Source organism: Topomyia yanbarensis, chromosome 2 (genome assembly GCF_030247195.1).
Source record: "Topomyia yanbarensis strain Yona2022 chromosome 2, ASM3024719v1, whole genome shotgun sequence".
Classification (NCBI taxonomy): domain Eukaryota; kingdom Metazoa; phylum Arthropoda; class Insecta; order Diptera; family Culicidae; genus Topomyia; species Topomyia yanbarensis.
The window spans coordinates 459,911,262-459,976,689 of record NC_080671.1 but is presented as its reverse complement, the minus strand read 5'-3'; the positions used below and the strand labels follow the sequence as shown (position 1 = coordinate 459,976,689).

At 39.5% G+C, this 65,428-nt stretch overlaps 1 protein-coding gene across 8 annotated transcripts; it reads left to right on the top strand.

Annotated features, from left to right (window-relative positions):
- The first annotated feature begins 29,606 nt into the window (after window positions 1–29,606).
- Window positions 29,607–58,184, top strand: LOC131685969 (DNA-binding protein Ewg). 8 transcript variants are annotated; one of them, XR_009304899.1, is made up of 11 exons: window positions 29,608–29,766; window positions 30,909–31,233; window positions 31,384–31,809; window positions 31,866–31,994; window positions 32,138–32,398; window positions 32,669–32,797; window positions 54,422–54,560; window positions 54,624–54,763; window positions 56,486–56,497; window positions 56,603–56,902; window positions 57,253–58,184. XR_009304899.1 is itself a non-coding variant. In XM_058970017.1 (10 exons), exons 2-10 carry the CDS (start codon window positions 30,940–30,942, stop codon window positions 56,792–56,794), a joined length of 1,722 nt encoding a protein of 573 aa, XP_058826000.1. In that variant the 5' UTR covers window positions 29,608–29,766; window positions 30,909–30,939; the 3' UTR covers window positions 56,795–58,184. The 8 variants fall into 8 exon arrangements, 7 of the variants coding, with proteins under 7 accessions (XP_058825998.1, XP_058825994.1, XP_058825999.1 ...); XM_058970017.1 differs by having other exon boundaries at window positions 56,603–58,184; XM_058970018.1 differs by lacking the exon at window positions 56,486–56,497 and having other exon boundaries at window positions 56,603–58,184.
- Window positions 58,185–65,428: the final 7,244 nt, after the last annotated feature.

Genomic DNA, 65,428 nt, shown 5'->3' with positions numbered 1-65,428 from the left:
CCAGTTTGGTTTTCGGAGGGGAAAGGGAACGAATGATTGTCTGGCGCTACTTTCGTCAGAAATCCAACTAGCTTACGCAAAAAAAGAACAAATGGCGTCTGTGTTCTTAGACATAAAAGGAGCATTCGACTCTGTTTCCATTGATGTTCTCTCAGAGAAACTACATCAATGTGGTCTTTCACCAATATTAAATAATTATTTATACAACTTATTGTCAGAAAAGCACATGCATTTTTCATATGGCGATTTGGCAACATTCAGAATAAGTTACATGGGCCTCCCACAAGGTTCTTGTTTAAGCCCCCTTCTCTACAATTTTTACGTGAATGATATTGATAATTGTATTGTCAGCCCATGCACTCTAAGGCAACTTGCAGATGATGGCGTGGTTTCTGTTACAGGACCAAAAGCCTTAAATTTACAACAACCACTGCAAGATAGTTTGGATAATTTATCAAGTTGGGCTTTGAAGTTAGGCATCGATTTCTCTACGGAGAAAACAGAGTTGGTTGTTTTTTCAAGGAAGCGTGATCCAGCTCAGCTTCAGCTTCAGTTGGTTGGTAGAACGATAGCCCAAGTCCTGACTTTTAAATACCTTGGAATTTGGTTCGATTCTAAAGGCACATGGGGAGGCCACATTAGGTATCTAATAACGAAATGCCAACAAAGGATAAATTTTCTGCGAACAATAACTGGATCATGGTGGGGTTCTCATCCAAGTGACATGATAAGATTGTATCAAACAACAATACTTTCAGTAATGGAATATGGGTGCATCTGTTTCCGTTCAGCTGCGAACACTCACATTATTAAACTGGAACGGATACAGTATCGTTGTTTACGAATTGCCTTAGGTTGCATGCAGTCGACCCATACGATGAGTCTTGAAGTACTAGCGGGAGTTCTTCCTTTAAAAGACCGATTCTGGGATCTCTCCTCTCGTTTACTTATTCGATGTGAGGTTATGAACCCACTGGTAATTGAAAATTTTGAAAGACTTGTCGAGCTTCAACCCCAAACCAGATTCATGACAGTGTATTTCAATCACATGTCACAAGAAATAACGCCTGCTAAGTATGTTCCCACATACGTCAATATACTAGATATTCCTGAATCCACTTTATTCTTCGACACGTCCATGCAAGCAGAGATTCGTGGAATTCCGGATCATCTACGCTCGCGGGAGATCCCTAAAATATTCACAAGTAAATATCAACACATAGACTGCCTTAAAATGTTTTACACTGATGGGTCACGAATCAGTGAGGCCACTGGTTTCGGTATTTTCAACAATAATTTTTCAATTTCTCTCAAACTTGCAGAACCCGCCTCTGTTTATATAGCGGAACTAGCAGCAGTTCACTATAGTTTGCAAATAATTAATACTTTACCCCCGAACCATTACTTTATCCTCACTGATAGTCTCAGCACAATTGCAGCTCTACGCTCAAAGAGGATTGATAATCACGATCCATTCTTTTTGGGGAAGATACGAGAATCTCTGAGTAACCTGACAAGAAAATGTTATAAATTTACCCTAGTGTGGCTCCCCGCCCATTGCTCTATTGCGGGCAATGAGAAAGCTGATAATTTAGCCAAGATTGGTGCACTAGATGGTGAAATATATGAAAGACCCATCGCTTACAATGAATTTTATAGCGCTTCTCGACAGAGGACACTTGCTAGTTGGCAAACATCTTGGGACAATGGAGATATGGGACGATGGCTACACTCAATTACCCCTAAAGTATCAACGAAGGCATGGTTCAAAGGATTGAATGTAAGTCGGGACTTCATCCGTGTGATGTCTAGGCTCATGTCCAATCATTATACTTTAGATGCGCATCTCCGTCGTATTGGGCTCGCTGAGGGTAATCATTGTGCTTGTGGAGAAGGTTACCATGACATTGAGCATGTTGTTTGGTCCTGCACTGAATATCGTGAAGCCAGATCACAATTAGTAGATTCTTTACAAGTCCGAGGAAGACCAATCCATGTTCCTGTTAGAGACATCCTGGCGTATCGCGATCTTCTATACATGGAACTTATCTATCATTTTCTAAAAACAGCGTCTGTCAAAATTTAATTAAATTCATCTCCTCATACTCTCATCCAAGGCTAATCATTCACCAATTAAAGTGTCCTAGAATATTTAGTTTTTAAATTTAGACAATAACAGAAAAAAAGTAAATAAATACACCCGAAAATACTAGATCAGTATGAAATACAACAATGTAAGGAAAAAAGCAAACAATAAAGTGATTTCAGTGTTAGTTTTAGACAAAGTACTAGTATAGTTAAAATTAGTCTTAAGGATTTTTGTAACGTGCTATGTAAAAAAAGAAACTGGCGTAAAAAGCTATTGCAAATGCCGTGTCAAATAAACGTATGAAAAAAAAAAAAGTAAAACAAATTAATAGAATTAGAAAATTTTTAATTTTTAATAAGACTTGTTTAAAGTGGTTTTTAAGTAATCTACATTTTTATACTCACGAATAAAGAATCCAATTGTATCCACTCTCAACCCGAATGAAAGGTGAGCAAACACCAATTCATCGTTTTTAAGTTATTTAACGTTTAGCTCAGGTTTCTTCTTTGGCGAAACCATTTTGAGATTTTGAAATTTGTCAAAATGGCGGGTTCTCATGCGTGCGATTTATATAAAAAAATATAATACACGTTCATTCGTTACAATGCTAAACCAAAGTAAGGTAAAATATTGTTGAAATAAAAAAATATTTTTAGTTCAAGAAGAAAGCAATGTTATTACAACAATATTATTTTTTAATTCAACAACAAGTTGTCTATTGAAATCAAATATTTTATTTGAATTCAATAATAGGTGATCGATTGAATTAAAAAATATTTTTATTGGTTTGATCATTCAAAATTTCGCTGCGTGTAGTAATTATTAACAAAAGTAAAATATTGTCACTGCCGAATGTGGCTACGCCTGAGTAGCTGGCTTTGTTTGAGTATACCGGGCAAACTAGTGGATTGCAGGTTTTTTTGCACCCTTCGATAGCGACTATGACTTCCGGTTCGCGTAGGAAACGAGAACACCTCATCTGGCTAAACCGATTTGTACAAACTTGGCTCAAATGGAAGGTACAACGCTCCCGCTATTGATTTTTTTATAGATCGGACTTCCGGTTCCGGAGTTACGGGTTGAAGAGTACTATCCCAGAGCATATCCCCACATAAACGGGTACCACCGTGATGTCAAAATGATGCAATACATATTGAAATGGGTGCAACATTACTTCAATTTGCGTGTTTAGATCATTAATGACTCATCGAAGCCGCCTTGATCACATTGGCCACCTATGACGCTTTTTGATGTCCACAGGGAACTTGCCAAGTCCCGAAGTTAATGACATATGCTCAGCGAATAATTCACCGAACACGGAAACAAACTTGGTCTCAAATGAAAGGTACAGCGTTCCCACTGGCTGCTATTGAATTTCTAATTGATCCAACTTCCGGTTCCGAAATTACAGGGTGATGAGCTCGAACACGCAGCAAACCCCGATTTCAACGTATATGGCGATGAATGTAAAAAGGTGAAACTTTTTCCAAAATATATCCACAACTGCTTGGATTTATAGTTCTAGGTCACTAATAGTGATTCAAACACCTTGGCCACCATCGACGGTTCCGGAAGCCCCGGCGGATCACTCAAATTCAAAATAACAGTTACATCGATTTCTCAATGATGACTGGACCGAATTTAATCTGTAATGAACGGTGTTGCGTCACCAAAAACTGCAATTAAATTTTATTTTGATCCGACCTCCTGTTGCGGAGTTACGGGTTGTGGAGTGTGGTCACAGAGAAAACTCCTATTCAAACCGATACCGCGATAAATGTAAAGAGGTTTTTTTTTGCTAAAATAGAAGGCAAATATCTCGCATTTGCAGTTCTAGGTTACTGATGGCCAATCGAAATCTTGTTGACCAAATTGACCACCATAGACGGTTCTGGAAGTGCTCGGAAAAATCGCCATCTTTCAAAATTAAAAAACTCACATCAGTTTAACATCAGATGGTTGTGCCGATTTTCACAAACTTTGTCTCAAATGAAAGGTATATTATTCTTATGGACTGCTATGAAATTTTATACAGATCGGTTTTAAGTTACGGAAATATAGTATGAATCGTCCGGTCACATAAGAAATTCCCATACAAGCAGGAACTAAAACTTTTGTTTCAAAGGACAAATTTAAAAAATCGAATTCGTATTTCAGATGCCAAATATCCTTCAAATGCATGAAACGACGAGATTTTATGTTAAACTGAAAAGATTATTGACTTTTTGAGACTGCTGATTTCGCACCTTTTTGCATTTCTTTTACAGAGAGGTTATGCAATCCGGCGGAATTTCGTACCTTTAACCGAGGCCCGCAGGGCCGAATCTCTTATACTATTCGATTCAGTTTGTCGAGAACGTCAAATGTCTGTGTGTATATGTGTGTATGCATGTGTGTATGTGTGTGTCAAATAGTGTCACTCAATTTTCTCAGAGATGGCTGAACCGATTTGCACAAACTTAGTTTCAAATGAATGGTATAACTCTCCCATAAGCTGCTGTTGAAGTTTTAGTTTAACCGACTTCCAGTCCCGGAGTTACGGATTGAAGAGTACGGTCACATACGGTCCGAATGATATAATACGTATTCAAATAGGTTCAACATTACTTGGATTTGCGGGTCTAGATCACTAATGACCAACCAAAGTTGCTTGTTCCTAAGCGTATGTAACAACCTTTTTTTTCGGCGAGCTCCTAACCAATTTTTACAAACTTAGTTTCAAATGATGGATATGATACTTTCATTGACTGCTATTGAACTTCATTCAATACTGACTTTTGGTTTCGGAGTTACAGCCTGGTTATTGCGGTCACATAGGAATTTCTCATATAAACTGATACAATCGTAATACCTCGTAGCTTAAACATCTATTGAAATTAACATCAAATTACTTCGATTCGCTGGCCTAGATTAATGATAGTGAATCGAACATTCTTAGATTAAATTGTTCACTATCGATAATTCCGGAAGTTCCGGGTTTCGGACATATTCCAGAACTAAAGCCACTTCGGTGATGATTGAACCAATTTTCTCTAACCTAGTCTCAAATGAGAGGCTGAGAGCAAGAGTGGGTTAAAAATTCACTGCGAGCAAAAGTGGTATACGTTTTATTAAGAGCAAAACCGGTTTAAGTAGCAGTCAGAGCAGAAATGGAATAAAAAAACCTTAGCGCAAAAATGGGTTAAAAAGATATACCACTTTTGCCCTGAGCGGAAAAATATTCCATTTTTATCCTAAGAATGGTTTCAGAAATTATTTATCACAAATCAATGAAACCATCATCAATGTGGAAGTTATTTGAAAGTTGGTGGTCAGTAGGTATCGGAAAATGAGGATTTCCGGCATTTTGAAATCCAAGATGGCGACTTTCGGTTACCACAAAATAGTAAGAACCACCATCAATGTGGATGTCATTTGAAAGGGGGTGGTCAGCAGATACCGAAAATTGACGATTACCGCCATTTTTAAATCCAAGATGGCGGCCTCCGGTTATCGGAAAATAGTGAGAACCATCATCGGTAGGAATGTCATTTGGAAAGGACTGGTTAGTAGACATAGAAATTGATGTTTAGTGCCATTTCAAAATCCAAGATTGCGACTTCCGGTTACCAAAAATAGTGGGTATCATTTGAAAGAGAGTGAACAGTAGGTAACGATTCCTAGTATACAGGATGTTTCATGGCTAGCCTTACAATCTTACTAATACTATGGATCCTTTCTGAATGGGTTTCGGACGTAGGACCAGAGTTCAAAATAATCGAAGCTCTTTTATGAGTACTGAAAATTAACCTGATGTGACTCGCGATGAATAGAAAGAATATTCATTCAAAAATCCATTTTATTCATTTAGTTGAGTATCGTACAATAATATTTTTTTCACTTATTCTCCAAGTAAATGTTTTCAAATATTTCTAAAACATAAAATATTAATTATCATCGCTTATATTGTGCCAACCCACTATGCCTACTTTTATGCGTTTTATTCGTTGTTGCACGTTCGCCTCGTACAATAATCAGAGATGAATGAAATTCTGCATTGAATGAATGACAGTTTGACGTTTTCAGTTTCGCCACTGAATATTGAAAATGAATGCGGCTGAATATGATCAATTTTCATTCAATGAATTTGAAAATTTGTAACTCTGCATAGGAAGACATGATATGATATTAATAGATAACGTTTCGTGTACAAAGTGGGTGTAGGGCCAAGTTCTCATTGGTCGTACCCTGGACTTGGCGATGAGTGCAGGTTCTCTTTTTAACTTGGAGTGTCCGATGCCAGAGCTGCCGAAGATAACAAAATACCAAAAGATCTATGGAGGCCCTTCGCGATAAACCCCGCATATCTACGTCTGCGATCTTCCAAACAGGATTACCCGCCGGTGATAAAGTGAACCGTTCAGCACTTTTTAATTTACAAACAAGGGGTGCCGAATGTGAACATACAGACGCTCGTGTTCGTGTGATCATCCGGAAGTCTCAAATCTCGGCCCAAGCAACATAGGTCAATGCGTTCAGTTGGACTAATAAAAATAACGCTCATAGCCACTAGACAACACGTTCTATGGCGCCACGACCGAAAACTAGTGATACCAGGGAACTCACTCGCTTCTGACATCTGAACCGAATACTGAAAATTAAGTATCATTCACGGTCCACGCGATCATTCAAGAACACAGGCGAAAATGGAAATGGGCTCGCAGTTAAAAAATTGAATTATGCAAGCGAAGTTACACGCTATTTCAGAAACAGAAACAGAAAAATGTCTCGATGATTTAGTGAATGCTATTGCACTTATAATCTGATCAACATGGTCTCAACGAACAAATAAACGCTTATTCCCACGCGATCGTAAAGTCCCTACGCCCGTATATTTGAGCTGTACACTCAATATCACAATCAGAAGCTCGGCCCACTGCAATTGCTCTTTAGCTTCAGTAGGACAATTCTAAAAAAAACAAACCGGTGTCAAAGCAGAACTTATTTTTTCCTACACATACTACCAAGTGTTCTTTTCATATCAGTAGCGTCTGGCTCAAATGACACGTTCCCTTCGTCTTTTCACTGCCTCCTTTGTTACTAAATACATAAAAAACAAAGCAATAAAGTCAAAGCACCATCTTGTCACGTCAAATGTTAAGGCCATTAAAATAAAAAAGCCCCATCTTCTTTCGATTCTACAAAAATAAATTTCAAAAATAGCGACTTTCGTTTTGATATCTAATCCTAATAATCCTAATCTCTTTTTTTATTTGCACTTAGTAACTATCAGTAACACCAGCTCAACCTGCTGCTGGGGAGAATTGGTTCTAGTATTAAAATTATCAGTTTTACATTATACAGGTTGATTAAAGATAAGGTTTTTTAACATGACATTTTCTCCTGATTAACGGGTGCTAATAACAAACTACGATGCTATTGTTGTTGGCTTGTGAGGAATGAGTTTCGTGCTCTCCTATCATACTATGGTCGAAATAATCGGCCAACTGAGTTCACTATTTGTCATACAATCGAAAAGTTAGAGTCGCCGTTCACGTTATTGGATGATACGCGACCAAATCGGCCACATGCAGTACGCAGAGAAGGCATCATGGCGGCAGTTGCCGAGAGTACGCAATGATCGCGAAGAATCGATTTGATCCCTTTCTCAATAGCTTGGCTTGTCTTATGCAACAATATGGCGTATTTTACGGAAGTCTTGGTAAAAAGCATATCAACAGACTGGGTACTGCGCAAACATGAATCCAGTAGTCTTGACAAAATTTGGTTCCAATAAGACCACGTACCACACAAGTAATGAAACATTGAAATAATTGCGGGAGAAACGTTTAATTTCCCATGGACCTGTCAGTTGATCGCCTAGATCGAGCGATATCACATCTATAGACTTTATTCTATGGGGCTATGTGAAGTCAAGGGCCTGTGGATAAGCCTGCAACGATTGAAGCATTGGAAGTCAACATTACTCGAGTAATTAGCCAGATACCAGCTGCTCGAACTCGTATTTAAAAATTGAACCACCTCACACGCTGCTATGGTCAAAATTTATTAGAAATTGTTTACAAACAATAAATGGCAAAGTATGTTATTCCGAGCGATAATATAGATTCCCGATTTAATTAATTTTTTAATGTTTTTTACTAGTTGAACAAAAAAACTTCATATTTATCCCTGCTGAACTTTCAAAATTATGATTCTATAACTGAACCACTACTGAACATGTCCTTAGGTCGTTACATGACCGAAATGTTTTCCCCCGTCGACCGAACCTGAGTGTATGCGCTGAATACCCTTTTTTAAAGCAAAGTTCTAAACGTGTTTCAAATGAGGCAACAAATAGAAAAACATTGTAATGATACTGAAACATTTGTGCTTTGAAATTTCTACATAAAATATTATGCTACTGAGCATGCCCTAAGGAATTTGATAGGTATTAATGCTTCCAAACCTGTTATACAAATTAATGCTATTCAGTTCTTTCTTTCGGTCAGATGGCATTACTTTTTGCTTGACTACCAAGGATCGCTTCGGATTAGCTTCGCAACTTTTTGAACTGCGCAACTGCTCTAACATAACTCAATCTTCTCACCCACCAACATTTCCAACTCACCCCCGCCGTTCAGTAGGCACAAACCCAGTGGAAAATATCCGTTCTTTAGAAATACCTACAGAAGCATGTTGTCAGATGACTTAGTAATAAAAAAACGCATGAGGTACATCCGAAATATGGAACGCGTGTGCCAATAAAACATAAAAAGCGATATAGGCTTATCACATACAAAAATATTTTGACACGAAACGTGGCTGTAACTTCTCTGGATATCTTTAAATCATTTGTTAAAATCTTTGATAAATCAGTATCACAAATCCATTACAATACGTTAACCTAAATGCAATTAAGAGTAGAGAAAAAATTATAATTCTCACGGTATCATATAGTTACTTAAATAACCTAAAGATATAAAACCGCTTTCCAATGACCACCTCTTTTGAATGACATTCACATTGATGACGTCACTCACCATTTTGTGGAAACCGTAAGTCTCCATCTTGGATTTCAAATGACATCCATATTGATAATGACTCACTATTTTGTGGCAACCAGAACGCCACCTTGAATTTTGAAATGGTGGTTAGCATCAATTTTCGGTGTCTACTGACCACCCTATTTCAAATGACATCCATATTGATGATACTCACTATTTTGGGATAACCGGAAGTCGCCATCTTGGATTTCAAATTTGTGCTAATCGCCAATTTTTAGTGTCTGCTGACCACTCTCTTTCAAATGATACCCATATCGATGGTGGTTCTCACTATTTTGTGGTAACCGGAAGTCGCCATCTTGGATTTTAAAATGGAGGTAATTGTTAATTTTCGGTGTCTGCTGACCACCCCATTTTAAATGACACCCATGTTGATGGTGGTTCTCCTTATTTTGTGGTAACCGGAAGTCGCCATCTTGGATTTCAAAATGGCGGTAATCGTCAATTTTTGGTGTCCACTGACCACTCCCTTTCAAATGACACCCATATTGATGGTGGTTCTCCCTATTTTGTGGTAACCGGAAGTCGCCATCTTGGATTACTAAATGGCAGTAATCGTTTTTTGGTGTCCACTCCCTTTCAAATGACACCCATATTGATGGTGGTTCTCCCTATTTTGTGGTAACCGGAAGTCGCCATCTTGGATTTCAAAATGGCGGTAATCGTAAATTTTTGGTGTCCACTGACAACCCCCTTTCAAATGACACCCATCACCATCAATATGGGTGTCTCCCTATTTTGTGGTAACCGGAAGTCGCCATCTTGGATTTCTAAATGGCGGTAATCGTTAATTTTTGGTGTCCACTCCCTTTCAAATGACACCCATATTGATGGTGGTTCTCCTTATTTTGTGGTAACCGGAAGTCGCCATCTTGGATTTCAAAATGGCGGTAATCGTCAATTTTTGGTGTCCACTGACCACTCCCTTTCAAATGACACCCATATTGATGGTGGTTCTCCCTATTTTGTGGTAACCGGAAGTCGCCATCTTGGATTTCTAAATGGCAGTAATCGTTAATTTTTGGTGTCCACTCCCTTTCAAATGACACCCATATTGATGGTGGTTCTCCCTATTTTGTGGTAACCGGAAGTCGCCATCTTGGATTTCAAAATGGCCGATATTGTCCATTTCCGATGTCTGCTAACCTATACGGATACTATACCTCATGATTTCTAAGGCATCGAAACATTAACCAAAATTTCATTATCCACAAGTCCGAATAAGAAATATCTGATTCTTTTCTTAGCGCAAAAGTGGGTTAATATTCTATACCAGTCTTGCCCTGAAAATTTTGTCGAACCACTTTTGCGCGAATTAATATTTGACCCACTTTTGCCTGAGGTTGTGATGAATATACCATTTCTGATTTAACAGAATATTTTAACCCACTTTTGCTCTGAGCAAAATTTTAACCCACTCTTGCTCTCAGCCTCTCAAATGGAAGGTATAATGTGCAGTTGGGTGTTGCACCCCCTATCCACCCTTCCTCTTCGTTCATCCCACACCCCTTCCCAACTCTCTCACCCGCCCCCGGCCATCTCACACCCGCATTTCCTTCACCTACCCGCATACTAAAATATGCTAATTATTATCCCCCTACTCTCCCTCTCCAACATGCATTTCAAAACATGGTAACATGAAAACAATATTAAACTCACGCTGATTAAGCCAATTAAATATTATGTATTAGTTTGTTTCAAGAGTGTCAGCGTCGACATGGTGCTCACCAGGTTCGTGGTAGTCTTGCACTCATATATACTTACCAAGTGTAATAAGAATGTAATAGATATTTCCATAATGTTATGTTGAATGTAACCAGCTATTAAATCATATCTTTGACAAATGAGAAAGGCACAATTGCACCACTAGGTGGATCAAAATAGGTTTTTTTACATATAATGTGTATGCGAAGTTTGAAATAAATCAGTTCAGTAGTTTTTGAATGGCAGTTAACACCGCAAATCGTGTTTTTCCGGAGACGTTCTACAGAAAGCTTTGTCAGATATTTTGGCATATATTCTGGGAATTTATCCAGCAATCTCTGAAGTTCGTGGTAGTCGCTAATGTACATAACTCTCAAACATATCTTAAAATCGTCCGCAAAAAGCACAATACTATAGTATGACAAAAGTTTAGCTGACATTTATGGAAGATGTATAGGTTCTAATAGCTTATGGAAGACATCGATCCTAAGAGGTTCCGGTAGAGTTTTGATGATATTATTTTTGTTCTGCGATTTTCTTTATTTTCATTTTCCGCAAAATGTCTAAAATATTTTCCAGTGCAGGGTAGTAAGAAAAATCAAACATTTGATATATGAAAATCTTGGGAATCACTGATATTCATAAATTTAAGATGTCTGTGTAGCTGAAACATATCAAACGATTTTTTTCTTCCAATTCACATTAAACCGTCCGCCAAACTACACCAAGACTTTGCAAAAAACAAACCCGTCCCACGAAACTGCAAGATGACATTCCCGATAACGGAAATCCAGGAAATGATGAAAGAGTTCGAGTATGACAACTCCAACACGGCTTGCAGGGTGGAATCGAAATTCGAATCATATTCTTCTTAACCGTGATAAGAGAGTGTACAAGTTTCACATTGTTGTTCGTTTCTTTCTCTTTCACATATTCATTTTCAGATAAAAACAAACCAACACCCGACACAGCAGCAACGGCGATGGTTTGCAGTTATCAATGAATGCGAAAGGAGAATTAACTGACCATGATGCACATGTGGTCGGGCGGGCGGGATATTTATCAGACTAGAATTTCCTGTGACAGAGAAGAGCGTTATTTTTTCAGTAAAACATACTGGCGGCTGAGGTTGTGGTCAGTTCGTGATAATTTACATAACTAATCAGTAGTTCGGCAGCTGTGGAGGAGAACGACCGACCGACCGAAAACAATTGTCATTACTATAGCGAGATATAAAAAGATTTGTAACCGTTTGATTCCGGACAGTCTTCTATCGATCTTCATCCCGAGGAAGTGCAGCAAGGATCATCGTTGTGCAGTATGGTGTACGGAAAAAAATCGCACACAAACTACAATTCGGCCATTCATTGGGACATCTAGCTAACATTTGAAACAGCTAGCTGCCTAGTGAAGGGCAATATTGTGGTGGTAATGCACCGGAACGGCAGAAACAAGGATTATCCAAGTGTAGTGTTTTAAGTAGTTAAAGTTAAAAACGTGTTCTGAAGTTGGGATTAGTCTTTTCCTTCAATGGCGATTCCTAGCGTCAGTGTGATAATTTTTGCCTTGAAGAACAGCTCATGAGATAAAGAATGATTTTTTTTTGTTATTTTTCATCAGACGAATCTATTTGCTTCTCCAATGATTTCCTTCAATATTATTCGGTGTAATGTTTATATTCTTGTTGCCAGCAGTTGCCAACTAAGAACTACAGAAACTGATTCAAGGGAGAAATTTGTCCACGTACAGTGTTAATTTGCCGAAACATACAAAATACTGTCTCGAATGTCTACTTTGCCTACCCGAAATGTGCAAGTTCTAGTGTGTTCCAAAAATTAATTTGCGTTAATTATTGAGCATTGGTTATTACTATTTGGTTACAATTATATCGGTAATGCATGTAAAATTGGCTGGAAATGTGATTGAAAACTGCTCAATTAAATGACAAAAACATCCTTTGCAATAGCACAGAAAAATAGAAAAAAAAAACCGTTTTTATATATTCTGACATAAACCATTTTATGTGGTATGATCTTCGCGAATGTTCACTTTTCCGATTTCCTTGATGGATTAAAATTGCTTGTAAAGCTCAGATGGGAATAGAAATTATTCTGAAATGCACCACGTACGGACCTATCGGACTCCTTGGATAAACTCGGTGTCTGTGCGACCTTCGCGAGTGTTCCGGCCTTAGATACGGATCTTATCGGACGAGAATGACTCTTAGGGTTATATCCTCCATAGTAAACAACATATAACGTCCAGATCCGGATCTGGGGTCTTTCGGTCATCGACCCACCAAGTACGCAGCCAGGGCCGGCCCGGATATCAGCCCGTATTGACGAAAGTTCAGGTATGGCGTGTGTAAGTGAAAATGAAAATTCCCTGATAATATCTGGTGGCTATTTAGAAACACTCTTTTTTAACAGGGCTGTTTGTCCGACGGCTCAGCGAAAATGTGTTTGTTGAATACAGATAATACAAATGTTCAACAGCTTAGTACCAACTACCAACTCCAGTCTTTTATATTTCATTTTATTTATTTTCTGTTCCCTAGTATAAAACGTTCTTTCGCGGGTACTGAGGCCCACATGATAGTGTTGAATAATGGAAAGGTATCTCTGACGACCGACATCCTTTCAGACTTAGAGGAGGTCGATTTGAATATTTCTCCGATGGCAAAGATAATGCCGACAAGTCTCATTTTCAATACAAATTATATCTAATACAACCGGCCCCTGGATGGCCTACATCCACACCAAAGACAAGCCATTTAATATCATCGATATAACGCGTGATCTAACTAAACAACACTCGACCATGTACGAAGAAGAATTTTGTCTATGTACCCGCCCGGAAGGTAGAGATTGATGGTGTGGTGTCCGAGAAGGGTCGTAATTGCGAAATAGGGGGTGGCTCCTTCTAGATCCCTGTGCTTCAGTCAGTGAAAATTATGGCATGCAAGCAATGGGGTTCAGCAAAAATCGAGGAGTATGAGAAAACTTATTTTCCATCAGCCTCATTTCGAGCCTTTCGCCGGATTTGTTCCTCTAAAATTTTTTCTTTTGAACGGGGCTCGTCTACTTGTTCGCCTTTTTATGCCGCGGGGCATGAACTGCCGTCGTTGCAAACAATGGGCCCATCGTAGAAACAAGGCATGGTGTAGAAGATGCGGAGAGGATCAAGAAATTTTTTTCATACGTGGGAAGACTCCGAATTAACTGTCGACATATCCCGCATATAAATTATACGGGGAAAAACTGAAGAATTCTTTTGAGAAACGTTGGAAAGAAATAGTAAAGAAAGAACCGGTAACGACGAATTTCTCCGCTACCTTGTTCACTAAAGAGATATATTCAGACAATTTCGAATGAGGAGAATCATTCCCTCCCCCAAGTTTCCTTCCTTACTGGTCTCGGAAAGTCCACATGAGCCATCCACAACTCACAGTGTCTCTATATTTCAGTCCTATTATTTTTCTAGGTTTAAAACAATGCATTACACAATCTGGTTTACAGATCTTCCACAATTTTAACATTTTTTGCCTTGGTCGAGAAATTAATATTGAGGAGCGTTTTGGGGATGAAACCGTGCTATTATTTCAATCAGACTAGCCTTTGCTCGGTACCAGATGTATTGAAGTTGTCGCTTGTTAAATCCGAATCATAGGTAAAGATTTATTGATATTGTTTCCATATACATCGCACCTCAGCTGGTTCTAGAACACTTCAACTCCCACGGTACGCCATGGGGTTGTCTTCGATCTATCTTACTGCATGATATTCCCGACAATTTCATTATGACCATCTTGAATACAGTGGAAATGACACAAATGCCTACCAGCGTGGCCGAGCATGTTAGATTTATTGTTGTACCCTACCACGCTAAAATTAGTGTGGTCATTGATTGAAAGAGCTACGCGTCCACTATATCCGAAACAATCGAATCAAAATAAGGAATTCCTCCGGTGGAAGTGTACAACGTTTGGGCTGGCTTGTTTTTCTACACTGCGATTAAAGGTCAGACAAAACAAATACTTGGTACGAACAACAGTGGACGGTTTCCCACTCCTTTGTGGGCAGAGAGTTCTCAGAATTGTATGCGAAAAGGTCCTATGAGAACTTTTTAAACGTCGGATCGCCCAAATTTTGCCGAATATATGCGACGTTAGAAACGCAAATGAAAACCGTGATGAAAACTGAAAAACGCGGTTATTGGCCCCGGTTCGTCAACGGATTAAAAAGAGAAACAATATTTCATCTGGTAGCTGCACCCTACGTTGTGTACACGATTCAACCTTTGATCGGAATACACGGAACTAAGAATTCTTTATCGGCGACAACAACATTCCACGTAATTTCACATTCAAATGATAGACGTTCCCGGTGAAATTATAATAATTTATATAAAGTAATAATTGTTCTTCAAACACACAAATTTATCTGACAGCAAAGATACTCGCGCTAAGAATTCTCCCCACAAAACGTATGGTTTTCTATCTACCTACGACCATATCCACATCGCTACAGTTTCAACTGGGCGCTTCGACCGATGGAGCACGAAAAGCACCCCTTGTTTTTCCTGGGAAAAATATGGGAGTTCCCAGATTCTTTATGTTAAAATCGTTCCCGATTACCTGATACAAATATTAGTTTGAGTTCTTTCGCATTGCTTTAGTCCAGGTTATGAGAAAAGTGGCACTTAGATTAGAATGGTAATGAGAAGGCGGACACATTAAGATATTGGAAGGCATTAATGAAAAATCACGCAGCTTAAACAAATTTTTCAATATTTATAGTCAGACAACGCTCGAAAATTGGCAAATTGCGGTGACGGCTTTCGCGACATTAAACATGTTGTCCGGTCATGCGCCTAGTATTCTAGCGCCAGATCTCCGTCCCTTCGGCCTGGTTCTAATCAGAGATATGCTGGCTACCCTCCAAATTTATTATATCTTCTCTATTGGATGACTTGCTAACAGCTACCTACAAGTGTGATCCCAACAGTTCCCAGCTGATCCAAGGAGGCCAGTCGGCGATCCGGTTCATGATATCGTGATAATAATTTTCCGTTTGCCACAAAGCTACAAGTTTAATTACTTTTTTCGCTGTCATTTTTGTCCGTCCTCTCCTTACTTTCTCCGATACGGTCTCTGCTACTGATGTTGGAATCAATAATCTTTTGCCTTCCTTATAAAAAGTCTACTAATGTTTTTCCTTGTTTCAATTTTTAATCAAATGATGGTTAATGTTAAAAAATTACAAATTACAAATTATATATCGTAATGAAAAATGATGCGGGGGGCAAATCCGACTTCTAAATAGTGGAGTAAATCCGACCGCTTTTTTTCTAAGAAAATGTTTATTTATAAAATTGAAATATATTTTTATCATTTTTTAGCACAATGGAAATGTGCTTTTATTATTTTTTGCACAATAGTTCATAATTACAAACAAAAGACACAAAAAATGTAATGAATATAGTATTCGTCGAGCAATTGATCCGATGCAAATGAGAATATCTTCACGTGCTACTGCTCGCGATTTTGACATTCCAAGATTGAGATTTAATTTAATTTTCTTCATGTTACAATTCAATAATATAACATTCATTGATTTACCTTTGAAAAACCATAAAATTAGGGTAATATCTGTACAAAATCAATCAAAAACATAGGCGGTCGGGTTTACCCAGGTTACAAAATGATGGCATTGGAATACAAAGTTTTCCCAATTTTCCTCCTTTTTTCGGAAAAAAACAATAAACAAAAGTTGGTTCCATCGACAATCTAGAGACAATATATATCAAACAATGCTATTGTTGACTGGCGACTAGACGAAACAAATATTCTTTGGTATACTTTCCAAAACTAGTGGAAATATCAAAAGGAAATTTGTTCAATAATCTTGACAATATAAGCCAACCAATATAAGCCAAGAAAAAAAACTATGGTAGGAAAAGTTTTGCTCTCGAGACAGGAACCTAGCTGATGGTTATGGTTGATCCGCATAGGAATTACCTATGTCACCAGAGACATCTGTTGGCTTGCACAACTCGATCACTCGAGAAATTGGCGCTGGTCATAATCATGTTTCGCTATATCTCAGTAACCCAGCAGAATTTCAAAATTCTGAAAACGCAACTTTATAGAGATTTTAAATTTTAGTAACATGACATATCTAACTCAGTTCACCTCAAAATGGCGTTTGTCATTAGATAGCACAACAGCGACGAACTGCCAAAGCTGCGTCAAGTACCTCAAAATTAACAGCCAGTACGATCGGTCAGAAAATTCTCACTCGTGAACTGTATCAGGTGTCTACGCGCAATGACCAGTCACTCGTTGTTCGATTTTAGCATGTATTACACTAGTTTACAAGAAAAATGAAGTTTCAAGAAAAAGTATTTTTTAGACTAATTTTGGGTCGCTGAACACGAAAACAATATTTATTTTTTTGTTCAAAGAAGCGATTTTGTGATTTTCTCAAAAAACTCGTTTTTGAGCACTTTTTGTAGTTTTTAGTCAATATTTCGTGTCAAAATCATTCAATTAATTGTTTTAATATGCAGGTTGAAAGGTGCCGAGATGCCCTTTCCAAAAACATATAATATGTGTCGATCATATGTAAATTTTTTAGTGCTGCAAGCGACAAAAGTTTAAAAAAAGTGTATTTTTGACCATTTTAAAAAGTTACTCATTTTTAAATGATTTTTTTACCGAAAAGCAAATTTTTTTTCGAATCTTTTAGAATCTAAGATAACAAATAATGTGATTACGTTAATTTTAAGCCTAATATCACTAACATCGGAGGAAAAATGTTGATGTTATGGCACATTGAGCGAAATAGAAATTTTATGATTTTAGCGGACCTGCCCTGGTGCGGCGGTTTAGAGGGTTTAGCACTGGTCTCATAAGCCAGTTGTCAAATATAATTTTCTGTGAACTGAGAATCTGCTGTGAAGTCTGTTGAAGCAGAAGGCTAAAATTCCTTTAATTCGTAAAATATGTACTCACCACAGACAAAACAAAACTTTTCCAACGATATTTCTACATTTTAAAAAGAGCACTTAGTTGTACAATGAAATATCCAAAACCATTCAATGGCCGCAGGATGGATGGATGCAAGTTCGAGAAGACAGTACCAAACACAAACAATAACTATCAAGTATAAAACATTATTTCAGCTGAAAGTATGATTGTGCGAAAAATAAAAAGTTGCAATTTTCACTCAGTGCTGCATACCTTCATATCTACATTTTTCATCCAACTTTTGTGACCATTGGATTAAAATTTATACAAAAAGATTATTTATCTCATTAGATTCCAAAAGAATTATTTTCTGTCCTTGATTTATTATTAAAAATTTACTAGAAATGTGCATTTTTTTTAAAAAGGTCGAACATTAGACTTTTTTACTTTGGTCGATTGTAATCATAATAAATGTACATTTCTCGACAAACATACGATTACGGCTTAAAAGCCAACTGTCAGAATTCTCTTTGAAAGGAATTCCGGACAAACCGTTACTCGCTAAACGCAGTTCATAGCAGTTAATGCAAGAGAAAACGTTTTTCTTTTGTTTACTATAAAGATAATTTTGACAGTTGGCTTTTAAGCCGTAATCATATGTTTGTCGAGATTTGATCTACGCATATTATACATGTTCGGAAAGGGCACATCAATACCTTTCGAACTGTTTCGATCGGAGCCTATTTGAACAAGAACTAAAATAGTGCCCAAAAACACCTTTTTCAAAGAAATCTTGAAAATGCTTCTTTGAAAAAAAAAATGGACTTGGTTTTCGTATTCAACGATCCAAAATTAACTGTGGAAACACCTTTGTTCTTAGCTTATCGCGATTACCTTAAAATTGTTAAAATCTGTCACATTAGATTCTGAAAATATGAAAAATTATTTTTCTGTAATAAAAAATAGAGCAAAAACAAAAAAGCGGAAACAAAAGATTTTTTTTTTAAACTCGAACTTCTTTGAAAGAGAAATAGAGTATTATTTTCGTATTCAGCGACCCAAAATTAATCTAGAAAGCACTTTTTCTTGTAACTTCATTTTTCTTGTAAACTAGTCTAATCTTATTTAAGACCAAAAGAGATATGTAAAAAACAGAGCAATTTTCACTCGGTGCCTAATAATATCACCAGTTTTTGTCGGATTTTCGTGATCTTAGGCTTAAAATTCACGTGAGAAATTTGCCTGTCACATACGATTTTAAAAGATTTTTTTCGCTGATTTATTTTTTTATGAAAAATCAACTAAAAATTAGTAATTTTACAAAACACTACTTTTTTTGACTTTGGTTGCTCTTAATACTACGTTCACACTACGAGTTAAAACGTGTTTTAACGCTATCTTGATGACATTTTTCTTGTTGCTAATTATTAAAACGTGTTTTAACTCTGTAATGTAACCATAGTATAACCCTAAATTATGAATATTTTATCCTAGCATGTTATACATTTTTGGAATGGGTACATCAATACCTTTCGAACGGTGAGTTGTTTGTGTAATCGGAAGATTTTTTCCTGAGATATTGACCAAAAACTGCAAAAAGTGCTCAAAAACACCTTTTTTTAAAAATCACGAAAACGGTTCTTTAAAAAAGAAAATGAATATGATTTTCGTGCTCAGCGACCCAAAATTGACTTAGAAAACACCTTTTTTCTTAACTTCATGCAATTAACCCAAAATTTGTAAACTAGTGTTATAGGCAAACATAATATGTTCTTTCACGGATCACCGTAAGTTACGAGTCGTTCACAAGAAGTCAGCGTCAGCCTGGTATGCCATGGTTCCAAAGAGCCGACGACTCTGGACTTACATTGAAACTGTTTTTTGTTTACACCATGTAAATATATAAAATACAAACGGCTTCGTGTATCAATAAATTTGCGGATATCCAAAAACGTACGGAGGAGCAATAGAACGTAATTTTGTGTTTTATTTCAAGCAGATACCAATTGCTGAAATATCACACAGTAGTCAATCAACAATATAGGTATCTATCGATGGTTGCTTTCAATGTTCACTTTTATGTTAAGTGTTGATTAAGATGAACTTAAGCCTGCAACCAGAAGCAGCATTATAGCTACTTTTTACGATTACCATTAAATGCCCATGTAAGATTGAAAACGATACGACGATACAGCGAACAAACATTAATAGGCAATGACTAAGAGCGACTGAAATGTTGTGACTGGTTGAATTCTTAAATCAATAAGTTGAATGAACGTTCAGTGTACGACAACTTCTTGTTTTCATGTTCGATAGGGAATAAAGAGAGAGAGAGAGAGAGAGAGAGAGAGAGAGCTTGAGCAATGAAAATCTACTCAAGAGCGTCTCTCCTATTTTCAGGTTCAATGAAACGACATGTTCGAAAACACCTTACTTCTTCGTTAAGCGTACAATTTTGATGCGTTAGGCGCAACAACTTTAATTGAAACTGTTTCCCAAACTATAATAAAACAAACCTACAATCAAACAAACATTACAGAAGCCGAACAACTCTTCCAATATTTTTATTCGAGAGACAAACTAGTATAACAAAATTCTAAAACCAAGTTGCTCCAATAATGTTAAAGACATGACGTGGCGCCAATTTCAAACTAAAAAGAACACCCACTCAAGCTGCTGCTGGGGAGAGTAAGTTCTAATTTAAGTTTTATGTTAGAGAACTCTTAAAACAATAAATCTATAACTGAACCATTTCAGAACATGTCCTTAGATCGTTACATGACTCGAAACTATTTTCCCCAATGTATCGGACCTGAGCGTGCTGAATACTCTTTATATATTCAAAACACAGCTCTAAACGTGTTTCAATCAGGAAGTAACAAATACTACGGCACCGCATACCAGATTTAAAGTTCGAATCAAAACTGTCCGTAAAAATGATTGTTTATGTCTAAATTCCACTTTTAAACTCACATATTAAAGACTACGCTGATGAATATACCCTAAGAAATTTGATTGATATAAAATAATGCTCACAAACCTGTGATAACAATGAAAAACCAAGCAGTGCTTTATCTTGGCCAGATGACATAACTTTAGGGTTGACTACCAAGAATCGCTATAGATTTGCTTCGCAATTTTTTGAAGCAAACTGAAACTGCTCTAGCATCACTCAATCTCCTCGCCCATCAAAATCTCCAACTAACATCCGCCTTACAGTAAGCACAAATCTAGTTATCAGATGCCTTATAGATAAAAAAAACCACACATGGTGAACATGTGTGTCGATAGGTTCTTTACTCTTCCCAGTGGTGCAAATTTTCATTTTCAAAAGCCAACTTTCAACTCAATCAAACCTAACCATGATTCAAATTCAAAGCCTCCCTTAATCATTCACTTTCAAGTTGGCGGGTTTTTCATAACCAAACCATACGTTTTCATTTCAAATTGATGCTTTTTCATTCACCAACCAAAGTTGTCATCTGCTCTGTTGACATATCTTGTGTTTTAAAGCTTACATGAACAGTAAGAAGTATGTTCAGAATAGTTTTGCTTGATAAATCTAGTCAATATCCCAGTACAGAGATATTCACGAAAAACTGCGAATTGAACATAGTAGGGCATGATTTGAGATTTGTTCTTCCTTCAATTTCAAAACAACCTGGCGAAAATTTGCAGCTCTGACTATACCTACCTACACACCGTGGAAAACATTTTTAAAAAAACACAACACCCACATCTACCACACTCTTGCTGTGTGCAAAGTATATCGTGCACTCTTCATCAGTCATTACGCTACGCGATTTGAAACTTTGCATGTACACGAACGATTATACCGTCCGGACAATATAGCCATGATGCTGCTCGTTTGATGTTCGGGCGACGAATGATTGAAAGGGGAGCGCGGCACCTTTATTTGTAATCTACCCGTATTTGATTGCGTTGCGTTGCGTTGCGTTGCATTGTGTCGATGATTTTGGCGGATTGCACACTGACTTCATCATGTATGACTGCTGATTATCTAATAAGAGTTGCTTAGGAAGTGGTAAGTAGGAATTTATACCAATCCGACCCATATTAAAACCTCAACACATGATAGCCATCATTGCCGGCCGCCCCCATCTTCATCGTTTACGGGGAAGGATAAAGGATAAGGTAGACGGGAAGTGTTGATGCTCCACTTACTTAACGGAAGGACGACGATTCATCAGACTCTTCCATAGGTATCGCGGAGTTGGTGGTTTGGAAGGGTATAAGGTCTAGGATTCGCTCTAAGCAAGCGATGCGACCTGTAAAGAATATTTTATTAGGTAGTTGTTTAGTTAGTCTTCGAGTGCATGATGACTCGAAAAAGAAAAGATCTTGTTTAGTTTTTGGTTCTTTTTAAACTCTGGACAGCCGGCTACCGAGAGTATTCTATGTTCCCTAAACAAAAGCAATTTGAACTCCACACAGCCGACCATGGGAGTATTGCCTAGGTAAGCTAATCTTATCTGCGTTATGGGCCGGATCACTATTTATTGAAACAGTATTTAGACGGAATTTGTTACTTCTTACGTGTTACGAGTGATAACACATTATACAGGCAAAGATAGCGCGAGATGTTATAAATCATGGAAAATATTTCTTATTTTCCATATCGGATTGTTTTTGGAATACAAGTATACGAGCGATAATAACGAACACTGAAGGGAAATATAAAGAATTGTTAACCTGATGCACGGGCTTGTTAGCAATAACGGAGCTTGAAATTAGGTTCATAAAAACAGACGCGGCGAATTTTCAATACGTATTGACCCGTGATCACCTTTTTTTTTTTGTTTATTTTTGACACTTTATCACTGTAGCGGCATTCGTGTCAAACATCAACGTGATCATCGATACTAGTCAGATTGGTTGTATTGGGGCTAATTTCCGATCAACTATTCATTTTTACGGCAATGTTTTCTCTCCCAGTCGTCGCCCGTCTAAGGACCAAATGTCATCAATAGACTTAGACTCGCGTGGAGGCATGAGATAGGAAACTTGTGAAAATTTTGTTATCCCACCATTTGGCGACCAAGAATATTTTATTATGTAGTTGTTTAGTTAGTCTTCGAGTAACTAAAAAGTAACCTCGAAAAAGAAAAGATCTTGTTTAGTTTTTGGTTCTTTTTAAACTCTGGGCAGCCGGCTACCGAGAGTATCCTATGTTTACTAAACAAAAGCAATTTGAGCTCCACACAGCCAACCGTGGGAATATTGCCTAGAAAAGCTAATCTTATCTGCGTAATGGGCCTATCTATTGAAACGGTATTTAGACAGAATTCGCTACTTCTTCTCTACGATATATTTATTAGGTTGAAATCTACCGAATGATAACACGTTATACAGACAGAGAGTTATGATAGCGCGAGATGTTATAAATACGTATCGGATAATTTGTAAAATACACGTATACGAGCGATAATAACGACCATTGAAAAGAAATACAAAGAATTGATACACGGGCTGGTTAGCAATAACGGAACTTGAAATTAGATTAATAAAAACAGACACGGCGAATTTTCAGTACGTATTGACCCGCGATCATCGATACTAGTCAGATTAAAGTCTTGTTGCGGCTGATTTCCGATCAGATATTCATTTTTACGGTACTGTTTCCTTGATTATATCTGTTCGCACCATCTCATTCGGCTACTATCGGCAGAAGGCTGATAGCACCCAGTCGTCGCCGGTCTAAGGACCAAATGTCATCAATAAACTTAGACTCGCGTGGAGGCATGAGATAGGAAACTTGTGAGAACTAAAGAGATTAAAAAAAAAAAAAACAAAGAAACGACATGCTCCGTCATGAATCCAAACTCAGCTATAAGCTTCTACAGCTGAATTGAAACTCCAAACGGAACATGGCGCCTCCTTTCCATTCCAATCCCTTTAGTGAAAACTATGTTATCTCACCGTTTGACGACCTGTAATCTACCCGTATTTGATTGAGTCACTTAGGTGCGAGTATGTGCAAATGCCTACGTTACCGAACATCCATAGCGTCTATTGTACATCCCGGACAATACAGTCAACATGTTGCTCGTTTGGCACGTGAGCGACGGCTGATGTAAAACGTATACGCGGGACCTGTACAAATAACCTCCCCGTATGTGATGAAACGCTTAACAACTCTGTCTGAAATAAGCTTGCATTTTCCTCGTCGTTTTTGAAAGATTATCTGAAAATGCGTTTTTGTTTTATTTATAGCAGTCGCAAATTTTGCGAACAATGGAGTTAATCGAATTTAAAAAAATGGGAAAATATCTCAGAAGGAATTTTTCGTGGCTGCCCAAATAGATGTTACTGGTTGAGTAACCGTCTGTGATTTGGCTGATGATGTTCTAGACTGTGTGCCCGAATCTTGTACGCCGTGGTTACGTAGTTAGAATATTGAGATCCTTTTTAGCGACGGGACACATTTGCCGAGCCATCTGATGCAGTCTGGAGGTCTACAGATTTTCTTTCTCTGCCGTACACGTCTATGTAACAGTGAACAGACGTCTATTCAAAGATAATTGAGATTTGTCTATCAGGTGCACTACTTCCACTATTTTGTTTAGAACTTGAGTATGACCGAATTGCCATCTGATCATATAGAGATTTCAGAATGGCCGACATAATTATACCTGTAGTTGAGATGATTAGTAACGGGTAAAAAATTTGATTTTATAATGTAAAAAAGCACGACAAACTTATTTGTGCGAACCTGAATGTATGTTCTCTGTGTTCATCTCGTTATCGTCACTGTTGCCTGGGTGCTTACGGTTAGATGTTTCTACCTGCTTCTTGCATGTCACGATCGTGATTTTTTGTTAGCGGTATTGGCTGTTGATTTAGAGGTACCGGGTGCAGTTAAAATCATTGCTTCGCTAGGTGTGGTCGATAGTTTCGAAATTTTAAGCACAGCTTTTATTGATTGGCCGACTGTCTGTGGAGTAGCAGTTGTAAGTGTTGATTGGAGTAGATAAGTTTTCTTTTGTTGGTTTAGCGAATGGTTCTCCGTAGTGGGTCGTCTAGTTACAGAACTGGAATATGTGAACAACAATGTTGGATTATAATTCTCGGCTTCTACACTCAAATAAGAAGGAATAGTTTGGTAGCACGGACGCCGTTGAAAATTCCCGAGAAAAAAGTTTTTCCAAGTGTCATTCCTAACGAATTCCAATTCTCTATACTTCAGCATCGATGCTTTGATGAACTTCAATTTAGTGCGCTGTGCAAATTTCGAACACGGAAAAAATCGTTCATTAACGATTTCGTGAACTGAACGATTTACGAAAATCGTGACCAAGTTCCTGAAGTTGTGAATAATAAACCTCGTTTTCATGAATCTATTTGTGTTTCCAAAAAAACTAGTTCGCTACGAATATATACGTGGCGTTACATTCGAATGTTTGGTTGGATTACTGTTTTTGTTCCCTGGACATGTTGGGTTTTTGTTATGATTCTTGTTCATAATTTGGGAATACACAGCCGACAGTCAAACGATGTTCATGATTTCAGGAGCTTATTCGCGATTTTTGTGATTTCTCATCAAGTCACCGTGATATTTTATTCATGTGTTTACTATCGGACTTTTCTGTCAGACTGGTGGGTTTTATGTTCATGATATCAGGATCTTAGTCACGAATTTTGTAATTTCAATTTACGCGTTATCGAAATATTTTATTCTAGAGCTCACTTTCGAATGTGACACGTGGAGTAATGTGACTAATGTTCATGATATCAGCAGTTTTATTCTGTGAACTATATCACGAACAGTATTTGTGGTGCTCAACGTAGTTTTCGTTTTCTGTCAAGACATCACACTGAACATTATCAAATGAATAACGATGTTCGAGGGTCTAATAGTTTTCTTATATCTATTGCTCCTACCTATTACTGGTCGCAAGCAGCAGGGCATTTCATGAAAAAGCGCATAAAACAAAAACGATTCCACGAATAATACCAAAATTTTGTGAAAGATTTCACATGAAAATTTCATTACCATGTAGCATGAAATTGAAAATGATTAGGAATATATTCTAAATATTACAAGCACACAAAATAGATCGTCAATCATGTACTACAAATCGTGAACTAGTTCATGAATCTATGAGTAATATTTCATGAATCTGTAAACTATTTGACGAGCACGAATGGTCAGACGTAACTATTTTACTAGGAATCGTGAACCACCGTTCGCGAATACATGCCTACTATTTGATGATTTTGTGAATCAATCACGAGTACCCGACCAGGAGAAAATAGCTGGCCAATAACCCGAGCATACTATTTTCTGGTATCATACCAAAACCTGGTATTAATTGATTATTAATACCTCATTCAGGTACTAAGCAGGTATTGAAGAAACATTTTTCAATACCTGCTTAATACCTCAATGAGGTATAATACTTTATTTTAGTATTATTCATGTATTCCAGTAATTTTCACAAATACCAAATCAATACCTTATTGAATACCTCCATACAGTGAATTTTGTTACTGGAAGGTTGAAAAGGTTTTGTTATTATTCGGATATTATAATAACTAGTTTCATTATTAACTAGTTATTCGTAGCACAGGTCTCTGTTATTATTTCAGGTATTTTACCTCTTATGCAAGGCTCCTCAATACCTTATTGTGGTGTTCAAGTATTGGGTACAGTATACCTGCATTTGGTATTCTGAAGTTATTTTCTTCTGCTCGGGTATGAATGCAGTTGGTGACTATTATACTAGGATTCATGAACGAGTTCCCGTATACATGCATGAAATTTTTATTATTTTGTGATTTATTTCACGGGCATGCATGGCCAGTCGTGACTATTATACTAGGAATCATGAAAAATATTTCATGATATTATGAACTAATAATGCATGAGCACGATTATAAGATCGTAACTAATATATTAGGAATCATGAATTAGTTCACGAGGATTGAATGAAATCATGAATAAAAATAAAATTGAAAATAGTGAAATAGTTCACGAAAAAATATCCAGAATGCTTTGATTTTGTGAACTAATGTTCCTTAATCTATGAATAGCAAAAAGGTGAGTCGCTTAGCACAAATTGAATTGTGTTCACAAACAAACAGCGTGGTAGCTTGTGTTACAATGTGCCACGATGTGCCATAGTGTTCAGTAAAACAAAAGCAATGGTTGCTGTGATTATTTAACTACACTTTGTTGACAGTTTTTGAGTTGTCAGAAGTGTGCCACACTTTGTGGTAACGAGTGAAATGATCGTGTATTACTTTGAATCGTAATCTTATATCGTGTTATCGTAGGTGATGCAGTGTGTATGGCACATTGTTCCAAGCGACTCACCCCTTGGAATAGCATCATGAGTCAACCTTTGGTTTTATGAATAATGTTCATAAAGTTGAGAACAAGTTCATGTACAGAAAATCGATTTGATCATGACATGATATCGTGATTGAAGTTCACAAAATAAAAAGAAATTTTCTCAAATGAAAGCGTTATGCGGGCGTTACTGAAGAGGAATTGAACATAATTATAAAATACATGATTTTTGTTCATGGTCCTGCTTTCATAACGTAAAAACGTGATTGTTCCAGTATTCATGGTACTTTATTCACGATTTTGGGAACAATTTCTTTTCCGTGTTGTTTTTTGATATATGGGAGTCTTGGCTCCAATTTTGTGTTTGCCATATCGTGTGCATGTTGTTTTTCAAAACAAAACGTTCTACCTCGCCAAAACATCTAAACGTTATCACGTGACGTAGCTGTACATGGGTCGCTTCCGCGAAGTTACGATCCATGATAACCCTTAGTAATTGTTCCACTTCCCGTGTGTTCATCCGTGTTAGATGCAAGTTTATCTTCTGTGGCTCTGATGTTATTTCACAACCAATGCAACGAGACCATGCTGTTTGTGCAGTGGATAAACAACAAAGTGGTAGAAAGAATGGATTGCTTGTTTGGTTGATAACTGTAGCGAATCAGGTTTCAGCTTCTGCTCTGGGCGAGATGAGAAGGTAGACAAAATATGTGTTGGATTTTGTTAAAGTAGATTAGTGTAGGATTTTGAGTAATGTTTCATCGAATACCGAGTTGGAACAAGCTTAATTGCTTTGGGCATGTACATCACGTAATCTGAGAACTAAAAACACGTCGTATTTGGTATTGTAGGCACCGATAAAATACATTTACATTGTTGAAAATACCAAGGGAAAAGTTTCTACATGTTCCATGCGTAATTTGAAATGAAGGTGGCAATAAGATAAGATTATCGTAACAGACCGCATAATCGTTCGATGTGCTGCAATTAGTTGAGCACAACAAAGCTTCCTTTCCCTGTAAAACTATTGAACGATATCTGTACAGAGCATCGTATATGATGAAAGTGAATAAAGATGACTTCTGTAAGCTTAAGCTCCATTTTCACCTTAAAAACGTTCCATCTCACGCACACGAACAGACGGGCGGAAACTGCAATATTTAAAATCAACAAATCAGTCCTCTCTGGTACATTGTGAGTGAAGTTTCTATCACGTGTTTGCAAACTTGTTTCGGTTTTCTCGTGACGATTATCACATCCCTAAAACAATCTTACACATCCTGAAGTAGTGTGGCTGAATTTCTCAAAATTAGCATTTCTTTGCTTATATTCAGGGAAATGCATCGAAAACTGTGCCAACGACTCACATATTCCAATGGATGGAATTACTTAACAGAATCCAGTGAGCTCAAAAAAATAATTTCTTCTCCTTACTGGCCACAAGGCAATGGACTTGTAGAGTGCCTGAACTTTAACGAGATGGACGTATATTTTCTATTGTTTTGGACTAGTTGCATACCTTCGAAAAGGATTGCTTTTCTTTTCCTGTTATTTCATGATAAAATTCAGCGTCGGTGGGTTAAAATTAAGCAATTGCCTGATTTTGACCAAAACAAGTTTTGTCGGTTGACCGCAAATATTTTTAAAAAAAAATTACTTCAAATATATCCTAAATGAAAAAGTTGGACATAAAAGGGTTAAAACTTGGTCAAACAACTAGTCATGGTGGGGAACATTGAAAACTATCATTGCTAGTTCATATAAACGATACAATATTTTGCCTGTCGATTTACGACTCCACATTCTCATATCGACACTTGATTTTTCCTATATTGAAAATCTTCGGGTTTTGTTGCGCAAATTTTTCCCAACGCCATTGCAAAACGTGCTCACAGCTACACTAAAACATACCAAAAGGTTATTTGTTTCGCTCGAAAAGTGAAAACCTCGGTTCACTGATACAAAGTCCTTCTTGCATTCGAGCATCCCTTGAAACATAAAACATCAGAATCTGATTGGAAATCTATAACTGGATCGCTAGTACAAATCCGGTACAATCATTCTGGTCCGGCAGACCGTAAACTGCTACCATTCATGCAACATGGTTGACATATCGATCAGGATGCAAGCTTTGAATGAACACAAACACCGAATCGCACCAACACACAGAGCAGCACGGCTGTCAGTCATCTGCGAACGCGCTCCGCTTCATTCATGATTCCCATGTGTGCAAGGTAAGTATAACGGAGACGGCCCACAAGCTGGTTGAATTCACGTGACGTCAGAGAACAAAATTAAGCTGAAATGTCTTGAATGTGACAGGATTTGCATTTCAAAATCGATTATTCGTCGCTCTTTTAAACCAATTGTCCATGCCGAATCGTTATCTAAACCAATTGAATAGGAAAACAAGTAACAAATGTACATTCGGCAATTGTGACGTCACAAGTTTTCTTCTCCCTTACCCACCCGCAGCGATTATCCTTGCAAACACCAGAAGCATAGCGTACATTTTCACCCTCCGTTCGAATAGACCTTGGAAAAATCGATACTGGCGTCGGCCATCGCAAAGAGTGCTCGGGAGGTGAAAATTTTCGTCTTTACGACAAAAAGCATAATTTACAGTGAATTTGTTCAAGAATCGGTAAGTAATAGTAATTATCGGTAAATTGTTGTCATTCTGCATCGTTGGTGGATGGTTTCTATTTTTGTAAACTTCACGCAGGTGCGTAACGCGAAAATTTAACTGGGCTTGCTCAGCAATAATGTTGTGTTTTGTAGGAAAAGGGCAAACTCGGGACATATTTTTCTGATAATGCGCTCAATCGCTCTCGATGCCGCGCTCCGACTCCGTGAAATTCCGTACAGAACGCGGGCAATTTTTGTAAACAAACGAGTGTTTTGGTGTCGCGGGTGGTCAGTTCCTCCAGTGCGGAAATTACGATGGCCACAAATGGGCAGCCGAATCTTTTTTTTCGATCGCCAAGATGGGGGATTTTGCCGCCCCCTATTCGCAGGGAATTCGGCAGTGTTGAGTGCTGAAAAGTGTCGGAAAATGTGCAGAATAGCTTGTTCCGGGTCGTAGCAATATGGTCCAGTTGTAACAATTATAGAATGAGTAGGTTTTTTGTTCTTATTGTCTACGCTGCTGTTCCGATCAAGAATTTTCACTTCATAATTTTCAAGCACAGCACCTTCGGATGACAACCGTGTGTGCATGTGTTAGTGAGCCAAAATATTACAAAAATTCTATCGAAATACTAAAAATCTGTAATATTGTATTCTCCATTAAAGAAAATATGCATTTTTTATTCAAATTAGTTCCAAAAAACACATCAGATAACAAGTTCCATGCTGAATCAATGCAGGAAAAAGGGTCGCGTGTTGCCTCCCACCAACCTGGCAGGAGGTTATGGAAGAGGATGAACGTGTGTGGTAAACATAGAGCAAGCATGGCCGCACAAAAGAGACAGGTTGAAATTTAAAGAGCCAGACTCGCCACTTGCCTGCTCGCTCTAACGTAGCAGGCGAGCAAAACATAAAGCATAAATTTACTTTTTTTCGTGCCTGTTTAGGTACAAGCGCCTGTTTTGTTGAAGGGGGAAAATCGCTCGCTCTGGCGTGCAGCTCCCGAACCAAACGCATCAAAGCGAGTTTCCCCTAACGTTTCCGCGCTTATGTACATAAAATCCTTTATATCCCTGCACGCGCAAGGGTCTAATATGAGTCGCGCATATTAACTGTATCACGCAGCTAAAATCAAGCGCATTTTGCACCCTTCTCCAGATAGTCGCTGAGCACACACGCACGGGTCAACATGGACTCGGTGGAAGCAATGGAGCTTATCGAGGACGATAACATCACCGGAGCGTCCGACGATGACGACGACGGAGATCCCAGCAGCCCGGGCAGTGCGTATGATGACGGAACCAACCTGATCAATGTGGCAATGGAAAACGAAGTTACGGCACAGCTTGTCGCCGCTGGAGTAGTCGGAGTGGCTGCCGCTGCAGCAATCACATCCTCCAAGAAGAAGAAGCGTCCGCATTCGTTCGAAACGAACCCTTCCATTCGGAAGCGGCAGCAGAACCGGTTACTGCGAAAGCTGAGGGTGAGTGTTTTTAAGCTTTTCTGTAATTATTCGTCGGAAAGTTGTCATAATCATGACTTTTAGAAAATTACCTGAATTCTCATTGAATAATATCGGAACAAAATAGAATATGTTTTTCAGTATGTCTTACCGTATTTTTCCTCTCCCTAGCAAACCATCTTCGAGTATGCAACCCGCGTCGGTCAGCAAGCGGTTGTCCTGGTGGCAACCCCCGGCAAACCGAACAATATCTTCAAAGTGTTCGGCGCTAAACCGTTGGAAGATGTGCTGAAGAACCTACGCACGAATGTGATGGACAAGCTGGATGAAGCACTAGCGGCACAGGCTCCCCCACGCGTTCAGGACGATCCGTCACTATTCGAACTGCCCCCGCTGATCATAGACGGAATCCCAACGCCGGTGGAGAAAATGACGCAAGCCCAATTGCGAGCATTTATCCCCCTGATGCTCAAGTATTCCACCGGGCGAGGTAAACCCGGCTGGGGAAGGGATTCAACGCGTCCGGCCTGGTGGCCGAAGGAACTGCCGTGGGCTAATGTACGCATGGACGCTCGAACTGAGGAGGAGAAGCAAAAAGTGGGCGATTCAAAATAGCACTTTTTGTTAGTGAAAAAATAATTCTCTTTCTACAGATAAGTTGGACACACGCCCTTCGGAAGATAGTGATCAACTGTTACAAATACCACGGCCGAGAAGATCTGCTGCCAGCTTTCAGTGAAGAAGACGAGAAGGCTAATGCGATTGCCACCGCTAACTCTAACGTAAGTATTCTTCCCATTTCTAACCAAGCAAACACAGTAGGGGCACACGGTACTAACCTTTGTCCGTATCTGCGGTAATGGCAAACGAAATCATTCTAAACTGGGGCTAATTTATATCACTATCAAAACCACGCTTGGTGCAGGTTGAGCAAATAAAGATTCATAACTCAAACGTAATCACGACCACAACCGGCGGCAACTCGATTGCCAGTAGCAGCAACACCGGCCAGCAGCACATTGTCATCCAGCACCAGCCGAGCGGGACGATAACCACCAGCATACCGCAGTCGCAAATCATCAAGGAGATATCGGACGGGACGATCCAGATTCAGACGCAGTCCTCGCCAACGCAGACCCTGAATGCGCAGGTTTGCCTCGACTCGATGGCGCTAAACGATGTGGATGTTCGTACTAATCCCTTTTGCTACAGACTATTGATGTTGTGCCTTTCCGTTTCGTCGGTTTATTTGCTATAGTTGAGTGTTTTTTTGAAATGCTTTATAATTTCTAACCGTTTATAACAGTTTTGACCTGATTTATTATATTTTTATCTTTTGTGTAGATTGAAATTTTTTGTGATTTTGGTATTGCAGTTTGATTTTGGCATGATACAGATTTGGATTACATTGTGGCGATTAAACGATTTAACATATCGGTTTCGTCTTGTTTTACAGTATACACACACCGTGCTGCAAACAATTCAGAACGCCGATGGAACCATGTCTATCATCCAGGTGGATCCGAACAATCCTATCATTACACTTCCAGACGGAACAACCGCACAAGTACAAGGAATCGCAACGGTGAGTAATATTGATATTACATTTAAAGTATGGTATAGATCCGTCCGATTTTCAAACCACTTGATTTCTTCTAATAAGGGGTGTGCAGTAAAATTTCGTTTTCTAATTCTGTCGTAGCATAATGTTTGTTTTTGAGCACCAAAAAATACACGCAGTGCACAACGCGCGCAGTCTTCGCATATTCAAATGGGGATGTAAAGAGTTAATCATTCGTTTTTGATGTGATGTTGGCGATGTTAGTTATATCACGTAATTTCAATTATCAATCGCCGCTAACGAGACGTTATTTCGGGCACTGTCTCGATTGAAGTCCTACCGGTTCGTTATTTGTACTCGTGCGATCAGACATAAAACCCTTCATTCACCTTGTGATTGTTATATTGAATGTAGCAGAGACATTATAATACAGAGTTCTAATCCTGAAAAACAGAATTTCACACATTCAAACTTAACATGGAAACACCAAGGATTGTCAGGGATTAGTATCAAACTTGTATGAATTAGTTATGGAATTTGCGTTTCGATTTCGTCCCATCAGAATCCGACCCTAACCTAGTGACAGAACTAAGCTAGCACCGGATTGACGCTTGCTCCAAAAACCAAAAAAACACTACTACTTGTGTTTCTGAGCAAACCCCCAGTCTTTCGTGATGTCCCACACAAAAAAGGGCGTTCAGTCAACATCAGCAAAACCCCCCAAGCGGTGATTATTTACATCAACAGCTGATTTTAACCGTTATTTGTCCGGCGCGGTACCTTTGCAACATCTTAGAACTTTACTAAGTCAAGCTTTTGGGTTAATAATATTGTTGATATAGTTAGGGTGCATGGGGAGGGGCTCCTGATTTTTTTTGTTACGTAACAGGCCGACGAGGGTACCCGGGTACCCATAAAACTGAAATACCAACACCTAAGGCAATTTCCAACCGATTTCCATACTTTTGGGTGTTTTGGATTCAGAAACTCATCGACTTATAGAGTCGGTGAAAATGAATCGGGTTGCTTCATTTGGTTCCCGGAAAACCGGATTTACGGTAGCATGTTCCACTGCTGGGATACTATTTGTGAATTTCAATGGAATGCTGGCAATATGGGTATCAATATGTTTGGAATTGCATCAGTAGGCTGTATCTCGTGATTTTAGAACCATTTCGGGACTTAACCCCGGAACGGACATTCCGGAACAGGTTCCGGTGGGGGCCGTGAGTGGCCATACCGAGGTCAAATTGTCATATGGTCCCGTAACAATAAATAACAGACTTCCGAGACAATTTGAAGACTTTTGATACTCATATTGATAGGATATTGAAATTTACAAATCATACCCCAGTACAGGAACATTACTCCTGAAAATCCGGATAACCGAGAACGAGATCCATTCATCCAATTCAATTTCTCAGAATCAAAAAGTTGACGACTTTCTATATCCAAAACATCTAAAAGTGTCCAAATCGGTTAAAGGAAGCCATAGTTATGAGCATTTCGATTTGTGGGTACCGGGGTGCCCTCGTCGGCCTTTTAAAGGTATTTTTTGTTGGGCCCATAACGGCCGTGTGTGGATACTGTAGAACAGTTTTGCTTATGTTGAATGCAGATGGAGCGTGCGTTGTAGAAGAAACGGATGATTCTTGAGAAGATGCGTGAATAGAAGTTGGAGGAGAGGAACACCTTTGAAGCAAAAGAAGCAGGAACCGATAATCTGCCCATGGTCGCAAACTAATCCCATAAAGATAGGAAATCCCACAGAAAACGGGAGAGTCACGGGTAGTAAAGCGAAAGAAGTCCAACTAGGGCTCATTCGAGAAGACGATGGCATGTCGGAACAAAGAGCTCAAATTTGAGAAAGTTGAATCGCCAAAGAACCCTAGCTTTGAGATGAAGTCAATCACTGCAAGAATAGTGTGTAACAAGCAGTAAACTCTACTGCGAAATTCGGCCGTTTTTAATCTGCCGAACAAGAAAACAAGTAGATGGAGCGCACAGTTTGTGGCGACGACACTGCTTCGGAAAGCGATAATAACCAGAAGCGTGGTTGCTATCTTTCGACACGTACCAAGCTTTCAACGAATCCCACGGCTACTCCAACGTCGAAAATCTTGTGCAGCTGCAGGAAAGCCTTGTGTTCGGCTCTAGAATGTGTGCACGGATAACCAATGCTACCACAATCCGTTCCGAGAGTCATCAGGAGAGAACAATTAGTGTAGAGTTATCGGGAGAAGGTCTGCAAACTCATGTCACCGAGAGCCGTTAATCTTTCCAGCTGCATCCTTTTCGGAAACGCTGTGGAGCAGCTATGCGAACACCTGTATGCAGCAAATCTCGAGCAGTACCTAGAACATCCGCTGCTTCCCCAGAACATCATCCACAAGCTTCCACACGGTGAGATACGGCAGTGGAAGCTTGTGAAGCGAATACAAGCACGCGACTAGGCCGGTTCGTGGCGGGCATAGCGTAGTTGGTAAATCTACGCAGCTCAGCTGGGTTCAAATCCCAACCCCGCACATAGGGTTAGAGATTTTGCTAAATCAATATTTGACTAACGCAAGAACGATGCGAATGACCCCAATGACTTCTATAATCGAAACAAAAAATAAGATCAGTTCGCAGTTCGTGGTTCGGGCGCGCTGATAACTTGATCTGTCCTATGAAAAAAATCAAGGTAGTCATAAAATGTCACACTAAATTGTTGTGCGAAAATCGACCGAAAAAGAAGCGCGCATCTGAGACTCTACCACACAAGTGGGATAGATATGTGGTCATGGGCAGTACGGTAGCCCTTCTCCATAAAGCTGTAACAGAGATCGTTGAGTAAACTAGACCAATTGTCATCGAGAGGACCATACCGCACCGCATGAATTGAAAAATCCTGGATGCCAGGATTCCACTATACCACAAAGTTGCCGGTGATCAACGAATCACTAAGTTTATTCTCTGGTTGAAATGTCACATGAGATTTTTAGTGTTCCTTGAAGCTGGAAACTCCTTGTTTCAACTAAAACTTGTAGGACGAAGTGCTGTTTACTTCGGCATTGTGTCAAAACTTTCTTAAGCTGGTATATCTAGCGACCAATCAAGAGAAAAAATTAAGCCTTTACCAAGAATCTCATCTGCCTATAATTTTCAAGAGCAGTAAATGAGATCACTCCTGAGCCAAGTGATAGTTTTGTCGCTGTAACTGCGGTAAATCTGTTTAGTAGTTCTGCAAAAGAATACTAAGAGCGGGGAGTGGGCGTATCGTAGTTGGTAAATCGATTGCCTTGTACGCTGCGCACCTAGGCTCGAGTCCCGACCCCGCACTTAGAGTTAGAAATTTTTCGTAAGAGACTTTTCTAACCCGAAGAGGCGAATGACCTTAAGGTTAAAACCTCTATAATCGAAACAAAAAAAACTAAGAGCGGGATGGAATGCTTCATATTCTTCGGAAGGCTACCCGACACAAGTTTTGTCCCATTCAGTGCGATTGTCATTCAAAATCTGCGCACCGGAACAAGAGTTCCTTGAAACAGCCAATCCTGTACTTCAGTAGATCCACGCAAGACTAACTGGAATCGGTGACAACACTATCGATTTCGAATTTTGTGAGCAGGCATGTAGACGGTATACTGCCGTTCTACGCGCTATTGCCCCATGTTACAAAACTGGCAACTGAGAAAAACGAAGAAGATGAAAATTTTATTAGCAATCTGAAGGGAAACGGTGTAACAAATAAAGCTTTATTGTCTAGAATTACCTTCGTAGTAATCTTTTTCGATATAATCAGTTTAGTTTTTCATTATAGAGATCCAATTACCGTTAGTTTTTACGAAAAATGTTAAGTGTGACTGTTATGCCGAGAAATCGAACGAAAACCGAAAAATTCTACGCATATCAGTCCCATAACGATCTATGTAAACGATGTTCATAACTCATTTTTTACGAAACTGTATGTCGTGAGTTTTTCTGTTACTTGGGAGATTTTTTCTTCATCAAAATTGGAAATAGGGCAAAGTACCTAATTTTACTCTATTTAGAAGGGTACCTCACAAAATCATTAATTACTCTGCCTACACTCGATGGAGTGCATATAATTTGGCATCCACAACCTTGCTTCGTTCTTAAGAACCAATCTAATAACACAAATGGCCTAAAAACGATGAAATACTAGTGTTTGCTCGCAACAAAAGCTCCAATCGAGTGCCCCAATTGTCACCCTACCATTTGACCCAATGTGTTGAACAAAGATGGCAAACGCTTATCCTAGATGCGATCGCCATGTTATGCAAGCGACGATAGTGATGAAGAGCTTTACAGGATTGTTCTCACTGCTGTGATTAATATTGCCATTGCCATCTCGTTTTTAATGAACCTGTATGTTTCCAAAAAAAATTCAGTGCCCGACATCTGGCGTAATGTACTTCTTAATTAAACGCTACCTACTTTTTTTATTGCGCACTTTTTTGGGATTTTTGTTAGTGGGACAATTATGCGTAGAATATCAACAATGGGACAAACAGACTTGGTATTTTTTCACGAAGTCTTCGAACAAACTGTATGATTTGGATGTGTTTTCTGAAAATATACATCAAACAGGACTGCTTGATGAAAAAAAGTGAAAATGATCAAAAAGCAACATGGGACAATTATGCGTAGAACGGCAGTATAATCCTTCGTAAAAGTCGTCAATAACGTAATTTGTATCGCAACTTTTAGCTTAACTCGACGAACTATTGCGGTTCACGTCAGAGAATAGTAAAGCAAACATGTGGTCCGCTATCTTCACTTGATATATGGCTTGATGCTACCAATGTATGGGAAAAAAATTTGTCGGCAATATCTTCGTTTTTTTCGTATGTGAAAAAAGAAGGGTAGGACATAACCGGAGTGTCATAATTAAAATCTAATGATATGGACCGTAATCCACAATGCACCAACCAGATCACAGCTCCTCAAATTGTCTCGTCAATATACTGGTCTTGATATACAACTATACTACCCATGATCGCATAGTTGTCCCGTTTTCTATGGGATTTCCTATCTTTATGGGACTGATATGCGATCATGGGCAGTATAGTGCACCGAAAAAAGTCCCTATGCATATTTTGAACTCAGTTGGAAAAAGCATTAGAACATCGGAAAAAGTACGCAAAATTTCAACTTATTCAAAAATAATTAACGGGAAAAGTGCAAAAATTGTCACCTGCGAAAAACACCAAGGACCCTTTGAATATTCAAAAATCAAATTCGTGATTTTATGCTAAATAACTTATAGCGTCATGAGCGGTCGAGATCTGATGTAATCTCGAAAAAGCGCTTTTCTTGAGCATGAGAATTTTTTAGTTGGGATGTGACTTGAATTTGGAAATGCAGCTTTCAACATTTTGTATGTCTTAGAAATGGAACGTTGAGATCTGGCGTCAATTAAAAAAGTTAAAAGGTTATTTTACAGGACACAACCACAATGACATTGAAAATACACCTTTTTCAAGAGCGTGCGTCTTCAGTGAAAACAGGTTACAGCACATGCTAGCTTACTCCCCGATGCCATATGTTACAATTTGTTATACACTCTTCCTGTAAACATAATTTATTATTCACTCTCCGATAATAACAAAATTATAAATTCTAATAAAACGCCATGCTCTCTGCTATGCTTTTAATCTAATCGATTATTTCAATTGATCGATTATTTCTTAGCATTAATTAATAAAATTAGCAACTTTGGGGACGGGCATAGCGAAGTTGGTAAATCGATTGCCTTGTACGTATCTCACCTGGGTTCGATTCCCAACCTCGCACAAAGAGATTTTTCCTAAAGAGATTTCTCTAACCCAAAAGAAGCGAGTGACCCTAAGGTGTTTTACTTAACCTTATCTATAATCAAAATAAAATAAATAAGCAACTTAGTGAAATAAATAGACAACTCAGTGAAATATAACCGATACACTCAGAGTTCTACTGGAGGTAAGCCCATGCTCTCTAAAATTAAATGTTTGGTTTTGTAACGAAATACAAAACATTTTCAAATTAAATTTTCCATGATTTTTTTTATAAAACGTTTATTAGACACGGCATTTGCAAACCGGGTGTTCTTTTTTACAAAATATGTTAGAAAACTATCATGTTATAGTAAAAAATCCCTTCTTGATAGTAAAGTTCTAGTTTTGAATTTCTCAGTTTTATATTATAAAACTGTCACAATTATGAATCTAGAATTGTACTACAGAGAAAAAATAAAACAATACGCAAGGTGATTGTTTCCGTTTCAGTTTTGATTTGGACATATTATATAAAATATTATGCTGCTTAATATGCCCTAAGGATTTTGAACAACATTAAATACGAATGCTTGCAAATCTGGGATAAAAACTAATCGATGTTATCTCTTCATCAGATGGCTATACTTTTTGGTTGACCACTAAAAATCACTTTAGTTCAGTTTTTTTAAACAATAATCAATTCTAAAATTGCTCTAACATAAAACCCCGCTCACCCACTAACATCTTCAACACACCACCGCATTTCAGTAGGCGCAAACCCAATTAAGTTTGCCCGTGGCTTAAACATACAGAAACATGCCAGATGCCTTAGTGCCAAAAACACATCACGTATATCCGAAGTATAAAACGAAAACGTATGTGCCAATAGGCTCATTACCCTACGTACATACCAACCATTAAAAACATTTGGTGTCTCATTACCCGAACCCACACACTTTGCAAATCATCGTGTATATCGTGTATACTTGAACTTATCGCACCCGTTTATTTACTGTGTACAATTGCGCAAAGTGTATCGCGTGCTCTTCATCGTGCCGTGCGATTTGAAAGTTTGCATACGCGAATGAGTTCGTCTATGCAAAGTTAGAGATTCCATCACTGCCGTTTCCCACTTATCGCATCGTCCGAGCATTATTGTCTAGGTCCTGCTCGTGCGTAAATCGAGCAACTACTGACGCAAACGAACACGTGGTACTTCTATAAATAGCTTCCCGTATCTGATTTGGTTGCTTAACTGCTCCCTATTGACGACTCTGCCCGGGATAGATTGACTGATGTATGGGAATGTTCACGTTTTCCGAGATCTATTCATTTTTGTCTGTTTTTAATAGTGTACTATTGAAATACAAAAACAATATAGCAATAAAACCTAATTTGAGTTAATTCCGAATTGTTTGGTCAACATGTTTATTAAGTTGGCGTCCCGGATTACGGCTGTTCACTTGGTCGATTTCCATGATATTGATATCAAATTATATGTGAACCCAAAAAAGTAAAAAAAAAAATCTGTTCCAAAAATAGATAAAAAAAATAGTAAAAAAAATTTTACATTTTTTGGGGCTTGAAATTACTACTAATTTTAAATCGATATCATAAAAATTGATCAAACCGTTCAACAGAACCGAATTTCCCCATAAACCTGGCCAAAATTCGAAAATGGTTTTATTTGGCCTGCAAAGGTACAACCACGGTTTTCGGAGCGATTTCGATTTTGATGTCAGATTTTCAAAATTCAAAATTCAAAAAAAATGAAATGGCCGACATTTGAATCTGAATATAAGTAAATTTTAACGAATAAAGATTTAATGGTTCAGTGTATGCACGCATTGAGATATATGGGTGCCTAGATGATGTAACTTTTATGAGAATTCATGCTGTTAGTCATTATGTATTATGTATTTCGAAATATTATACAACATAGTTACAAAACTGTTAAACTCTCTGTATGATTATTATTCAATTACTGTCCGATGCACATATTTCTCAAAGAGCGATCCGTCCAAAAATCTCCAAAATCGGGACCGTCCATCTTATATTCCGATGAAACTTTACAGGTTTCACAGGAATGGAAGACTTAACATTTTCCACAGTTAATAAGATTATTTTGACTCAAACACATTTTTTTTAAAAGGCCGTAGATGTTTCTACGTGCAATAATTTCCAAAATGTTTTGTTCGGTTGCTCTATTTTATACAGCAAACTGCAAAACAATCTGAGAACGAGTTACAGGAAATGAATGTATTTATGTTAAAAATCTAAATTGCAACAAAAAACTTTTTTTTTATTTTTTCTATTTTATCAATAAAAACCTAAAGAGAAAAGAAACATTTTGAATGTGATTGCATGATGGAGAACTTATCGGTAAAAAGTTTTTCTAGCAATAACCAAAATATAATTCAAGAGGGATTCCATGAGAAACCGACAGATCGCAAAATATAACCATCGTCGATTCGAACGAAATTTTACATATGTGTTCGGTTTATGAATCTCCATGATTTTCGCTGGTAATTGCAGTATTCTAATACAAGCGCAATTTTTCAAAAAGGCGTAGACGTTTCTACGTGCAATAATTTCATTTTTTTGTTCGAAAACACTATTTTATACAGCAAAACTATCTGAGAACGAGTTGCAAGGAATGAATACTTCTGCACGAAAAAACTTACACTGAAAAAAATGTTGTGTCATTTTTCACAAAAACAAAAACACATTCTTACTATTTCATGATGGAGAAATTATCAGAAAAAAAGTTTTTCTAATAACTTTATACATGTTTTTAAATTTCATACTAATCAATCGGTTTACAATATCGCCTTGATGTCAATGGGAAAGTTATAGGAAATGTTATGGGCCTTACGAAAAACTAATTGTTGTCGATGGAGAAACGCTAATAACTTATGAAAAGGTCGCAATAAAACAAAATAATTGTGTTGCTAAAACAAAATTTACAATATCTCGAGAACTACATCATTTCAGAAATTTTTTGTTATAATCATTTTCATTTAAAATGGCGTTTAGAATCATATTCAAAAATAAAATTGTACTTTTGACTGCAAATAGTATGAATTATAAAAAATTGTCAAAAGTTGTTGTTAGGAAAACTTTTTTATTGAAGGCTTCTCCATGATCCAAATACACTGAAAAAACTTCTTTTATGTCTTTAAAACGATAAACATTAGACTTTTGATAATTTATGATGAGGTAACGCGAATAACTTTTAAAAAGGACATAATTACATGAATTAATTGTTTTTGTTGGAGCAAAATTCCAAATGTCTCGAAAACTGTCGCATTTTGGAAAATATTTGTTAAATGCATTTTGATTTAAAATGAATTATATTATGTAATAAAATTACAGTTTTGTGTGTCAATTAGTATGAAATTTAAAAACATGTATAAAGTTATTGTCAGAAAAACTTTTTTGCTGATTTCTCCATCATGAAACCACATTCAAAATGTTTCCATTCTCTTTAGATTTTTGTTGACAAAATATAAAAAAAAATAGAAAAAATGGATTTTTTTTTGTAATTTTAATTTTTATCAAATTTTTGTTTTTGTGAAAAATGGCACATTTTTTCAGCGTATATTTTTTTGTGCAGAAGTATTCATTACCTGTAACTCGTTCTCAGGTAGTTTTACTGTATAAAATAGTGTAATCGAACAAAAAAATTGAAATTATTGCACGTAGAAACGTTTACGCCCTTTTAAAAAAATTAACGCTTGAGTCAAAATAATCTTATTGACTGTGGAAAATGTTTAGTCTTCCATGCCGGCTGAATTTTACAGGTGTATTCGGTATCTAAGATGGTCGGTCACGATTTTAGAGATTTTCGGACGGACCTTCGTGGAATTCATCGGTGGTGGTTCAAATCGATTACGCCAGAGAAGCCGTCGAAGTGCATACCAAACGAAGCTCTTTTGCACACGTTCTATACGATTAATGTGCACGGTGTGATACAGGGCCCAAACGATAGCTCCATATTCTAGAATACTGCGTACTAGACTGATGTACAATGCCTTTAGACAATAGACGTCGTTTTTTTATTTTTATTTTGATTATAGAGGTTTTAACTTTAATGTTCTCTAACCCTATGTGCAGGGTTAGGACTTGAACCCAAATGAGCTGCGTACACGGCAATCGATCTACCAACAACGCTATACCCGTCCCCAATAGACGTAGTTGAAATCTCGGGTGTTTCGTTTGATGAGTCCTAGTACTGCATAGCCTTTAGTAGTTACTTCGTTGAAGTGTTCGATGAAACGTAGCTTATAAGTCAAGTATAACAACAAGGTTCTTGATGGACGAAACTCATTCTACTGGAGCAGCCCTCACTAAATACTGAAAAGTAATTGGCGAGAGTATTTGTGTGATGATGAGCCTATCGATGTCCATCTGAAGTCACAACAATCTACCAGAGTTGTTATGATGTGATAAATTTTCAAATCATCTGTGTACATCACCTTACACGATGTCAATTCGCTGCAAATGTCATTCACAAAGAGCACAAAGAGATGAGGTCCAAGGTGACTCCCTTGAGGTACACCCGATGAGATGTCGAAAGGGTCTGAAAGTACAGTTCCAAGTCTTATAGATGCACTGCGGTTTGTAAAGGTACGAGGAGATCCAATTGGTCAACTAGTCCGGAATTGCTTTACTTTATACCTATCAAAACACCACCACCACCACGGCTGTGCCGGCTTGGGGAAGAAATTTGATCACAACGATATGTTGCATACTCATCAGTCAGCTCAGTATAAGTATATTGTTGAGCTATGTTTCAGTTAGCACCACAACGGAATCGAAAGTGTTATGTGAGTTGTTAGATTTCGGCATTCGGAGATCGCGAGCGTTGTGGTGTGTTTAGAGTCGGACTAGTGTAACTGATAGGTGACAAACAGGAAGCGAGCGCGGTTGTCAAGGGTGATTCATCCCAGTGACGACGATGGAAACTGAAAAGTCCATCTGTACAGTACACTTGGAATGGGTTGCAAAATTTTGTTGATTTTTGCGCTGTTTTGCTCCATCCCGATCAAATGCAATGACAAGATTATAACAGAATTCAATTTTCGTAGTAAATTGTGTTATAAATCTGGTCTCGTTAGTAGTTAAAATAACAGAAAATATGTCTTTTTGATCGGGATCTCTTACTTCAAAAACGCTATTTGCATTTTTCATGCGAACCACCGCTCTTCTCTTTCACAATAAACCTCTTCACTCCGAGTCCGATGTTTGCTGCTCCCATATGTGCATTCTACTCGATGGCTGCACACCTCAAAGAGTAGAAATAAAGAGGCTCTTTAGTGTGAATGTTGGTCCCACGCGCACGGCAGCAGAGAAGGCAACCACATTTTAAAAAACGTTCTTCCGATCAAACTTTATCTGAATTGTAGTTTGATTTGCCTTCCTACCTGCTGGTCAGTGAGGGGAGGCACAAAAAAGTGGCTCTTCAAGGTGAACTCTACACGAAATTGTCCACCTCTTGATGCACAGATCTTTCTCTTTTTCGTTTTCAAGTTTCTCTTTGTGCGGTCGTTCTGCACATCGCAGTATTCTTGTGGTGTATTTCGCTCTTTGTGCACATTGTGTGAACAAATAACAAGCCTGCGGGAGATACATTTCTGGCCGGTGGACCCTTTCCAAAAAAAAACTCATCTGCTGGCAAATACTAGGGGAACGCGGGGCAAGTCCGACACCTTAAGCGCAATAATTTTTCTAAAATTCCACAAAGTTCCTAAAATTGTATATTCTGTGCATAATCCTTGTTTAGGTGGGTCTCAACAAAATATAATTTTTTCAGCGTTTCAAAAAATTGAATTCATTAAAAATTCTTGGTTGCCAAAAAATGGAGAAAAATGTCATTTTAAAAACGCTGCGGGTAAGACCGACACCCCAAAGGGGCAAGAGCGACCCCCTTTTGAACTTTATTTTTGTTCAATTTTTTCCATTAAAAATGTATTATGTATGTGTGATCAAGGGTGCAAAATGCCTACCTTTTCTGCGGCTGTAATTTTTCTGCCTACATTCTCATTTCTCTTTCGACGCTGCTGTCGTTCGCTATTGCAGGACGCCCAGCGCTGTACGGCAGTCTGTAAGCAAAGCAGTAACATGACAAAGAAATACTGCCCCCAGTACAGCCACCAGACGCGAGCGGTACAGCTTCTCTTTCCTTATTTTACACTTTTAAATATTTTTAATCTATTCAATATTTTCAATCACAAACGACGACAATAAATGCGGTTCGTTTACGCCACGACCGGCATCAACGTTTTCGTGTGCGGGCCTCTCCCTTTGACTACGCAGAGAAAAGTGTACAAAGCGAGAGAACAAACTTTACTACGCCACACTCTCACCGAGCAGTCGGATTACAGCAGCAATACAAAAATGTATTCTACTGCTCTACGGAAAAATGTACTCGGTTTGGCTACTGTTCTGGCAAGAGCTGTAGTGATGCGTCGCTGTAGCGGGCTGTACGGCTTGTACAAATGTAAATATGCCGAAAAAAAATGTAGTTTACCAGTATCTTTGGCATCCCTGTGTGTGATAACGTGCAATTATGTGTATATGAGTATGTGTGATGCAAACGCATACTTTCTGTAGTTTCATCGCGTAGCAAGAGGAAGAGCATTCGAATGCGTGGTGTTATGAATAAATCATGTTTAACGCATGGTTTATATTATGGTACAGGTTTTCTCAAGTAATTCTTTCGAGCTTTATTGCCACTTGTATAGCCATTCTAACGAGGAAGAGCTGTTCTGCAAGCAGATTATATACGCTGTTACTAGGACTCATTCACTTAGAAGTGACGCACGCTTCGTAGTAAGCTATCCGGTTCGTGTTGTGATTTTTCGGAACATTGTTGATCAACAATCCGACGGTCAATGAAATTTTTTCATCGATATCATTTCAAAATCTCATATTAGATTATACTTTTCGTTTCTTTTTGTAATATTATTATGAATCACGTTCAATTAATTTTTAATTTTTTTGGTCGGCTTGAGACAATACTGATAAATAAATGCAAAAAACATAGTTTCCGTGTATTTCAATTATTAACATGACGTAATGATAGTATAATTGAACACAACAAATATACCCAGTCGTTTGTATCGAATCAAAAACGAACCCAATTATCTAAACACCGTGTCGGTCTTACCCCACCCAAAAACTGTCGGTCTTGCCCCAACAGCGCCCATTTTTGTTAAATGCTCAATTAACAGTATTGAAATACTCAAACTTATCTTCAATACATACAAATAACGATATGGAGAGTAGAATAGAATGTGTGACAAAAAAACTGTTCATTTTCAAGGCTTTTGTGTTATTAAAACCTTAAAAGGTATCAACTAAAAATAACATCCAAAAACGCATCAACTTTGCTTTCGCTTGTTTTGTTTATTTTGTTGACGTTTATGAACCCATATGGCACCGATATGTATCGAAATGCCAAAAATAATCGTACTAATAATATCCTGTCATTATTGTATGATTTAAAATTTGATATCTGGGAAATGTCGTGGGGTGTCGGGCTTACCCAGGGTGTCGGGCTTCCCCCCAGTTCCCCTACACAGTTGTGTTGTGTTGTAATAATTGTAGTTTTTAGTACTAGTGCAAAATTGTTATGTGCTAGTCGTATGTCTATCTGTGTATGTGTTCGTCTGAGTATTTGTGACATATGGGTCAGGGAATGGATGCAGAACTGGCTTAAGGTACGATTAATTTACCGACGCATGCCAATCATCCGTTCCCGGTCAGCATAGCATGAGAAAGTTCTAACGGAATGCAATTGTCGTTAATAGTAAATATATCATTTTCTGGAATTTAGACGATTCCAAGTATTTTTTTTCCTATGCATTTATTATTCGGCTCATTAGTACAATCGTTACAATACGGAGCTAAATTTTACAGGTTTGAGTCTAGTAGCTATTGGTCTTAACTAACTAAATTCAATTTATGGAATATTTTGTACATCATCGCAGCATATCAATCGACGGCATCATATCATCTGTTTAGCTGGTTTGATGTGACCTGCCGAAAAATGTTATATTTTTAGATCAATAGTTTTGAAAAAACGACATATTTCTTTGAGGTAATCGAAATCTTTGCACCCTAAAATATCGCGTATAGGAGTCGACGGAGTTTTATCGAGGGTCTTTAGTTTTTTCAGTAGTATGCGCCGCTTGTCGTTGTATTCTTTACAAATCCATAAAACGTGATCTACGTGTTGATAATCAGCGTTGCATTGACACATGTTAGTTCCAACTGCTTGAATTCTGAAGAGGTGACTGTTAAGAGTATTATGATTAGCCATTAAGCGGCTAACAGTGACTACGAAATCTCTTTTGAAGTCGAGGTTTTTGAACCATGCTGATTTTGACACTGTTGGCATTACGGAGTAACACCATCTGCCTGTTGTCGCGTTATTCCATTTTCGCTGCCAATCCCTCATTGCCAGGCGCCTAGCAAGTTTCACGAAATCGCCACTTTGCAGAGTTCTATCATACATGTTTCCGCATACACAGCCAATCTTGGCTAACGAATCTGCTTCTTCATTGCCTGTAATATTGCAATGCGAAGGAATCCAAACCAATGAAACCATATAATTTTGAAATTCGAGCATCATCAACAAGTTCTTAATTTGCAGTATGAACATCGATGATCCCTTTTTGATGAAAGGCGATTTTAGTGCATTCAGAGAGCTAAGGCTGTCTGAAAATATATAATAGTTACCTGACGGTAGGGATTGCATTAATTCCAGAGCATGTAAAATTGCGGCTAATTCCGCATTATATACCGAACAACGAGACTGAAGTTGACGACTGATTTGGAAGCTTTGGTGGTACACACCGAAACCGGTAGAATCGTTCATAACTGATCCATCAGTGAAAAATCTGTGGTCGTGATCTACTTCTCCAAATTTGAGAGTGAATACATTCGGAACAATCAGCGGTAATAGACTTTCGGGGACATCTTTGATCTCGGCAATCATAGACGCGCCTATCGTTGGGGTATAAGTGTGAGTTTTAATAGGTATCGCGTAGAAGTTTTCTGGTGGATCTGGATTTATGTCTTCACTTATGAACGCAATATAGACCGATACAAATTTTGAAGTAGAATTGGAATTGAAATTTTTTTCAAAGTTTTCGATAACTTGTTTGTTGTAAGATTCGCATCTGATAAGGAATCTATATGAGAGCTCAACAAATCGAAGTCCTAATGGCATGACTCCACACATAACTTCGAGGGCCATTGTAGGGGTGGATCGTATACAGCCAAGCACTAGTCGTAAGCACCTATATTGAATTCGTTCTAGTTTTAAAATATATGTTTTAGCAGCTGACTGGAAACAAAAACATCCGTATTCTAGCACAGAGCGAACTGTTGACTTGTATAGCAGCAATAAGTCTTTCGGGTGTGCTCCCCACCAATTACCTGTTATACATCGCATAAAGTTTACCCTTTTCGAACATTTCTCAATCAAGTAACTTATATGGGTTTTCCATAAACATTTTCTATCGAACCAAAGACCCAGATAACAGAAAGTATTCGATTGTTTAGTAACGCAATCACTTAGCTTTAACTCGATTTTAGGCTCAGTCCGCTTTCGCGAAAATACCACAATTTCAGTTTTCTTACTAGAAAAAGTAAGCCCTTTCAAACTTGCCCAAAGTTGAAGGTTATCTAAGGTTTTTTGGAGGGACGTCTGCATAGGATTTAGACTTCTTCCTGAGGTGTACACGACAGCATCATCGGCATATTGTATAAGAACGCAATCATCTTCAAGGCAGCTGTCAATATCATTTATGTAGAGATTGTACAACAATGGACTTAGACAAGAACCTTGCGCTAGTCCCAAACTACTCCGCCGCGTTGTTTTCAGCACGTTGTTGTGGTGGAAATGCATAGTTTTCTCCGAACATAAACCATACAAGAAGCTGCAAATATTCGCTGGAACTCCCATTTTATTTATGCGTTCGCAGAGTACATTGATCAGGACTGAATCGTAGGCGCCCTTCACATCCAGAAACACTGCTGGAATATCGGCTTTATTCGTAAATGCGTGTTGGATGTCAGATGAGAGTAGTGCTAAGCAATCATTTGTACTTCGGTCCTTCCGAAAACCATACTGCGTATTTGACAACATATCATTGCATTCTGCCCATCTCTCTAGTCGGTAAAAGATCATCTTTTCCAGTAACTTTCTAACACATGACAGTAGGGAAATGGGACGATATGACTCTTGGGCTGATGGGGATTTTCCAGGTTTGAGGATGGTAACCACTTTCACCTCTTTCCAGGCGGTAGGGTACATATTATTACGAATAAAATAATTGAATAGATCATGTAGTCTTTGTTTGGCTGCGATAGGTAGATTTTTTTAATAGATCGTATTTGATATTATCCAAACCCGGAGAAGAATTATTGCAAGATAGTAATGCAAATGAAAATTCTATCATTGTGAACGGCTCAGCTATAGAATTGAAACGATCTTGAGTTGTGAATTTAGGATTTTTTGGAGACACAAAATCGGGACATATCCTTTCTGCGAATTGAAATATCCATTCATTCGACATTTCCTTATCCTCATTGGAATAGGATTGATTCCTCATCGATTTGGCCATTTTCCACAAACTAGACATAGAGGTATCTATAGAAAGTGAAAGCACTCGTTTTCTCCAGTATCCCACTTTTTTGATCGAAATAAATTCTTACATTTTTTATCTAATTCGTCATAATGTATTAGGCTCTCGATTCTCCCAAATGTTCGAAATTCTTTGTACGCATTGGACCGTTCGTTATATACGGCCAGGCACTCGTTATCCCAACAGACAGTTACCTTTTGTTTATTATATATTCCGTTTTTCGGTGGATGTGATGTTTGAGCTTCGGTTGCCGCTTGTGTCATGTTATTCAAAAGATAGTCATATTCTTCTAACGCATTAGTAAAATACGGTGAATTTTCCAATGAAATTTGAATCAATGTGCTATACAATTTCCAATCGATATTTTTTGTATAGTCATATTGTACTGCTTGTTTTGGGCGAAGAGCTGCGTCTAATTTAATTGACACTAGTACGGGTAAATGATCGCTACCGTGCGGGTCATCAATTGTTTCCCATCCACACCGTAACATCAAGGAGGAAGAAGATAATGAGAGATCAATTCTGCTTTCTCTATTCGGAGAGCGTGCAATGAGAGTAATTTCTCCTGTGTTCAGGACAGATAAGTTATATTCATCGCAAATATCATATATCGACGAAGTGCGTGAATCGTCGTAGTTTTCTCCCCAGACTGTGCCACGTGAGTTGAAGTCACCCAGAATCAATCTTGGCTGTGGTGTACAAGCGATTAACTTTTTGAATTCCTCCCAATCAATGTTCGTATTTGGCGGTAGGTAAACTGATATTATAGAGATCTTTAAACTAGTGAAGTAACACAAGCATGCAACTGCTTCTATTCCTGATGATAACGACGGTAAATCAATTTTTTTTAAATTCATATCCCATTTAATTCCTATCAAAACCCCTCCATACCCATCAGCACGATCTTTTCTCACGATATTGTAATACGGTATACGACATTCCTGTTCATCCGACAACCACGTTTCTGACAAAGTAAAGATATCACAACTTTCTGAAGTAAGGCACGAAAAGAGTCTAATTTGGGCAACAAACTTCGACAGTTCCACTGAATTATATTAGCAACGTTAGTCATCTATAGCAATCACAGAACTTAACGAAGGCCATTTTCCGATAATCAGTTGAACAAAAGATTTCATTAGGGGGTACATTCCAACTATGGATTCCTTGGTAGATTCTGGTACGGGAAGAACTTCGAGAATCCACTTGAATATTGTTGATAATGGGAAAAGCGCAGTTGACTGTTTCTTTTCATCGTGTTTAACCGACTTACTGAGTAACGGTGGAAAGTTTCGATCATACTCCGTCGAGCGAATGTTGGAAGCATTCAGTTTAGATGTCGGGTCACGAGGGTCTGTCTTAGATGTACTAGGAATAGGGTTAACGAAGCAATTTGTTTTGGATTCTTTTCTTCGTACTTTCGGTGAGAGGTTGTTTTTTCTTGAAACCAGCTTTCAAAAATGGAGATTTATCGGTCACTTCGTTTTCATCATTATCGTTTAAATCCGAAAGAATATCAAATTGGTTGGGAGAGACATGTTGCACTTGGGACGAATCAGACAATAGCTCATACGATTTCCGAGCTTGATCGATGATCGATCGTTTGAGGCGAAGGGATCGTTCTTGGTAGACGGAACAGATTTGAATGTGAGAGTGCTGTTGTTTGCAATGAACGCAAGTGCTTGGATCGGTAGAGGAACACATGGCTTCCTCGTGCTGTTGGCCACATTTACCACACTTCACTCTGCTGGAACAAAATTTGTTAGTGTGGCCAAACTGCTTACATCTCTGACAATAAATCGCGCTGGGAATGAATAGGCGTACTGGGAAAAGCACGCGTTCGAATTCGACAAAATCTGGGAGAACGTTGCCGGCAAAAGTTATTCTAACCGACGCCGTTGGGGAATATTTTTTCGGTTCTTCGATCAACGTTGCCCGTTTCAATCGTTTGCATTCGAGAATAGGTACCGAGGCAATTTTAGGATCGCGGAATTTCCCGACGCCTGACAACTTTAGTTCAGTTAAATCTAGGTCCATTTCAGAAATTATTCCATCTATTTCCACTTCTCTACACGGAATATACACATGATATTCTAAACAAAATAGCGCGTTGCTAACGATCTTGTTAGCTTCGTTTCTGCAATTCGCGATGACCCGTAATTTATTTTTCTCCAGTTTCTTGATTTCCGTGATTGAGGAATACTGACGCAATAATTCTTTCGAGATTTGAATAACATTCAGGGGCTTCCCGATCGGTCGGAAATAAATTTTGAACGGTCCACAAGCGGACATGGGATATTCTTTTAAACGCTGTGAAATGGATTCGCCATCTTGTTCTTCCTCCTCAATCACGGAGCTCAGAGATATTTGAGAGGAACTTGATAAGTTGTCTTCGTTGGAATTTCCTGGACTAGTGTCCATGATCTGATTCTGTGTATCTACGAGAATCCGCGAAATGAGGTCATCCTCAGTGGCTATAGTAGCCACACCATACACGCCAACCAAGCTCGGTAATGCAAAGAAATCGATAACAAAGGAAAACGGTGATAAATAGCTTTTGTTCGATGAGTTCAGAGAACCTTCAGAGCACTATCACTAGTATATGACCGAACGCTACGACTACTGTGGAACGAATCGACGATTCCAAGTAGTTTTATTGCATGTTACATGTATGTTGTTTAATTAATACTGGACTCCAGACTGCAAATTTTTATGCTTAGGGATTTGTAGCTTGGAGACCTTGGATTCTGTTGGTCCCTAGACTCTAATAGCAACACGGCGCGTGCTTCAGCTGGTGGATAGAAGCGAAGGGATACCCTGACGACTGGAAAATTGAATTATTTTTGCTATCTATTCAACTAGATCCAGACCGATGCAGTATCCTATAGTTGATGGTTCATTACATATAATCTAAATTAAATATCATTCAATTTGCACAACGCATTAAAATTTAAGGCAATTAGCCAAAGTACTCGGATCATACCAATTTAAACCCAAATCTAAAGTAAACATCATTCAATTGCAAAATGTATTGAATTTAAAATCTAAGTGAACTCTCCAAAGTATTGGGATCATATCAAGTCAAATGTTCAAAATGTGCCTAATAATTTTGAAGAACCATCATCCACGCGAACCAAACCGTCACAAAAGTGGCTATGTTCTGAAATATAAGTAACTTAGAATACGTCCCTCCCGTTCTTTTCTTCTACTTCATTTGTCTGTTTTTTGTTTTTCTTCTATTAGTTTGCTTTTCCACTACTCATGTAAATAAAAAAAAATCAGTCAATTTATACGCTTCTACTTTGTCTTAATTTTTTTTCTTTTAATTCAGCATGTTCTTTTTCTTTTTATCACTATATCTTAATTTGGATTCATTATAACACTCACTAGCACAATCAATTGCGAATTCTCTCATATACACTCATAATATCTCATTCAAAACGTACAAACGCCGCTAGCCTTCGCGATAACACAAACCGGGTCAAACGCGAACATGCAATTGTGATCATCCACACATACTCACGATCATGAGTCGGTCACGTTAGGATATCCCTGCCCTCGTTCTTAACAGCCTAGATTCATACCAATAAAAAATGAGGCTCATATTCATTAGACAACACATTCCATGGAAACGTGACAGGGAACTCTAGTGTTATGCGGGAATTATCTTCTAGTACCTGAACCGTACACTAAAAACTAAGCAACTCACGGTCCGCGCGATCATTCAAGAACACACGCGAATATGCATATGGTCACACTGTCACAAAATCGAATTTATACACGCGAAATCATACATACGCGACAAACACGTGAACATACAAGCGCTTGAGCTTTTCGCGATCTTCCACACACATCTACGGTTGCGATTTCACAAACTTGATAAAACCACGGGATAAAATGAACTTTTTAACACTTATAAATTGGCATCACATAATCACAAAATACATACATTAGCTATCAAACCTTATGGAGAAACATATTGTATTTATTTCTGAACAGCCAACAGTAGTACTGTTCAATGCACCTTTTCATCACATTCTGCAGCGCAATTATTCGTCAAGTATACATAAATCCATTAACCCTACCCCAACCCACACCCTGTTACTCTCCTACGGCGTTTTGGTGGTCCGCATAGACTATTCTGCCATTACCCCTCCTATCATCGGCTTTGAACTGACTTGCGCTCGCATTGTCCCACCAAACGCTGCAAAATGAAAATGAAATGAAATTAACTTCTGAAGGAGACTGCATGCGGGTGATCAAGACTAATTTGTTTGGACTCTTTCGCACGACAATGACCACTACAAGATGCTGAGTTCGGCTTAGCTGGAAACCCGTGATACGAGGTGAATATGAATAAAACGGGTTCACCTATTCCGTGCGGTCATTCTAAACATCTGGAAGCGATTGCCTGGACTTGTTCCGCATAAGAATCACTGTTTTCGACTACCCCGCACTAAGGCTGCCTCCGAGATGCTGAGTCGAGTTTATCTAAAAAACCGTTACTAAAACTAACATGATAGCGTGTCTTACGGGCATTCTAAATACAAGATATCGATTCCCCAGACATTGCTACATAAGGAGTACACATTTTGGATAAAATCACTTAACCCTCTATCAAGGTATTGAGTAAAGTTATGTTTTTGATACCCTTTTTCCCACTGTGCATGGGATCAATTACTGGGTTCTGCCGTCGGATTGCAGACAATGAGAATGAAAAAACTGATTTACCTTCTAATTTAAAACAATAATGTGCTAAAGCCAGGAAATTTAGAACATGCCAGAAATAAAGACCGTATTCCTGGTTTTGTTGCTAATAATAATATAGCGCATGTAAAGCTCAAAAGTATATGAAAGTACTCAATACTATGAGAAAAATTAATATAACGAACATGATTTAACATCCCGCTAATCGGTAACTGGTTTTCGATCCTTCTCGCGAATTGTCAGTCCTCAACTCATACATGATTCAACAAACATCATTCCACTCAGGCAAGCCCATGCGTATTCTCCAGGCACATTAAATGATATAGTTCCTATTTGGTCAAACAAACACTAAACAAACAAAAAAATAGTTTGCTCCATCCAAAAAAAAGATCAACTCGATTGGCATCTTCCGGAGGTTACGTGTTCCTTTACAAATTACATAAATATGTGGAATTTTGAAAATTTTAATGCAGCCCGCGTGGTTTCTGAATTTCTGTTAAAAATTGAATTCGTTCATCTACTTCCAGTTACAAGCCCAGGGTGACAACGGTGTCCACACAATACAGACCATATCCGACGGTCAGGGTGAAAGCATGTCGGTGGACTTGACAGAAGCCACTCTCGGTCAGGATGGACAGTTGATCATAACCGGCGAGGACGGTCAAGGTAACTTAGCAAATCACATACGGGAGGGTGGTAAAGTAACCGATCGATTGTCTCTACTTGCAGAATATACTTACTCAGGCTTCCCGATGAATGTGAGCGGAATGATCACCGTTCCCGTATCGGCCCAGATGTACCAGACGATGGTAGCTAACATTCAGCAGCTGCCCAACGGGGACGGAACCGTGTGTATAACTCCGATGCAGGTACATAACCAAAGTTCCACGGCGAACATTAATGCTAGGACGACGGTAGCGAACCAGAACGTGACACTTTCATCAAACAATACTAGTAACAGTAATCAAATGACCACCAACCAGTTCCCTACCAACAGTAGCTGTAATTCAAACAGCCCAAAGAGGCCTCGAACCGTACAAAGTCATACCGGTGTTAACGTCGCTAGTTCAATAAACCCAAAAATCGATGCCGATGAGCATATTTTTAACCAACTTTTAGCATCAAGCCAAAGTAAGAAACATAGTGTGATAGCAAACAATAACAATAGTAACTCTACCAATAACAATACGATTAAGATCAATCTCTCAAAAGAAGCCGTAGCCGCGGCTGCGGCAGCGTCCGGGGACAGAACTAGTCAGAAATCGGCCCTACATCAGGGTATCGTTATTCAGCTGAACAGCAATCTTCTCAATGCGAAAGATCTCCTAAGCGAAAACCTGTCCGCGGCCATCGAGAAGCAGGTTCAGCTTGTCAAGCAAGAACTGGAGGAAGCTCAACTGAATAACGGTTCGAAACCGACTACGACCAGTCCGTCTCCGACGCCGACCTCGCGAAGTCCCATCGAACTGGATGAACATGATTAGAATGAAAGAGAAGAAAAAAAACACATTACCAAGATCTTAGTTTCAACAGTATAAGCATAATGCCATCACTAATTTAGTCAAAACAGCCACCCTCGAAGCAGCCAGAGTGCCTAAGATTAGGTCTTAACTTGCGATCCAGGCACTTACTGTTGTCTGACTGACTGACCTGACCGTGGACCTTAGTTGTGACCAACGCTGACGCTGTTTTTACAATCTTTATTCTGAGTTTCAAGTATTGTTGAGTTTTTCAGTAGAATTTGGTTGTTTTGGTTGCCAAAGATTTATCCGTTCAGGACATCTGTAGCTGTTTTGGATATGATTTAAAATTTAGTTTATTGCTTGTTGACGTGTATCTCAATTCTTCTACATTGTAAATTACTATTCCGTGCTTTTGAGTAGTTACCTTGAATTTTCACTGTAAAATACATCGACTAGTTCCTGCTTGGAATTAGCTGATAATGGAGTTCGAGGAACTCCCTGGATTGCTTGGGACATTCCAACCAATTAAAACTGCGGCCATCCCATCCTTCACTGTCGTGCTCTTATCTTCCTGACGCCAGAGCTAATAAAACTCCTCTTGAGCAGCCTTTCCTCGGGCAAAATTCTCCTAGTCGAAGCTGATCGGATACACAAATGCAATTCAACGGTGTATCTGCGGAACACCTCCCCCACGTTTCTGTTTACGTGTTCAAACTTTGCACCCCTCCTGAGACGACTTAACTGCTAGATAGTGAAACAAATGCAATTAAATGTAGTCCAACTTTTAGTCAATCCTACCATTTTTATAGTAAAGTTTAGTTATCGATAGGCTTTTTTTAATTTGATTATTTCATCTTTAAGTTCATGTGCCATTTTAGTATGAGTATTTGTGGTTTGCATTATTTATTTGTGTCCATCTAATTTCGTGTGTGTATTAGTCATTTTATTTATAAGTTGTTAGTTTATAAAATTAAAATATTATTTATAACGGAATAAAGAATCAGTCTTTTTTACATTTTGGTCTTTTAATTTTTACGCTTTGGTTTACAGCACACTGACAAGAAAAATGAAAACGTTAGCACATTCAAATAGGTACACGCTAATTGCTCTTTTCTCGTTTCTTTGCAGATGTGTGATCTAGTGAGTAGAGTTGTAGAAAAAGTTGCGATTTGCCAATGTTTTAGCGTTTACATTTCAATAAAACATTTTAATAACTAATTCCGAACTACTTCTACCCTCCCACAGGTCGAGAACGGTGATACCATGGAGACAATAACGGTCGGCCCCGGAATGCACCAGATGATGATTCAGGGTGCACCTGGGACGGAACCTCAGGTGTTGCAGGTGCTAAGTCTCAAGGATGCTTCGGTACTGACGAAGGCGATGGCCTCGATTGGGGAGTTGAAAAACGACGAGACTACAATCATCGAGCACTAAAGTCAACTAAAGGCGTACTTCTACTACCACACACCTTCATTCATATCTAGTCATAAACATGTTCTGAGAATTGATGATCTCTTGATATATCGACTCAACTCTCCCGGGGTATGCAAAAGAACGATACACCCAAATTAGTGTTGTATCATAAACATGATTTCCATACTTTCTAGTCCAATCCCCTATTTATTTAAGCAGTCGACCCTCATTGTACATAAACCTCACGCAAAAATTCTATCAACAACAATCACTGCTACTTTAATCCATTTAAAAATAAGATTGAAACAGATTGCGATGGTAGCCTGTCAAAGTGCGACCAAGTCATCGGCCATAACCTTCTATATAGGCTTAGACTAAATTTTGTCCGTTCGTTGGTCTTTTACGTTCTCGGTGTTGTTCTAACTAGTCAAATATGGTAATCGCGTGTGCGTACAATTCCACATTTTTTTTCGTTCCAGTTTACCAATCAATAATCTAATCCCTCGACGTTTAACGAGTAAAAAACTAGTCACACGAAATAGACAACCGTGAAACGAAACCCCCTTCGTTTGTCAGTATGTCTGTCTGTAGCAGTAAACACAAATGGTAAAACACTAGAGGAAAAGACTGATCCATCCCGAGGGATTAGATACGAAATGACAACACTCCAACAAGCAGCAACTGTGATTAATGGAATGTACTAGATATTTTTATGTTTTTCACGTATTTATTATTTATTTATTTATTTATGAGTATGAAGAAGTTCAAAACCACAGAAAAATAATTTATTTATTTATTCAATGATTTATTTATTTTAGTATGTCGTAGAAAAAAAAACCTGGTCGAAATTCGAACAAAGCGTGCATATAAAAATTAGAATATTTTAGCATAAATTACAAACCCAGGCAGTTTATTTATGAATTTAGAATCCGAACACTACATTCAAATTGCCTCCAGCCTAACAAATTAGAGAAGAAAACCTAATCCGGATGTAGCGTTTCGATTCTACTCTGCAATAGACTGCATTTTACTTAGCAGACGGAACAGAGTCCTCCCTAATACAGAATGGAAAGGGAAGATCTATTGTTTAAGGCCCCGTAAGATGCGCTCTTGGAGAGAGTTATAAGGCAAAGTTTGCTATACTCATCGTTACATCTTACTCGTTCGTAGTAGTACGTATGTGGTCATTTGAGATAGCAATACTCTGCTGGTAGTCATTTTCCCCACCACTTACCCATGTGTACAAATATCTCAACTGAAGATATTTGTAACGAAATATGAAATATTTCAGATACAAAAAACAACTATTTTTGTCTTTGCAATCTATGTGAATAATTCAACAATAAAAAATTGAATCATGTAAATGTAAAAAAACGGAGAATCATAAGGAAATGCAATTATAATGAATAAAATTATGTTGACTTTTTCCTTCGTCCGAAATCGTGCAATCTGCTGGAAGGAGAGCTGGTGAATTCATGTTTTCTAAATTCGCAAGGCACTGTTGCGCATGGAGATATTCTCACGTAGACTTGATAACCACGCTGTCAATCTTCACAGAACGCGGCCGGATTCTATTAACTTGTTGCAGATCTTCGAGGACATTCACTGGTAGCTTCATTTGCCCTCTAAAAGCTTTAGGAAAACCTCGTAGCCACACCAGTTCTTGAACTGCCTAACTAAGTGCCATATACTCCGACTTCATGGACGATATAGTGACATTCTGGTTAAAACATCACCGGTCCAATCCGAATCCAAATGATCAATCAATTCTCCATCAGTATCCGGTTCATTGTCTTTTTTCAGATAAAGCGCTACTCGACTGGCCGGGCCGCCACCGAATCTTCCTCTCATCATGAACTCCTTCCTTCTCAGAATTGTTGCGCTAACGGGTATGTTTGGTCGTGCACAGACGGCAATGTAAAAAAGTACACCAACAAGGCTTCTGTGCAAGGTCCCGCCAGGAAATGGTGGACTTTATCATCCACCTTCACATAATCAACCTCCATCGGTGTTTTAAATCTCTTAGCGTCTTTGGGCCCAAACTTATCCAATACTTGGTCGATATAGCTTTCCAGCCCAGCAACTAGGGCTTCGTTTTCTCACCAAGATCGCCAATATCCGTAATTTCGCATCTTTAATTGTTCATTCACCATTCAAATTTTCTCTTCGTCTTCACATCCAATCAATCATCGTTACTCTGCATTACGACGGACCGCTTTTTCCAACGAATGTGATTTGCATTCTCAATTAGGTTCTTGACGTAGATTCGTACCCGTCTCCTTACAAAAAATTGAGGACAATAACGACGTTACATTGGAGCAGCTCTCCGAGGAGTGTCAGCGTCTGTACAACCTCAAACACGACAGTGCGATGATTGAGTCTGCGGCACCATACAACCAAGTGCAAGCGATACTGAAGTTTGGTGGGAAGCGATTAGGCGAGCGTGACCGAGAGTCACCACAACTGTCTTCGAGTGCTACCGGAAGGAAGCCAAGTTATCCTTGTTGGCTTTGCGGTGCATTACATTTCGTCCGAGACTGTAGTTACGACAACCATAAGTGCTCCGATTGCGGCCAAGTCGGACATCGTGAAGGATACTGCGACAGTGCAAAGTCTCGGAAACCTGGAAGCAAACGTAAGAAGCGAGGAGCGTATGCAGCGTGGAGCAGCGACGCAGATTTGTATCTGTTGACCTATCTGGAACGGATATTCGACTGCAACTTGACACTGCATCTGACATCACTGTCATCAGCAGGCAGAGTTGGCAGAAACTCGGTAGTCCTGCGCTTTTGCCAGCAACAGTCAAAGCGAAGACAGCATTTTGTCACTCGATGGGGAATTCGAGTGTGACGTCACAATCGGAGAAACTACACGACGTGATCTGATCCGTGTTACCGAGAAACAACTACATCTACTCGGTTCCGATTTGGTCGAGAGTTTCATCCTTTGGTCCGTGCCCATGGACACCTTCTGCTGTCACGTGTCAGGCTCTCCTGCGGCACCCGCTGCACTACAATCGATTTTCCCAAACGTGTTCACCGATCAGCTCGGTTTGTGCAGCAAAACTAAAGTGAAGTTGGAGCTGAAAAAGTGTTCGACCCGTCTTCTGCCCTAAGCGCCCGGTTGCGTACGCGATGTATGATGCCGTTGACCAGGAACTCTACCGACTGGAAAATTTGAATATCATCACCCCAGTCGAATATTCGGAGTGGGCTGCTCCGATCGTTGTCATCCGTAAAACCAATGGTTTCATTAGAATTTGTGGAGACTATTCCACGGGGCTTAACGCTGCGCTCCAACCAAATCAGTATCCACTTCCCCTACCGGACGATATCTTCGCCAAGCTGACTAACTGTAAGGTGTTCAGCCAGATCGATTTGTCCGACGCTTTCTTGCAGGTGGAAGTCGACGAACAGTACCGTTAGCAACTACCATCAATACGCATCGTGGCCTCTACTCCTACAACCGCCTCCCGCCAGGTGTGAAGATCGCACCTGGTGCCTTCCAGCAGCTCATCGATACAATGCTAGCCGGTCTGCAGTGCACGTGTGGCTACCTCGATGACGTCATCGTCGGCGGAAAAACTGAAGAAGACCACGATCGTAATTTGCGGGCTGTTCTAAAACGAATTCAGGATTTCGGATTCACCATTCGAGTCGATAAATGCACCTTCCGCAAGCAGCAAGTGCAGTATGTGGGTCATATTATCGACAGTCGCGGATTACGTCCAGATCCGGCCAAAATCGAAGTGATATCCAAGCTGCCGCCTCCAACCGATGAATCCGGTGTGCGATCATTTTTGGAGGCTATCAACTACTACGGCAAGTTTGTTCCCAATATGCGCAAGTTACGATATCCGCTGGACAACCTTCTCAAGGACGATGCGAAGTTCCAGTGGACTGATGAGTGCCAGAAAGCGTTCGAGCACTTCAAACAAATACTCTCCTCGGATCTACTCACACATTATGATCCGAAGCGGGAGATCATTGTCTCTGCCAACGCTTCTTCCGTTGGGCTCGGGGCAACGATTAGCCACAAGTTCCCCGACGGCACAATCAAAGTCGTCCAACATGCTTCCAGAGCACTCACAAAAGCTGAACAAGGCTACAGCCAACCGGATCGTGAAGGTTTAGCTATCGTCTTCGCCGTCACGAAGTTTCACAAAATGCTCTTCGGACGGCACTTTCGTTTGAAAACCGACCACCAGCCTTTGCTCTGTATCTTTGGTTCTAAAAGGGAATAACGGTCTACACAGCCAACCGCCTCCAACGATTTGCGCTCAATCTACTGCTCTACGATTTTGACATCGAGTACGTGCTCACCCACAAGTTCGGCGACGCAGACTTACTCTCGAGGTTGATCAACCAGCTCGTCAAACCCGATGAGGACTATATCATCGCCAGCATCAACCTGGAAGAGGACCTCAGGTTGGTAGTATCTCATACAGTTAAAGCTTTGCCTCTCAATTTCAGAGCCGTCGCACAAAGCACCCAAGTAGATCCACTGCTCCGAAAAGTCTACCATCACATTCAGCACGGTTGGCCGCAATCTGAACATTCAGAATCCGACATCCAGCGATTCCAAGGCAGACAGGAATCACTCTCCGTGGTAGATGGGTGCATCATGTTTGCCGAACGGCTCGTCATCCCGTCGCTCCATCGCAAGCGATGCCTCGAACAGCTCCATTGTGGCCATCCTGGTATGCAGCGTATGAAGGCCCTCGCTCGAAGCTACGTGTATTGGCCCAGTTTGGATGCTGACTTCGTCAACTTCGTCAAGGCATGCCAACACCTCCTCACTCTTCACCGGTGCCGTGGCCCAAGCAGACCGCTCCGTGGCAGCGCGTCTACGTGGATTATGCCGGTCCAATCGAAGGCGAATATTACCTGATCGCCGTCGACTCCTTCTCCAAGTGGCCAGAAATCATTCAAACGTCCCGTATAACCTCGGCGGCAACCATCAGCATTCTCGGTGGGTTGTTTGCTCGGTTGGGTATGCCTGTTACACTAGTCAGCGACAACGGAACCCAATTCACGAGCGCTGAATTCGCAGATTTCTGCGCCTCAAACGGCATCGAACACCTCACAACTGCTCCGTTTCATCCACAATCAAATGGCCAAGCTGAACGATTTGTTGACACGTTCAAAAGGGCTGTTACAAAAATTAGAGAGGGGAGAGGATCGATACAGCAAGCGTTAGACATATTCCTGTTAACGTACCGAAGTACACCCAACCGGGCACTGCCAGACCAAATATCGCCGTCCGAGGTCATGTTTGGTCGCAAAATACGCACCTGTCTCGAGCTGCTACGTCCCCCAACGGTACGAACTCCAGTGGCACCGTCGGACGATCACACAAAACCGAGGTTCTTTAGCCGGAACGATTCGGTTTACGCTAAGCTTTATGGCCGTAACGGTTGGAAGTGGGCTCCTGGAACAATCATCGAAAAAATAGGAGACGTGATGTATAACGTATGGGTCGATGATCGCCGAATGCTGCGTTCCCATATCAACCAACTCCGGAGTCGCCTAGCTGTTGACTCGATACCAAAGCAACCTGCCAATCAAGCCACCTCTCGTCAGTATTCGTTACCGCTCGACATCCTGTTGGGTGCCTGGAATCTACCAAATCAATCTTCTGGCACGCCAGCACTGTCCCTTGTTGCGAGCGGATCTGAATTATCACCTGTCTCCAGTCCCGAGCATACCTTGCTAGGTTCAGTGCCGGCGCTTGCGTCGTCTACACCACAGCAGGAAGTCTCGGCTTTCCCATCAACGTCATCGACATCAACAACATCAACATCAACCGAATTCGAATCCGCCATCGAAGTCGAATCCGTGGTAAATCTACCTAGACGTTCTTCACGAACCCGAAGACTGCCGAACAGGTTTGATCCGTACCACCTTTATTAGGAGGGGATATGTTGAGGACAACCCTATCGCGGTGTATTAATTAGTACCCCGTTCAGCGCTAGGCTCTAACTCAGCAGCATAGCTGTCAATGTGTGATGTCTGATAAGCGCATCAATGAAATGTTTTTGTGGTTGTTAGTTTCAGTTTGTTTACGCCCTGTATAAAGTTGTACCGTGATTTTTAATGTGTTCGATAAAATATAGTTTGTTTTAATTATTCGCGTTTTATTCCCCTGATATAGAGACGATCCGTAAGCAAGTGTCGGGGACTTACACGGTACAAAAGTATATGGTGGAGTATTTTCTTCTTTAGATATCACTGTTGCTAATATCCATCACGAGTCAGCCCACTGTACCTGCACGGAACAGTAACGTACGATCTCGCGTATTTTTGGTTTTATTGGCGATATTTCGCGGGTGAATCACAGTGAAAACATTTAAGCGGTATTAAAAAGTGATTTAGAAGCGAGAGAGAGTAAAAATTTGGTGGAAAGTGTGTAACAAGTGGTAAAAAACGGTTTAGAAAACTTAATCAGTGACGCTAACGAAAATAAACAATCGCACGCTATTGCTCCTGGCGAAAGTTGTCTCGTTCGGCAGTACAGCTGTAGGCCAGTGTCTATTAGAGCACTCTAGTTAGAGTGTGGCCAAGAGGCCATAACGTATCCAAACGAACATGAAATTTGACGTATACACAATAGAAATGCGTCAGATTTCTGCTCGTTTGGATTTTCTTTCAAAGCCCCTCTTCGGGAAAAAGAATTGTTGAAACAGTGAATCTGTTGGTGAGTGAGCCGTCTAGCGAAGTGCGCGGTGCGACCAAATCATCTACCAGTGTGGTCGCAGCGCCTCTAAATAAAAGTGAACGACGTAGAGGAGACAACCATAAATAAGCCGGCACGCCCTAGACATGCCACCACCATCCCCCCTGACTGGGGCGGGGATCTTCCTATCAGTCATTCCCTCCCGAGTTACCTAAATTCCGGGGATGTGATCGATCGACGAACCCTGCTGATGAAGGCAGCTAACGAAGACGGACAAGAAGAACAACGCTTGCCATCGGATCCGTGCTTGATCAAGCGTTCGATACGAGATGTCCTCCAAGCCGACCCGACCAAACTGGTCAGCGCCACCAAAGAAGCACGAGGATCTAGATATGTACTCCGTACTACCTCTAGAAAGGTTTACAACGCCCTACTTTCCATAAAGGAGCTAGCAAATGGCCAAAAGGTTAAGGTTATGTCTCATCCTACCCTTGATATAGTGCAAGGGGTTATCTATGACCCTGATACAATCAACATGAGTGAAAGTGACTTACTAAAGGAACTGCAAGACCAAGGCGTAGTTCGGATCCGTAGGATCACCAAAATGGTCGACAAGAGCCCTACGAACACGCCACTCGTAGTTCTCTCTTTCACTGGTTCCAATCTCCCAGAAAGCATTTACCTCGGACTTCTTCGTACCAACATACGCCCTTACTACCAAGCACCCATGATGTGTTACAACTGCGGATGCTTCGGACACGGTAGTCGGTCTTGTCCGAATCAGGCGGTCTGCCTCAATTGTAGCCAAGCCCACGAATCCAGCAAAGAAAACCCTTGTGTCAACACCAGCAAATGCGTAAATTGCGGCCAAGAACACCCAACTCGCTACCGAAAATGTCCGAAGTACGTGGAAGAAGAAGAAGTCATCAAGATCAAAACCAACAGAAACCTGACATTCCCCGAAGCCAGGGCGTTGCTAACTAAGAAAACCTCCGGCATGAATTTTTCCAATGCAGTCCGCAGAGCACCCAAACCCGACAACCGGGACAAAACCATCCAATTTCATCGTGAGGAAATCTGAAGAGCAACTCGCCAAAAACTACGTCGATACAACCCCACCGATCCAAATGCAGAAAGCTCCAGCACGAATTTCCCCACAAGTTTCGACAGGAAGCCCTGTCGAAAGGAGGGATAGCCGCGACTCCAGGGCACGAGGCTCTTGTCGTGCCAACCGCAGGTAAACAATAGACAGTGACATTACTCCATCACTAGTGAACGACCGAATCACTCTCGCTCTACAATGGAACATGAACGGTCTTAGAGGCGGTTTAAGGGGACCTACAGCTGCTGATCTCTCAGTCCCAGCCAATCTGTCTGGCCCTGCAAGAAACGCACATACGAAACAGCATTGATCCGGGTCCGTGGTTAGGAAACCGCTACTCCTGGGATGCCAAAATTGGAAACAACATATTCCAGACTATCGGGCTTGGAATCCGACGTTCCATCAGACCTGGTCCAGCTTGATACGGAACTGATAGCCGTCGCGCGAATCATTTCTTATGCGGTCAGATTTCGTTGTATCTCCCAGCCGAAGTACGGGATGTTGGTACGAAACTAAAAAACATGCTGGAGCAACTCGAAACTCCCTTTCTCGTGATGGGAGATTTTAACGCCCACCACACCTTGTGGGGATCCAACAGATGCGATCAACAGGGTAACCTGATAGCCGAGGCTATCGAGGACTGCAATGCTATCATACTGAACGATGGAAATCCCACCTATATTCAAGGACAATACATGTCGGCTCTGGATTTATCCATCTGCTCAGCCGACTTCGCGGGGACATGCAAGTGGACCGTCCTCGCCGACCCCGGTAACAGCGACCATTTTCCAATTCATCTGTTGCACGACCACTCTCCACCAACTACTACCCGACGTCGCCGCTGGATATACGACCGTGCAGACTGGTACGGATACGAA

What these genes read in the sequence shown, in the direction of transcription:
- LOC131685969 (XM_058970011.1), top strand. Translation starts at nt 30,940, where the DNA reads ATGGACTCGGTGGAAGCAATGGAGCTTATCGAGGACGATAACATCACC. An exon ending in GGTTACTGCGAAAGCTGAGG is followed by an intron (nt 31,234 to 31,383) that starts GTGAGTGTTTTT and finishes TCCTCTCCCTAG; the next exon opens with CAAACCATCTTCGAGTATGC. An exon ending in AAGTACAAGGAATCGCAACG is followed by an intron (nt 32,798 to 54,421) that starts GTGAGTAATATT and finishes ATCTACTTCCAG; the next exon opens with TTACAAGCCCAGGGTGACAA.